Genomic DNA, 72,089 nt, shown 5'->3' with positions numbered 1-72,089 from the left:
ACAGTTTCTTTCTCAAACACATACCTAATTCCTTTGCATCCAGGGACACAGCATTTGTCAAGCATATTATTTGTGTAAAAGAAATATAATTTCAGGCAGCATTAAAATTATATAATAATATGCAAAGATATGCCCTGCTTGAGAGATTATGTTGTTACTTTACAAGAACTCTAGTTTAAAGAATAGCATTCAGTTGAAATTATTGAGAACTATACATTTAATGTAAATGATTAAGAATAAATAGCCATCCCCTGATGAAATATGGAATATATTGCACAGCATTGGTGCTATAGACGGGAAACATGTTGTTTTCAAGCACTAAATAATTCAGGGTCGCAGTTTTTTACATATAAAAAGCATTTAGTATTGTGATATTGGCAGTGTGTAATGCATAGTATTGCATTACCCATGTCGATATTGGAGCTTTTGGGTTGCTGAGTGACAGAGGAATTTTTAAACAGTCAGAGCTTGGTTACTGATTAAATAATAATTTAATCCCATTGCCACCTCCAGATCCACTCCTGTAAAGTACAACTCCAATACCATATTATTTCGTTGGTGATGAGACATTTCTTCTGGGACTGAACCTGTAAAAAAAAAAAAATATTTAATTTACATAATTCTAGAAGTCTTGGAATTATTGAACATATTTTTGATATTTTGTGGCCTGAATCTCCTACAGCATTGTAAATGCAAAGCCAGAAAATATGGACAATGTAATAAAAGCGACATTATATCTGCACAACTTTCTCAAACTTCAAGAAATGCATAGTATGATAAAGTATACTGCTCATAAAATTTTATTGACACTGATAGCAATGGACAAATACATACAGGAAGAAGAATGGAAAACACATACAGTGAAACCTCTCATTTAAGGACATCGAAGGGACGTTACAATCTGCCCGCATCTGAGAGGTGTCCTTAATTGGGAGGGAGGCTCCCCAATGTTACAATACATTTATAATATGCATTATGTATCCCTTCACGCTTTAAATGAAATATATAGTTTAATTCTAAATACAGTCTATTGTACTACAGTAAATTCTTTGCAACTTTGAACTACAGTAGATAAGACCGAAAAAGGAAAATGCAGTACTGTCCAAGGCAATTTTATTCTAGGTCTAGAGTTATGCAGTACAGTAATTTACAGTTTTCAAATTAACCTTTATGTTCAGGTGCCATGTCTCTCGAAACAGTACAACTGATTGAAGTGAAAAGAATAATCCTATTAACCCTATCATGTGTGGAATACAATTTCCTGATCGCTGAAACCTTGGACCCATCAGACAGATTAAATTTTATGATTTTGTTTATCCACCCACTTCCAGCCAACAAGGAGTAGCCGGCTGGGCTAGTGGTAGCCTACGAGACCCTTATTGTCTTCTTTCATGTTAAAGAATTTCTGTACAGTTCTCAAAACTAAATTTTCCATTTTTGTAACACATGTCTTGGAATATGTCTTGAAATCCAAGTTCTGTCTGTAGTCAGGAGGTAAAGCAAGCTTTAGGACTGTGAAACAGCTGTCTGTGTCTGTGTCTGAGAGTGTCCGTAAACGAGAGTTGAATTCATCATTATTTATATATTATTTCAGTTGGGACATAAAAATCTGTCTGTATCTTGGGGGTGTCCGTAATGAGAGGTTTCACTGTATTCCTGAGCAAGGTGCACTAGAGCATATTCATAATATCAATTTAAGGGTTCGTGCAAGGAATTGCACTTCAAATACATTACAAATTAGAGAAAAAATTTCCAATCAATTTATTTCATCATCAAGTGTCATTAACAGACAAATTGAATATGTTTCATGTGACTTGGGTAATGCTGTTTTATAAAGAGCATTCCTAAATTACTGATCATAATATATATTCCATATCTGCAATGTAGGTATGTGTACAGAGAAACTTCGATATATGGAATTTGGAAGTTACCTAATAATGGTTAAATATTTTGCTTAATTTATTTCAGCTATCATTAAAATTAACACTTTCATCATAAAATACAATATGTCTGCACAATTTTCTCAGACTCCGAGAAATGCATAGTATGATAAAGTATCCTGCCCATCAAATTTTATTGACATAGAGAACAATGGACAAATACATACAGGAAGAAGAATGGAAAACATATATTTCTGAGCAGTGAACAGCGGATCAGTATACACGTATGTGTGAAGGGAGCTCGGCAGTGAAGAAATATTGTAGTAGAGGCATTGACACCAACATCGCGTAACAGTGTAATAATGGCGAATATTGAAGAAAATAGCCAAGCAGTAGTAAACCTTGAAACAAACATTGAAGAGAACTACAAGAAGTTGGAAAGTCTACAGAAGGAAAACGACCAAGTGAAAAGTAAGGTGAAATATCTAGAAGCAGATCAGAGAAGAAAGGACTTAATATGTTTTGGAATCGAGGAAAAGAAGGAACAGGCATTGGAAACATAGGAGACTGTAATGAAAGTGTGCTGGGATTGGTTCAGGATTGATGTGAGTGATTGACAAATAGAAGAAGCATACAGAATGGGGAAAAATGGAAATAGACCTATTCTAGTTAAATTCTCAAGTATAATGGCAAAAGAAAAAAATTTGAGCAAACGAAAGTACTTAAAAAACTCAAATATTAGATTGAAACATGATTTTAAATATGAAGTAAGATGCAGGAGAAGAATATTCATTCCTTTTATGATGGCTGCAAGGAAAAATGGTCATTTTGCTAGATTATACGGAGACAAATTAAGGATAAATGGGGAGATATTTGATGTGGAATTCTGTTTGGAAAATTTGAACCATACAGAGATCGGACAATGAAAGCGGAGATAAGGAATATTATAGTAAAACATATGATGGGAGAACTATTTGAAAAATTAAAAGGTGAAGAGGTCATCACACAGGAAAGAATAGCAAGCGATGAAATGAACCAGTCAGCGAGTCACATGATCCAGGAAGAGAGGCCAGTGACCAGTGTAATGCATAGCGCAGCAACAGCAGCAGACGAGGATGTTAACAAGCGATTAAAGAAGAAACAAGAGGGTTGCACTAAAATAATGATGATGGCATCAGGTAGACAGGGGAGAACAGACGGACAGCATACAGGAGCTGAGAATAGCAAAAAGAGTTCAGTGAATCCAGCTGGAAGAACAAATGTGGGTCAGCAATTACAAAATGGATCGAGAGATGAAGATACTAAGATAAGAAATCAAGATTGTGCAAGAACTGGAAGGGATGAAGTAACATTAGCGACACCGAATAGAGGTATGTCAGTGGGAAGAAGTAAGGGACAGAAAAGTTATAACTTGAGAGGTTGGTGCATGAGTAACAAAACATAGGAAAGTGATAAAGTGAAAAGAGTGATAGTGACATGAAAGATGGTAAGGCAACGGAATAATAGTGAAAAAGGATAAGATAGAAGTAATAATCGGAGAATGATGATAAGTAAGTAGTGATACAAATATAATAACGAAAGTGGGAATGGAAATGTAATGAAACTGTAGAAACTACTTCGTCTGAAAATATACAGATTAGATTAATGGGAATAAATGATCAGTGAACATTAGTGATTCAAGTAAATAAATAAGTTAACAACTATGGAAGAGTTCAACTAATGTAAGCAATGTTGGGAACAATTAATAAGAGTGTGAGAGAAGTGATTGTTTAGTTAAATGAGATTAATAAGCATAAGATAGATAACTAGGAAAGGGAAGGGTAAATAGAAAAAAGAAGGGAGGGAAACAGAGGTGAGTGACGTGATAGAAGAGTGATCAGGATCATTTATATGTAATAGCTGGATGTTTGAAAAAGCGTAAGTAGAATATTATGTATCCAAGGGAGTGATGGCAATGTATACAGAAATGTGAAGGGCCATCACGACCAATGCAAGCTGGTGAAATAAATATATCATATATTCCTGAGCAAGATGCACTAGAGCATATTCATAATATCAATTTAAGGGTTGGTGCAAGGAATTCCACTTCAAATACATTAAGAATTAGAGAATAAACTTCCAATTATTCAAATTAACTTTACAGGGAGTTATACCTGGAAGCTTGATTTGCAACTTCCAATCACTTTATTTCACCATCAGGTGTCATTGACAGACAAATTGAATATGTTTCATGTGACCTGGGTAATGTTGTTTTATAAAGAGCATTCCTAAATTACTGATCATAAAATATATTCCATACCTGCAATGTATGTGTACAGAGAAACTTGATATATGGAATTTGGAAGTTACCTAAAAATGGTTAAAAATTTTGGTCATTTTATTTCAGCTGTCATTAAAATGAACACTATGGCCTAGCCTACATGAATCAGCAAGAAGGAGAAGACAAGAAGCAGAAACAAGGAGACATTACAGGAGATCAAGAGAAGGTGCAGTTAGTGTTCAAAGAAGAAATCAGGATGCGACAAGGATGATGGGTGAAGAGAGAGTGCTTTTGTCACCACAGGGCAGTATATTATAGATTTAAGGGCTAAAAAAAGTTACAATCTTAGAAATTGGTGCATGAGTGATAAGAAATAAAGTGTCTGAATAGAATTGCAATATGGTGGTTTTGTGATTTAATGTCGTAAATCGTGTTTAGTGTGATGAAAGTGTGTTCAAGGGACCTCGGAAATATAGATCAGATTGAAAGTTAAAAAAAAAATGGCTAGTTAATAAATATAGTTACCGATTTCAGTTTATTGTAAATAAGTAAATCTTAGAAAGTGATGTAGTGAAGTTTATGAAATTTGATATTAGTGAGTGTAATTACATTTTTCTATAGTTTTAGATGGGTGTTGATTGTGGTTGATGAAGGGATGATTTCAAACTATAGTGAGCAAGATACTCGTGTCAATATCTTTTTTTCTTTTTTTTAACAAGATTATAATAATGATGTGTATCAGGTAAAATGAGTAAAACCGTGTGAAGGTGTTAAGTGTTTTAAATAGGAATGTTAGTATAGGGATTTTAATAATAATAGTTAAAATTTAAGAATGATATTTTGATACACTAATAAAGATCAGGAGAATAATATCCTGTAGAGTAGAATGAGCTAGATGCGATATATATATTTATGTTAGCAAGATTAGAATGCTTGAAGGAATGTAAGTGAGAAACGAACAGATGGTGAATGTTTAAGATCAATAAGGAGAAATTGACTGTGTGGAGTTAAGTTAATAAGGATAGTAGAAGAGGTATTAGTTTAATAGGCTGTCGGTATTTCATAATAATTATAAGTAAATGTAATAGAAAGTTATGGTGAAACCCATATACGTAAGTTGTGGTACACCATAACTAATATATAAATCTCTCTATCTATTAAAATTAAGACTTTCATCATAAAATATATTTTACCGGTACTGAAATTGAATTAACATTTATATAATTGTCTAAGTCATATTATTTCCATTTACTGTTTTGCTTATTCGAAGAGTATTTATAAAGTTCTGCTACTAAATATGTAAAACATTAATTATTAAACAGTCAATGTGAAATGAGTTATACAAAGCATATTTAACAATTAACTAGTGTAATTAAACAAACTGCACTTAAACTCTTTAGATTATATTTTAAATTTGAAGACAGCTTTTTTTTTGGCTTCCACTATTATTTAGGTGATTTTCAACATTCTCTCATCCTTTACATCCTCCTGTAGAGAAGATAAAAAAGGTAAAGGTATACCCGTCACATGCCATGAATCTATTGGAGGTTTCAGGAATCGGCTGTAAAGGTGTTTTCCGACATATACTTGCTCCTTACTTTTCACTTTCTCTTGCTGATGGCATTGACTTGATTGCTCATTGATATGGGAGGGGATGTTTCTATAGTCACTGTGTCTGATTCACGGTCAAATAAATGATCAAGATCAAGTTCATTACTGAGCAGAGATTGGACTATTGAAAACATTAGTGCTTGTGTCTGATTGCTGTGAATTCAGATAATTAGTAAATGTTCTCTTTTCCTCAGATGTTCGTCAAGGAAGTTTAAAGACACCGTCTACTGGCAATAGAAAAGTTGTAAAAATTTCCTCTGCTGAGAGAGGAACAAATGCCAGTGTTGCTTGCTGGTGTTAAGTGCGACAGGTCAGTTCATACCTTCCTTTTTTATTTACCCGAGGGTAAGAATGCAGCCAGCATATCTTGATGGTGCTAAACCGAGGGGCTAAACATAAACTACCATTTAGTTCAGAAAATTTAAAAAAAGACAAATCAATTAAACAATGTTCCGACTTCTCTTCTAATTCAGCAATTGAAATAGAATATGCAGAAAGTGATTCCGACTATGCAGAAGAAAGAGAGTGCATCATTTGTGGAGAGTTTGGTAAGACAGAACTATGGTATCAATGCTTACTACTCCAAGAGTGGGCACATGCCCAATGTACAGGCTTGGAGAAGAGGCCAGTAAGTTTTATATTTGTGATTTTGTGATAATTAAGTAGGCTTCAATAAAATGTCATTTCATTCTTAAACAGAAACATTATTTCGTCATCTTACCCGCAATTTGAAACCATCTTACCCGCATGGGGGGGGTATGTTGGCGAAAGAGACAAACATGAAGAAAAGAAGGGAAAACTGAAAATTTTTTATTTCTAAGAAATTTTTAAGAATACATTTTTAAAAACAATAAATCAAGTAATCATATTATAAAAAATGCGCAGCTTACGGTTAAATTAAGAGCAAGAAAGCTTAAGGTCACCAACTTACCTGACCTTCCCCTACTCCATAACCCTAAGTGTAATGTGACCTCAGATAGTCGCATGCTGTTGAGTCTCCAGCCATGCAAGAGATATGAAAGAGTTCAGCTGGCTCCAATTTCTTTCTCTCACTTAGTTCCATCAGTTTACCAAAAATATCTTCAATATATTCACAACACACCTTCTTTCCCATGTTACATCCTCTCTGAATGTTACTTATTGCCTGTAAAAAGATAAAAATGTATTGAGATACTGAAATGGGTCTGAAATGTAAGTTTAGTTTATTTTTGTCAATTTATACATATAAATTTTAATAATGGTATAATGTACACTATCTTGCTGAGAAATAGCCTATAAACTGTCACTTGACAGAATAATTTTCGGAAATGATTATTTTACAGTTTCTTCTCAATACACCAGTAATATGACCAGAGGTCAAACAGTTGAGTTAGGGAAAGTTTCATAGTGACCAGTGTAACAATGAGATGTATATTTCGGATAAGTTAGTGAAACAAATTAATGCTCATATCTATATTTTCTTACTATATTATTTAGTACATAAAGCTCTACAGATGGAATTAAAAGGAATGTTTTAAATGTCAACTCTATTTATACAATAATTTCAGGTACTGTGACAAACGCAACATACACACAAACTGAACAATTCATCTGTGATCTGGTTGTTTACAAAATGAAACTAAAAATTCTCCGATTAATAATGTGGTGTGCAGAAGTGTTATTGAAAGTTTCGTATCGCAATTATTTATTATGAATAGGTCATTAGAATATGAATATAATCAATACATGTATAGTATGTGACTAATTTAACGTGACTAACATAACACAAAGTAGCATGCACAAAAAGAATATAATATGCATTTACTGGACAAATTTTACTACTGAGTAAGAAGAATAGCACTAAATATTCCATCTAAGGTTTCACATCTGCAAGTTTTTACAATGAACACTTCATTAATTATTACATAATACAGTGAAACCTGTTCAAATCGGAACCTAAATAATCCGGAATCCTGTCTATTTCGGAACAATTTATTGGTCCCGGCGAAATTTGTATGTATTATGTGTAATTTTTCCTGAATAAAACGGAAACTGTCCAACGTGGAAATGGAAACTGTCTGCTACTGTTCAAAACGGAAACAATATTTTGGACACACTATATTTTGTAACTATATTTTGAAACAGCGTGTAATTTCAAGGAATATACGAAATATGTAGGTCACTAAGATAAAAACAAGTTTTCAATGCAAAATTCTAGAGGGTACGAGGGTTTTTTGGCCTGTCGGTCATAAATTTTATTACCCTGTTGACTAGGCAGACGAGTCCCTTCAAAGATTTTCAATGCTTCACACCCGTATACTGTCGTAGCTAAACAGAGCGCAAGTGTAGTGATTTCCAGGTAAAAAAAAAATGCATAAAATGTGGCATTAACATTAAGTGATGAAGTAAAAGTTATCGAGATAAAGGAAAATTAGAAACAAAGTCTATGTGAAATAATATTGAAGTACAGTTGTGGAAAACTCAGTTGTGACACTTTAAAAAATAACGATCATAATGAGTGAGTGGCGTGCTGCCAATATTGGTGACACAAAAGGAACCAGAAAGCAACTGTTTATGTGAAAATAAATTAACTGTTGTAGGAGTGGGTTCTTCATGACCTTTCAAAGAACAAGCCAATTTCTGGATCTATTCTGCAAAGCAAGCTATTGAACTGGGAAAGAAATTAAATAAACCAGAATTCAAGGCTTCTAATAGATGGCTCCTAGTCCAATTAATTAATAATGTGCAGTGATATGCAGTACAGTATTAGGGTATAGTGTTGGGTATTAAATAGAATGAGATTAGTAAACTTTAGTAATGTTTAATGAGTAATGAGTGAGTTATGATAATATTTATACAGAAAGTGAGATTTTAATCAAGATGATTCAGCGACAGAAAGCTGATTTAATGTGATGAGTGTTAAATGGAATATTTTGTACTTCTTGCAGTTTGCGGCATGCCATTTTGTTTTTCATGTATATGAATGACAAAATATTCAATTTTAATGTCACACTGAATAATACGGAAACCTGTCCACAACGGAAAAAAAATTAGGACCATGTCACTTCCATCTTGAACAGGTTTCACTGTACTTCATTTCCACACAGAAACAAAAACTCCTACGTCTAGAATCTTACAATAGTTTCACATTTGTTGCAACTGCCCCCTCGTCTTCTGTATCTCTGCAGATGTTAATGCCATAATGCCCTACTTTCACTATACTGTGAAATGCCCTTATTCCATGTTTCGGCTTAATTTAAGCAAGCATATTTCCAAATCCATTCCAATTATCTTCTATATCAGATAGGGGTATATACAAGTAGTTAACTTTTATGTCGGTGGTAGTGACTTCATCATGAAAGGTCTTGGCATTAGTAATTACAGTGTTTTCCTTTTTGAGGACCTTCTGCCAAATATAACACTTCAGCATAACACTAACAACATCGTGGGTACCCTTTCCATGCTGAGACTCGAACAAGTTACAGGAAATGATGAGTGTATTGCCCCTGAGTAGCGATTGTTAACATGAACTAAAGCACATCAGACCACAGATTACTTTCTGAATAGGACCATGCCTTTTGTAGAAGTCATCCAGAATGTGCAGGATATATATGTTTACTTCTGATGACGTGTGCGATCTTGTGTTCCAAATAAGACCATAGATTTAAATTTGTAAATCATTATTGTCATCAGTCTTGTAATATATAGGGTATTTCAAAAGTCAGTTCAAACATTAAACTGCTATAAATAGCGGAAGATAGGGAGAAATCAAAAACATCACAGTCTTAGGCAAGCAATGGAGTTTACAAAACATTGGGAAGATGTCCGCTGTTCTCTTGTTCAACTTACAGCATTGTCTGCGACACCATGCACAGCATTTTGCAGATAATGTCTTGGAATATTGGCAATTTCTTGCGAGATGGCATCTTTCAGTTGCAGTAGGGTTATTGGATATGTCGGGAAAACTCGTTCTTTAAGGTAACCCCCACAACCATAAGTCGGCCAGATTGAAATCTGGAGATAGGGGTCCAAATAAAATATATATGGGCCCAAGCACTGTGATTATTATGTAAAAACGTTCAAATTTTGAAATGCGACAGTTAAGTATTTGATGACATTTAAGAACATTAGTGTAATGTTGTGTTCATAAAATTATTGTATTTAATTAAAAACTTGTTCCAATTTTAGCAGTCAATAGTTAGTTACAGGATTGCTTGAATATGAAATACCATATTTTCTCGAATACACTGCACATTTCTTTCTGAAATATACAAGTAAAATATACGGGTTCATGACTTATTGAAAATGATGTTGACAGTGTTGCCCAATTTTTCTCCTGTTCAATTCTGAAGTTACTTGCGTATGGCCATTACGTTCCCACGCAGGTATTTCATTTCTTAACACTGTTAAATGGCGTTGGATTAGCACTACTTACATATGTCGGAATCAACTTCAGGTGTGATAAGTATATAGTTTGTGGATCTTATGTTTTCAATGAATCTATAATGTATAGGCATGCATGTCGCTCCCTCTTGTTGACAAGAACTTCAAAATTTGTAGCCTCTCGAATCAGCAGGACAGAGGACGATTATGTATGAAGAAATGAGAGTGAAGATGAATGCTTGGATGACGAAAAGAGCGCAGAATGAAGTTAATAGTGATGACAGGTAACGGTATTTATTATAACAAACCACGTAGTGTCATACAAAATAAAGGTAGTTAATTTACTGATGCGTGCTATTAATGTTGTAGGATATTATGTAAATGGCCAATTAAGCAAGACAACTGACATGTAATTTGTCGTGAATACATTTTGAAGATTTTATCTTTGTATTTTTTTTCTTTTTCCCATTTTATAATTGGGGCGTGTAGTTTATTCGATGTGCAGAGTATTCGAGAAAATACGGTAATTTATTATAGTTCAATATGGTTAATTTTATGTATTTCATAGAAACTTATCAGTCTTCTTCTTCCCTGGTTCTACAGCCTGGTGTGGGCTTTGGTCTCCTTTACTATATCCCTCCAATCATCTCTATTTCAGTCTTAAGTTTCCAGCCTCTAATCCTCATTGCAGCAAGATCTGTCTCTATACAATCCTACCATTTTGTTTTTGGGCAGCCTTTTTTTCTCCTTGAGTGAAGTTTCATTCACTATTAGGCCAGTTTTCTTAGCATACATTTACATCTCTGAATATAATAGTTTCAATTCCTTCTCACTTCTACTCAAAATCATTGTCATCAGCATAAGCACGTAACTGTGTAGATTTATCAAATATAGCACCTTTCGAGTCATCCATTTTCATTGTATCATGAAGAGCCAGGTTAAATAAAACTGCAGATAATCCATTCCCTTGTTTGCAGCTGCATTAAATTTTTAAAGGTTCAGTTAATTTGTTACCTATTTTTACTCTTGCTATAGTGTCCTCCATAATTATTTGTACCAATCTAATTATCTTTTGGTATTCCGTGGTTTTCCAATATCTTGAACAGGTTATTTCTATTGGCACTATCAAAAACCTGTTCAAAATCCACTAATAACATGTGGAGATCATAAAATTTGTTCCGTATTTGTTTTATCACAAACATACGATCAGTGGTATTTCTACCTGGGTGAAACCCACATCGATAATCTTCTAAAAAGGCCTCTGCACATGTCTTAAGCAGTGGCGGCTGGTGACCGAATTCTTCGGTGAGGCCTGATGTAACTAGTTTATGTAGGCCTACTACTTATACAGAATGTTTATTATTATTATCATCATCATCATCATCATCATCATCATTATTATTATTATTATTATTATTATTATTATTATTATTTTTATTTTCTGAAAAATAGTAAAATGTCACTCACCAAATAAATTGCTATTTATACAATAGGATGACCCTGTGCTTCTTCTTCTTCACGTACTTCTCAATAACATCATCATGCCATGTCAACCTCTCCTGTAGCTTTGGCAATATTTCAGCCTCAATCAAAGCCATGATCAACGCTGTAAAGATGTCTTTTTTCTCTTCAGGCAAGAACAACTTCTTTCTGTAGAAGCACTGGTTGCTGGAATTGTTCCTATTAAACACAACAGCTTATACACCTCGGGCAGAATTGCCATTGATTCTGAATCTGTCATTGTCAGGATTAACTTACTCGTTGTGCTCTTGCGAAATGTGCTTTCAAAATGAGGAGAATACAATGTTTCAAGTTCATTTTTCAGTCTTAGCTTGTAAGTATCCATTAATGCATTGAAAGCACATATACTCAGCTGAAGGAGCTATGTGTTGAAATTCTCTTGGAAATGTTTTTCAGGTCGCTGAAGCCCTCAGTAGACCATACTGTTTTTTTTTTCGGCAGCAACAAGCACAGTCAATAGAAAAGTATATTTCGCACAACATTACCATATAATCATTCATGTTGCCCATGTCAGGATGCATTGAAAGCTCGCGTTTTAAAATTACCTTTCTGAAAAATTGTCAATGATGGAGTAGGTCTGTCTTTATTTAAACTTCCCTTTTTTGATATCATTTTTTCTCGAAAAGGATACTCTAACAATGAATTGATTATATCATCACTATTGTTCGCATCTGTTTCACTTTCCATTTTCCCGAAACACACAATAATAGTGGACCACATTCACTACTGTACCAGTTGTGAAGTACAATACTACAGAACTCTAGCTTAAGTCATAAACTGAGACACAAGAGAAGAGAACAGTATGGGCTCGTGTCTGCTAGGCGAGAATTTCTATGTTATTTGCGTCTTATTTAGGAAGACAAGCCACCACTGTTTCTCCAACTTCCTCATCTGCATCTCGCATCTCTTCTCACTCCTCAGATGACCATTGACAAGAGACCGGTATGTGGAACAAAGAGAACAGTGAGTGGGTGGACAGTGGCCAGGCCAGAAGAATTGTGCCTCAGTTACAGCATTTCTAGTGCAACCTCAAAACCCGCGAAAACATCCGAAATGCAGAAGCCAGACCCGGTCAGAATATTTATGGCCTCAGGAATAAATTTTACTGCTAGATAGGTCTATATACATCAAAAGTTTTTAAATTTTACTGCAACATAGGTATATATATATATATATATATATATATATATATATATATATATATATATATATCACAAAGTTTTCAAATACTTCTACAATGCTACATGCTTCATTCAAATACATAATATATTACGTATATAAAAACACAAAATTTGAATTCATTTAAGCTAGTGACTGAGCCCGGCCTCACTTACCTCAGCCAATCAGTTGCCACTGGTCTTAAGTAGGTCTACTTATCCATTGTTGGTGTTAAATATATGACGTTAATTCTTGGTTCCTGAATAAATGACATCTGACAACTGACACCAAAATCAAGAAGAGAAAGCATGAAGATGACAGAAATGCCAGTCTAATACTAGTTTGGAATTTGTTGTGACTGACTGTAAGTAAATTTAATTTGAAGGTAATTCCGTTTTTCTGCTGGGCCTAATTATACATTTTCTTTCGTAAATATTTTGGCATGATGTTTCGCCAAATGAAATTTGGAATACCTCTAAACTTTTCGGAATATAAAGTTTATATTGTTTTCACGTGTTAATTACTAGGTTACGGTACCTTGTAATTAACACGTGCAAACAATATAAACTTTATATTCCGAAGTGATATAGTGTTAAAAGTTGTGTAATCAAGATGTATATGGGTAAACATTTATTTGGAAAAACTCCGACCAGGACAATTGCGAAATTTAGCTAAAAATTGCTTAATAAAGGGAAAATTTTCAAGAAGAAATATAAGTATAACAAGACAATTGAATAGCTGATTGCAAAAACACCCTAAGTCACAGAATACAAATTCTCAGAAAACTTGAAAAGTAACTTATTATAGAATGCATTGTTTCACATAATATCCCAAAAGTTGAAATTAAAAATAGAATTGCAAATGTAAAAAAAGAAATATTTTTTTACGTGAACTTAGGTTGTTTTTACAACCACTTCTAAAAAATTGGTACTTGATCTAAAAAAATATATTCACATCCTTTAAATGATAAATAAACTTCAATTAAATCATAGAAAATAGCTTGGTAAACATTTCCATAGTATTAACACTACACTTTTTATGTTTTAATATTTTCCACATTGTTATTATTAAATTTTATTATATGAATTTTGCTTGCAACTGAACATTGACAGAAATATTTTTTTCTGTTCAAAAACCTAAAGATACACACACTACAAAACTGATATTAAACAAAATAAATTCTATATCTTATAACACATTACACAATAACTGTTGGCCATGGCAGTATTTCACTACGGAAAGAAGGTGATTCATCATCAGGAACATATTGAACACACTTTCTAATGTCTCCCAGTTTCTTTGCACATATTAGTACTTTTCCATCTGTGTAGGCTTCTTTTGTTGGTAGCTCTGGTTTTCTCTTTGGGTCTATTTTCAAGGAAAAGCTGTAATTTTGAAGACCATGAATGAATTCCTTAGCCACAACAACTCTTGGTGTTGACATGTTGTAGCAAAAATTTTGAAATGATGATATGTTCATTTGGATTTTGTTAGCACTTGGTACATCTCTTGTTGCAGTCTCCATAGAAGAGCAAGTTTTCTTGTACAGTTGTCAAAAAAAAAAAGTGGCCGCACTCGTGAACAGCGAATATTTTCAAAGTCCACTTCAGGTCGCGGCGATGTTACACGATGCATGTGCTTGTACAAGCAGTTCCGGAACTATGAAAGTGTTCCATATCTGCGCCTCGTAGACCAGCGGTAGAGTGCTTGTTCAATGATTCAAAGGTTGTGGGTTCAGGCCTTCTTCAAGTTTTCATTTTATTTTTTAATCGTTCTTTAGCGATGTAAATGATATTCAAATTATCATTTATATCCAGTTATCGTTCTTTATGGATATCACGTTATTTATATTTTGTTATCGTTCTTTAGAGATATGAATAAAATTCAAATCATCATTTGTATTCTGTTATTGTTTTATAACGATATGAATAATAATTATTATTATTGTATCTCCAATGGGGGTTATCCCTATTTTACATATGTATGTTAGGGTTATAGTTTTATACACAAAAAAGGTAAGCATAAAGAGAAATGGAAAAGAAAATTAAATTAGCTTACGCGATGTAAACAAAACATAAACAATCCGTAAATTAGCCATTGCGATTGCAAAACAAATATCATTTATCAATTTGAAAGATACAAAAACATTAACAACACACATATGTAACACTTCTATAACACAATTATGCAGCTTTCCGTACCATACATCATAAATTAATACACAATAGTCACACAAACACAATCAAACTATAATTACGACATTGCGACGACATCAAGCATCCCATAACTGACTCACATACATAACAAATCAAGCATCCGTTGCAACACATACACTTCAACATAGTAACCACACTTTTAAAAGTTACAAATTTGGCTCCAAGAAGAATAAATAGGACACTATTACTAATTACTATTCTTCTACAATTTCTTAAATACATCTGTAATAAATCTGTGAAATTCCGATATGAATAATATTCACGTTTTTTATATTCTGTTATCGTTCTTTAGCAATATAAATAATATTCAAGTTATCATTTATATTCTGTTTTCCTTCATTAGCATTATAAAATAATATTCAAGTTATTTATATTGTTATTGTTCTTTCGCAATATAAATAATCTGTATTTTATGTAAGTAATTATTATAACACAAATAACCATCTTTCTTTGTAAAATAGGTTATTTTATTTAGATAATTAAATACGTATTATATAATATCTTATATTAATTAAACAAACCGGTATTTATCATTTATATTATGTTATCGTTCTTTAGTGATACTGTATAAATAATATTCAAGTTATTTATATTGTAATCGTTCTTTAGCGATATAAATAACATAAATTTAATATTAGGTTTGGAAAAATCCAGTTGCATAATACTGGTATTAGTTTTTCTTTTTGTATTATTACATTATACTACCTTGAACAACAATAAAATGAAAAGGAGTAACGAGGAACTGAACCTGAGACATTGACATCTAAATTCCGACGTTCGTCCGCTGAGCTACGAGGGCAAAAGTGTGGAAACATTTTCGGAAAAATTGGCCCAATCACAGTCTAAGATTTTCTGATGATTCGTAGAAGCTAGTCCAGGATGCGGGGGGCAAAGGCTAATTGAGATTTCCCGGTCTCTGATCGGGTCAAACATCCTGATAGAATTAATATTTAACCCTTGCCGTGACTTTCGGTGAAGTCCGGAGGGCCCAATTAGTCAAATCCACTCTCCTCATCTCCACGCTTGGGCCCCCTGGAATTTAATAAGATGCGAAAGAGATAGTGGTGTGCGGAAAGCAACGGGATGTTACCGCATTTAGACCTATCCTTCCCAAGAAAAACTGCAAACATGAACAAAGGAAGCTTTTAATAGAAGAAGAAGGATCTTCTGCGGACCTCTGGAAAAAGAACTAAGGAAGAGACTAGTGAAGTGCTTTGTGTGGAGTGTGGCATTGTATGGGGAAGGAACATGGACATTACGACGAAATGAAGAGAAACGAATTGAAGCATTTGAAATGTGGATGTGGAGAAGAACAGTGCATGTGATGTGGACAGACAGAATAAGAAATAAAATTGTGTTTGAAAAAGTGAGTGAAGAAAGAATGATGTTGAGACTGATTAGAAAGAGAAAAAGGAATTGGTTGGGTCTGTGGTTGAAAAGAATAATACACGACATTAGGATATGTGGATCATATGCGGAGACTAAGAGGAAGGCAGAAAATAGGAAAGATTGGAGATTGCTGGGTTTGCAATGAAAGACCTGCCCATGGACAGAACACTTATGTATGTATGTTCAGAATGCCTGGAATATTGTGTCTGAGAACAGTCGCTATTTGCAAAGACTAGTCAATTCCATGCCCATTCGACTGCAAGATGATCGAGATAAGAGGAAGATAGACTAAATATTGAATTGTGGCTTTTTGTTTTGTTTTCTGAACGCTTAATTGTTTGAATGTTTTAAGGCCGACGCCAGTAAATTTGTTTTGTTTATGCCACGAAAGATATTTTTATTGAGAATAAAATCTTTTTTCTTTCCATTTGCAGCCACAATATCATAATGATAAAGTCATGGCATAATATATTAATGAACCTGATGTTAATTGCTAAAATAATCGTAAAAGAGAAAGGAGCCATTATGTATAGTTTGTCTCTCTCAAAAACAGAACAAAAAAGAACATAAAAAGCACGAGGTTGTAGTCGAACGCAGGACCTCATGAATAAGAAGCCTGAACGCTACCATTACGCTATCAAATAACACACAGAATACTTCAATTACAACTGTAGATATCAGGCAACGTGGTCCAACAACATGTAACATTGCCTGTCTCCGAATTGTAGCGAAGATACCCGAAGGGAACTTTGTTTCAGGAGAGTGGCCACTTTTTCTTTTGACAGCTGTACATAGTGGGCCACCATGTCTTGAACAGGGGCGGCCTGGCCTTATGTGCTACAGTGCTACAGCACAATGATAATTTTTTGCTCAAATAATGTATTTGGAATACCACCATAGCATCTGATCTATCATTTTACAATTTCCCGTGGTTATGTTCATGACGTGTTATAGAGTGTTTAGTCTTCGCTCTTAGCTCTTTGGTGCATCGGGGGATACAATGTGCTACTCAAAAGTCTACATGAGAATGTAGACAACTAATTCTCATGTGCGAAGCTGAAATCACTGCCCTGATTGGCTATTTTTACGCGGGGAAGTGCTGTAGTCAGCTTCAGCACAACACAGCTTGGAGATTGCAAAAATAAAGCATAACGAAAGAATGCTTGTTTTTGGAAGAACTCGGAACTATGTACAATGTATTTGGTAATTCAAGTGTCCGACTGCTGCTGCCGTCTACCTGTTTTTTTTAGGTTCCTCCTGAATCAGTCAGCAAGAGACGGAAAATGGAATCCCAGAAAATTGATGCCATGGAAGTGTATGACCGTATAATTCATCGTTTCCAGTCTTTAAGCTACCTAGATGCAACAAAATTGTTAAACAGCAAATTTTCTGGCAATTTTTCGCATAGCCTAATTTTTCTGAATGCGAACTTGAAGTTGCTGTCAACAGCTATACTGTACTGAACAAAAGAGTGTTAAAGACACAATTTTGAGTTCTATACGGAAGACCTGACTTCCGGAATATAGATGGAGCTGTTCAATTGTTTCGATACATAGTCTCCAACAATTCACAGGATCCAATCTGTGAAATAACGGAGTTGTTAAATATTTTGGTTACAACACCAATGACCACTGCTGAGCCAGAAAGATGTTTTTCTTGCTTAAAACGCATAAAAACGTTTTTAAGGAACACTATGTCCCAGGATCGCCTCACTGCTCTTGCAACACTGTCAGTAGAAAAGAGTATGATGTCCAAGATGAAGGGTTTAACACCAGGGTAATTGACAGGTTCTGCAGTAGGAAGGAACGTCGTATGGATTTCATATTTCATCACTAGGCGAGTCTCGAATTAAGATAAATACATGTAAGTGTATACAGTAGGCCAATATAGAAATTGTAGCACACTCATTATTTTGGCCACCAGCCGCTACTGGTCTTGAAGTTTATTATTTCATGTCCATCCACTATATGGATAGTGAATTTTTTACTACAATGCACCACAAGTTCCATAAGCTCTCTTACTGTGTAGAGTCTGTCTACTTTGTTGACTACTCTCTTTATTACACCAAAGATCCTGTCACAAGACAAAAATGAATGTCCTCGACTAGGACAGAAGTGTTGACATGTCAAATCTTCCTAACTCCACCAAAGTTGGAATCAGTCTTATCAAGGTGTGGTTTTTATTTTTCCCTGAGCAGTTGTCACAAAAAAGAATTAGCTCTCTCACACTCTGGTCAATTCTGTCATCTTCACAAATTTTTTAAAACACTCTTTCCGACATAAATAGTCGTCACCAATTCCTTTTTTAGGGACTTTCTTACCACTATGGTATATATGTTCTTCACCATGAATTCTGGCCTTTTTTTTTATTATATTTCTTCGATATTCCAAAGAATGTTTTGCTATTTTCTTGGAATATAAACTACTGAACTCTTCCATTGTAAAGGCACAAGCAACTTGACTTGGATTGCAATGAAGGCAGTGATAAAGCACGGTAAACAGCTGTTCTTCAGTAGAGCCAACCTGTTGACTGTAAAAACAACCAAAATCCAGCACTTCGGTGCTTTTACGCTCAACGCAATATTGATCCCCCTTCTTCACTGTATTATTATTGTCACTTTGGTTGTTTTTCTACCCAGACTGATGCATCTATATGTGAGGTAGCAATTACAGTGAATAACTCATTTTTCACCAAAATGTGACTTTGGGGTTTTTGCAATCAGCAATTCAGTTACAAAAATTAAAAAAATTAATAAGTTAAAAAAGTGATTAAGAAGGTGAAAATAGACAATATTGAAGACATGGGGGAGAATAATGATGAAAGTCCATTTTTTTTTTTAATGCTGTCAGTTGTTACAGAAACTCATGTAGTATCATTATGTATATTCATTCGCATCAAAAACGCTAAGGATCCTTCTTCAAGGATATTCTTGATTTAATATAAGTTGGAAGATGGAAGACTGATGAGAGGCCTAGTATTTGATGAAAAAACGGTGAATGTCCATTCCAATCTTCTTTAAAATTTAATGCTTTAGTGGTTTTTAGTTGGCAATTCTTACAATTACTTATCTGATTGGTGTTTTATTGTTGGAATTCAAGTCAAGGTTTATTTGTGTTGTTAGGGAAGCTAAAGATCAGTTAGTATTGAGTTAAATGTGGTGAAAGATTGCTGTTGTGATGGATCTACATACAAACCCAGAATTGAGTCAAAGTATGAAGAAGAAACGAAAGCATGGCCATGTATCAGATGCTACAAAGAAAATTAAAACCCAAACACATGAAACAGGATAGTATTGTAAGTGCACTAGATTAAAGTGTTTTCAAAACGTTAGTGAACTAGATAGGAGTGATGTCACCAAGCATTTTAATAGTCTGCCGGATCGTGATGCTCATAGACTTTATTTAAGTGGTTTAATTGAAATAAAACTCGTAAAAAGGAGATGCCCTAGAAAAGGTCAAAATGAAGCCCTTCTTCATGATTACACATATTCGTACAAAGTTAGAACAAAGAAAGATGGTGTAGTGGTGGATGTACCTGTTTGTTACAAAGGTTTCTTGGCTCTCCATGTGATACCTGCAAGAACATTACAGACCATTCAGGAGCAGTTGAAAGAATGTTGTAAGATTGTACTGGATCAACGAGGGAAGCATAAAAATCGACCACATGCTATAAGTGATGAAACTAAGAATGTAAATCATAACCATATTCTATCTCTACGAGGTCGACAATCTCACTATTCTTTGAAAAGAACATAAAAAATTTACCTTCCAGAGCAACTCGATGCGAAGAAACTCCATCATCTGTATATGGAGAAATACACCAACAACTCAGTGTCTTGTGACACTTATTTCCGAATTTTTAATTCCGAGTACAATTTTTCGTTTGGGTACCCTCGATCAGATACATGTGGTGAATGTGACACCATGAAGGCAAAAGAGATGCAAATACAAAATGAGTTCGTATGTCTACAACATAAATCAAGCGACCAAGGTCATATACAGCAACTGACTAATAAGCTAAAAGAGCTAAAAACCAAAAAAGAACTTCATTTGATAAAAGTCCAAACTTTTTATGAAAGAAAACGTGCCTGCAAGAAGCATTGTGCTGTAAGAAAAGAAGAAGAAGCCACTGCTATGGATTTTCATAGGAATATGCCAGTGCCTAATATATCGAGTAATATAGTACATTACAAATGTCAACTGACTGTTAATTTGTTTAATATCCATGTTTTAGCTACAGAAGAGTATGTATTTTATGGCTATGATGAGACTGTGCGAAAAAAGGGCCAATGATGTAGTGTCAATGCTTCATCACTTCAAATTAAATATTCTTTCCCCTGATGTAAAACAACTTTACATTTTCTGCAATTCTTGTGCAGACCAAAACAAGAATTTTACTGTATTTAGATACATTCATTATGTTGTAAGTGTATCCCAGCAGCTGGAAAAAATCACATTGACATTTCCAGAAAGAGGGCACTCATATCTTGAATACGACAAAAATATGGGACTAATATCAGCAACTGCAGTAACAGATACCTAACGACTGGTATGAAGTTATACAGCACAGCATACTTAAAAAGGCAAGCCCATTCCAAGTTGTTTAGTTCAATCAGATATTTTTTAAAGAATGGACAGTGTTATCTTCTAATGGCGAATACAAAAGGAAGTTATCTGTGCCTACAAGACCTCTGAAACAAGTAAAAGTGGAAATTGAACAGCCACGTATTATGTCATTAAGATCTGGGATCTACAACACATCATGGGATACAGTAGTTATCACAGATACAAGGAAGAGAACACCTTCAAGGCTGCAAGAGGGAGAATTTACTCTACCAGGTCCTGCTTACACCGAGATCCTACCAATACCTTTGTTAAAGTGGAAAGATTTGAAGGTATTATTTATAATTAATATTTAGTCACTTATTTACATCTGTAGTACTATACAATATTATACTTATTTAATTTTTTACTTCCAGGAATTGTCAAACTTCTCACGAAAGATGAATCAAAACTGTTATATGACAATATACCACACTGTAAGTGAATGCAGAAGATATGTAAATAGAAACTCTTGTTTCAGTATTTTATATAATTATAGTGTTAAATTGCATTTATCGTGTTTTACAGACATCCAAGTTTGTGTTAAATCAAGTAAAGTAGGATATTAACAGTGTTCTACAATTAAGGTTTTGGACATTCACCTTTATTTCCGCTTGTATTTGTTCATTACTACGTTATTGTTGCTCCTTCTCCATTGTTGGTAAACGAAATTTCACGAAATTTTGAGAATCTATTGTTATAATATGTATGTGTAATTTAATTGCAAGTATTGTATCCATTATTATAAGACATAAGCAGTAAAGTGTTTCAAACTTTAAAATTGTAATATATCAGAATAATGAAAATGTGACATTCATCATTATTCCCTCAATGTCTTCAATTCTATTAGTACAATTATGAGATGTAGCAAAATCAATAAACTGAGATATACTGTATTAGCTAAAAATTGTTAAATAAGAGGGAAAAATTTCAGGAAAATTTATAATTACATCAGAAAAATTAATAGGTTAGAAAAATGCTTAAGAAGGGGAAAATAAAAAAGTTATTCTATTAGTAAAATTATAAAACGTAGCAAAATCAATAAGCTAAAATTTGATTAAGAGGAGAAAAAATTTCAAGAAAATTTATAATAATTATATCAGTAAAATTATCTAACTTAGCAAAATCAATCAGCTAAATCAGTGGTCCCCAACTCAGAGCACTGTGTCGTCATCAAGCCTTGCCCGCTCGCCCGCGGAAAGTCGTAACAGGGCAGGTAAGATGTTCAGCAGCGGGACCACAATATGAATTTACTGCTTAGGTTTATGATTGTTTTCTGATGAAAAAAGATACAGGCTGAATAGAAATAACTAAATAAACTATCTTAAGCAATTTGAAAAAAAAAAACAACATTGTAGCCTATTTTCAACAAAGTTAGAAGTTAATAAGTTTATAATTACTTTTAGAAATGTAATACACATTTCATGTTAATTATTCGGGTAATGCATGACAATTACTATAAATGTGTAAACTGCTTCTGTTAAGGAAAATGTTGAACAAAACACATAAAAACCCTAGGTATAGTAATACAGAAATTTAACTCCATTTAGTCCACTCAACACTAGCTTTAGCACTGATTTTTCGGGATTTGTTTAATTCTCTTTTCCCTCAGCAATTTCTCAACGATTGGAACTATTGTTTGTATAGTGCATAATGTGACAGCACATTTTAAGTTGTGATCCGATACTTGGCTTCCATGACATGGCTTGTTAATCTTCATCATAGGAAAAAAATTACTGTACAATCAGGGAAATCTAAGACATGGAAAGTTCATATAAACGTCAGATAACTTCTTTTGTTTTGATATTTGTCCTTCAATTCACTATCATAAAGTAAATCAATAAGTTCTAATTACAAATAATAATTGAAAATCAAATTGAAAATTTTCCTAGTCTTTACATCTCGAATCAAATTCCTGGCGCAGATCGTCATGATGTATGAATATATTCTTCGAAATCCAAAGTCTTAAGAAACTAGTATGCCTATATCGTTGTTAATTTTGAAAAATGTGCTGTAACTTATCCTTTTAGTTAAGCTAACGTTCCATAATTAGAGGTGGTTTCATATTAAACGCCTTCACTCTGTCATATAACTATGTAATAATCTTGTTGTTATCTTGTAGAAAACAATTTAAAGCATTCAGATAATTCCATTAAGAAGGCAAGTTCACAAATAGATTTTTTTATTTTTCACATATGATATAGACTTTTCTTCTTTCTCCGTGAACGATGATGTTTCCTCCCTTAGTTCAAAGAACCTATTCAATAATTTGCCACGACTTAGTCACCGTATTTTACTATAATATGACAGATCGCCATACTCGCTATTGCATTCATCAAGAAAGACTTAAATTGACAATGAGCGAGACTTTTCGATATAATTGTGTTGGTGGTTTTTCCAACTGGGCTACTTCTATAACACCATTTTGATTTGTTTTGCACATGAATTCTGTTGGTGTATAATGCAGTGAATAGAAATAACTTCATGGGATACATTAACGCTTTTCACTTCGTCCCTTAGATTCCTTATTACACCTGTTTTACTTCCAACTATGGAAGGAGCACCATTGGTTGCCAAGGATATAAGTTTATTCCAAGGAAGTCCAAAATAATTTCCACAGCCTCTACATGAAAATATCGGAACCAGTAGTAGTATCCTTTATGAGAACAATATATATAAGAGCTCTCCTTAATCTGAAGGTTTTCAATAATGCCTCTTACAAAAATCACCAGTTGGGGATTATCGCTTACATAAGCATTTTCATCTACTGCCAAAGAACAACAAATGACAGACCGACAAATAATTACTAGTTGCACCTGAACGTCCTCGGCTAGACCTCGGATGAGATGCATCATGGTGGAAGGAGACAAAATGATAGATTCAAACTTCTACACTTGAGAAAAGTTCTTCAGTTGTAATTAAATATTCTTCAAATTTTCAATCTTTAAAAGGTTTATAATATCGTACTATTAGAAGTGAAATTTTATAACTGAGCTGCACAGCCGATTTACTAACATTGTGATCTTAAACAATTTCTAGCTCATTTTCCTTCAATTGTTGAATTAATGCTACACGCTCTTCTCTTTGTATCTGCCATATTCGTTACTGTGAGTTGTGTAATGCATCTGTAAATTGTATTTCTTCAGTGTGGCCTACGTTTTGAAGTGTTTTCTGCTCCTCACATCTCTTGTTGGAATGGATAGCAAGAACCGCCTCTGTTCACTGCAACGCAATGTCACAGACCAGTCCTCTGCCCGGTACAGTAAGCACGCATCAGCCAAGCACTGCCCATGCCTGTTCATATGCGAGTTAATGATCACTGAGCTAAATTGTGCCTAGGAAGGGGGAAATTTAGAAAAATGTGTAATAATTATATCAGTACAATTATGAAACCTAGTGAAATCATTAAGCCAAAAATTTTATTAATATGGAGAAAATGTTATCAGTACTGGTACATGTAGATTATGATGATACAGAAAATTAAGCACTATGGCATTTGTGTGTTTGATGAGTGGTTACACTTGAAAATTCTCACTATATTCGAAGATTGTATCATGTACATTCCGCACTTCAGGAGAAATCCGAACAAGGAATGTGAGTTTTTTTTCTCCACTCTTACAACCAAACCAAAACAGAACCGACCAGCCAATGACACCATCCCCATTCACCTGCTCCTTCAGAGGAGCTGAGTTACTAGTTGACCCTCTCCTTCCACCCTGCAAGAACCATACCCCCCTCGCAGGTATCCTCTCGTGAGATTTGGACAGTAAGTGGCCAAGAGGATAAAATTCTTTTCATTAGAAGTGAATTGAGGCAAAATTTTTTATTAAAATTTATATTCATTTTCTGAATATTATGATTTATTGCATACTAATTTAATATACCTGTAACTTGACCTATAAATCTATTCCAAATAATACAACTTTGCCTAATGTTAGTATTTCCATATTCAAGTTTCAAGAATTATTTTTTTATGGTGAAGTTGTGGTATACAGATATTTCATAGTTTAATATTTCCTTTATTAGGTTTGAATAATTTCAAGGAAAAATTGTTCCAGGGCTGGGTATCGATCCCAGGACCCTTTGCTTAGTGCACGAATGCTCTCCCGACTGAGCTACCCCAGGAACTATACACGACACCATCACGGGGTAGCTCAGTCGGGAGAGCATTTGTGCGCTAAGCGAAGAGTCCCGGAATCGATATTGGCCCCGGAACAATGTTTCCTTGAAATTATTCAAACCTGCTTTACAGGAAGCTACTATCTGAAAGCCAGATTTGCATAATTTCCTTAATTACTTTGTCAGTTCCTGATTCATAGTGTAAGTTCTTCTTTATTCCTCACATAAAAGTACCCTGTTATGTTAATCACATATATAACTCATAATAACATTAATAGAACAAGTTTTATGCACTTTACCTGCTGTACTGCCTTAGCATCTTTCACTTGCTGTGAATCATGTGAAGTCAGTCCACCTTGCCATATTTCATCACCAGCAAACATGCTTCCTTTAAAATAGTAGTGCAAAGCCTGTAACATTATGCAAGAAATTTAACTTCAAGTTATCTCGTTTGCGTAACTTATTATACACAATAAATTTTGTAATAATGGTTGACTGGACATGAGGAAAACGTATGTTGTAACTTCGTTTCATTTTCTGATAATGATTTGTCCTAGCTAATATGCACAGAACTTGTTGGGGGGGGGAAAAAAAATACATAGGTTCAGAACAATGTCCAATTAGGTTTTCTGATTAGCCTACATTGTTTCCCAGGACGTTCTCATTATGTCATCGAACTATAATACTCTCAGCTTTGAATTCACTCTCAATATTTACAGAGCCATTAAATCAATACCATTTGTACTGATTTTTCTATCAGTTATTTAAGGACATCTATCAACTTCGTGATTAGTTGCATTAGTGAAATTGATGATAGCAAGTTCATATTTCACGAGATGAGTCCTAGGATTCATTATGGGATTGCCTGTCATTAGCTTTACAGTTGGAAAAAATTCGAGAAGAATCCAATCAAGTAATCAGCACAAGTGGAATTCTAATACACACTCTAGCTCAACCTGATCATGAGTTAACCTCGCTAACCACTATGCCAATGCCATGGCGGCCAATACCAGTGCTTATTTATTTAGCTACTTCTTTTGACTAGCTTACTGAACTGGCGTATAATAACGAAATAAATATCTAGCTAGATACACAATTAGCAAAAAACCAACTACTTGGTGCGAAATTTGTTTGGTTTGTAAGTTACTGTGTTGCAGATTCAAAAGCATCGGACATTTGGGAACTACAGGCACTTACTATTATAGCATAATTTAATAATCAACATAAAAAATACTTTTAGAAAAATGACGAGAACCCAATTTGGAGATCTATTTTGATTTCTTGATTATGTGAAAGCTTTCGACAAAGTGAAGAGAAACTTTTTATTTGCTATATTACAGCACAGAATATACCAACTTTATCACTACAAAATATAATAAAAAGTATACACAAACGACAAAATAAAAGTTAAAATAAACAATCATGTCAGAAGATATATATATATATAGTTCGACATGGCTGTTTTCATCACCAATCCTATTTAATATTTACATTAACGAAATAATACACAAATGGAACCAGGTCTATTCATCAGGTATTACTCTAAAAAATTTGAAAAAATTAACACCCTACTTTTCGCGGATGATCAAGTAATTATTCCTAATTAGGAAGGTTATATATAAGGAGGAATATTTTCAATAGAGAATGTAGCAAATGATTTTGCGATGGAACTATCTACAAAAAAATTTAAGATAATGAGCATTTCTAGGGAAGGATTCAATAAGAAGCAAAATGACAATTAATACAAATGTTTAGAGCAACTATAAAATTTTAATTACCTTGCGTATAATACATCGTGGGGGGGGGGGGACATGCCTCCACAAAAAATATCACAAAGCTCACATTTTGGGAATGCTGAATAATACTTCAAAACCAAATTTAGTGCCTACAGAAGTCCTCTCGAGTCAGAATACATTTTAATATGATAATGAAATTTGGACTCTCAAATAAAAGGACAACAAAGATTGAAAGTAATTGAAATGAATTTTTTCAGAAAAGCAGGATATACTTTTTGGATTTGAAAAGGAACAAAGAGATTCTGGAGAAATTTAAGGTTGAATCTGCTAAACATGACATTAACAATTACAAATCTAATTGACTACACAATGTCTCCAGAATGGACAACACTAGAATCCCAAAGACCATGATCTCTTACACACAATGTGGACACAGAAGACCAGACAGACCTCTTAAATGATTTACATGGGACCGAAACAGGTCTGTAGAGCATAATTCATGAAGGTTGATGATGATATTAAAAGGGAGGAAACTCTAACAGTGGTAATGAATAAGACTTAGGAGGTGCTTTCGAGGTGTGTAAAAAATGTTAATTAAAATTCTTCTGAAGTACCTTGAAAACTGGGAACTTGTGTCAAGTTTTGTCGTATATTCCAATAACTCTTTCTTGGACTATTGAAAGACATATCGTATATTAATCGATATACATGGCACAGATAAGTGACTATTTGACTTTAGTTTTAAGTAAGGAGATACTGGGTGTTCAGTTCAAAATGTGTCATGGCTCGTTGTATGCCGTCATGTGGCTAGCCGATGAGCCTAGAGAATTCAATCTTCCTACACTTCCGCAGAGGTGTATAACCTAAGAGGTAGAGAAGTTGCCTAGCAAGTACGGCGTTCATTCTAAAGAGTACGTACCGATACATACGGTAACGCCGGTAATGGCAGGAATGTGAACTGTTTGGAAACACGTACTGTCGGGATATGGGGAGAGGGTTAAGACGATTACTTACGTATTTGTTGACATTAACTTCGACGGTCAACATGGACACGGAGCATTTGATTTGTGTTGTGGAATGTTACCGTACGCAACCGATGATAACAAATACCCTGCATATGACTTGCCGGCGCAAAACACAGTTGGAAAGAGGTTATGGTAGCACACAGACCGTACAGACCGCCATCTGTTGCTACGACGTTCAAGTTATACCGTACATGTTCTCAAGTTCAGATTGAAGAACGCCTGAAATAATAGGCAACTTCTCTAACATATAAGCTGAAACTCGCTTCAAATCGGTGACCCAACAACAGTGACGTCATGACACACTTTGAAATGAATACCCAGTATAAGAAGATGCCGAAAGTCACATTTTGAAAATTGAGATATTGAGAACTTCTTCCAATTATGATCAAGATGTTTTCACGTTATAGTATATTGAACGAATGTTTTCCAAATGAAACATATTACATATACGCAAGATAATTGGAAGAATGTGATACTTACTTCGTCTATCATGTCCGGCGTTGGTTTCTTTTCTTTTATGATCATATCTGCTGCCATAAGGCAGCTCTGAAAGTATTTTGACTCCTCACAGTTGGGCTTGAAAAATCTAAGAGCCTTCTGCTTATCTCTACTGACAGCCAAGAAGAACTCTGCCAGCTCATGGCAAGCTGAAATTAAAAGTGAATTCATGTGAAATTATTGCATGTTCTGGTACCATTAAAATAATGTCTGTTTCTTTATTTTAACTTAAGTATTTATTGCTAATATATTTAGGCTGCCAATATGTTCTCTGTAAGTGAAATATTTCTCATTTCATTGCTAGAGTATTGTTTCGCTAGTAGTTATTGCAAATAAGTCAAATTAATCTAAGCAGGCAGGTGGTGCTTACAAAAAGAAAAATTATTCTTCATCCTGCTGATAAGTTACAGAAATAAATTCCTATGGGGTGTCTAATAAAATTTACACAGTCAAAATATAAAGTAATAGCACAAAAGATAAAGTTTCGAGAAAAAAAAAACAGTATGGTATTAAGATATGTTTGGCTAATGACCTCAGAATTTTGCTACTGCCCTTAAGTAGTCGTGCGAGGTGTTGTGAACACCCCAGTCAGATATCACGGAGCTCGTAACTACATATTCAGTAAGCCTGTACTTCTGAAACTTTCAGTACCTTTAATGGAATTGGTAAGGCAACAATAACCGTTACATTTTTGAAATCGGAATTCACATACTCGAAATAATAACGGTTTAAGTGAGTGGGGTGGTTAAGCACGACTGCTTAAGGGTTAATATGAAGTTGAATTAATTCTGATTTTTCCACATTTTTATACATAGAATTATTTGTACTGTATTTTTAGGTCAGTTTTTATTTTAACAAAAAATTTTAACACATATCACTGATTCACTTCCCAACTACTTAACTATATTAATACAGGTGAAAAATTTTAATACAGTATAATTTTTTGCCAGAAAATGAAAAATATTCCTAATTTTTACATTAGAGTTTACATTAAGATTAGGCCTACATTAAATGTATTAAAATTGACTTTTTTCTGGATTAATTAGGTAGAACATGCAACGGAAAATTTGATAATAATTAGAAAGTTAAGACAATATTATGTTAATGTCCCATAATATTACTCATTACCTTCACTAAAGTTACTTTTTGGTACATTGCCAACAATATTGAAAACAGTGGTTTGAATACGGATATAGAAGTCAATATGTTGAGACTCGTTGTACTTGAAAGGTTTCTGAATGTCTCCCATTTTTTCTGGTTTCACTGGAATGTCAAATTATCTTGTCTGGAAATATTAGATCAATAAGCTTCACTTTATTACGAAGAAGAAAAATTTACTTCAAACATTGGCATTAGCCACTTCTGAAACTAACTGCTATTGATCCCTGTTGTGGTGACTAAATTTTCTTTGCAGCTTGTTGCAGATTCTTCAAAGTAATGTTGCAGAAACCCTGAGATATTATAATATGAAACGGAGTCAAAAGAAGTAACATTGTACCTCTCCATGAATAAATTCAGCCACTGGCTTGCCTAATTTGCAGATATTTTTACTAAAATAGGTGAAACTAGCCTGATCCTACAAGAAAAAAGCAGCACAATATTCTTATCTAATCACAATATATTGACATTCAAAGAAAAATTCCTGTTTCGGACCAACTGTTTCGCAATCATGTGAAATATTTCCCAATACTTGAAGACTTCTCTTATTAGTTGAGTGCTGAACAGTTATTGCCAGATGAGCTGTATGATTATTTGTAGTTTTGCGCGAATCTGTCACATAGTAATTTCCAGAGGAACTACAGTGCAATCAGTTTTGCTTTCTGCTGGAGTGTTTTGCCTTTGGGCGAGCGTGCTGCTCGTTAGCTAGTTAGCCAGATCTCAATGATTAGCAGGAAGGTAAAACAATAAAACAAATCAACCATACAACAATACACAAACAAATTTATGCTGCTCTTTAGCCAGTTAGCCAGGTCTCAGTGATTGGCAGGAAGGTAAAACAATAAAATAAATCAACCATACAACAATACACAAACAAATTTATGCTGCTCGTTAGCCAGTTAGCCAGGTCTCAGTGATTAGCAGGAGGGTAAGACATAAAACAAACCAATCATATAACAATACACAAACAAATTTAAGAGGCTCATTACTTACGAAATTTTCAGATGAGGTGTTGAAACTGCCCGCCTTCATTCTCCACACATTTTGGCATCTTTTTAGGAAATTATTCATCACTCACTGTAGTTCATTTTGAGAAATCCGGACAATTTCCTGACGAATTGTTCAGTTCTTGTATGGTATGCGGGTTCATCTTGTACATGACATTTTTAAATTTATTCCAGAAATAATAATCACAGGCTGTTAGATCGGGGGACTGAGGGGGCCACAAATCCCTACTAATAACTCTCTCTTGTGGAAACACATTGTGAATTTCTCTCATGGAAATATTCGCAGTGTGAGCAGTGGCAAGAGTCCTGTTTAAAAACTGCATGATCACGCTCCCTGTCAGTTAATTCTCTGAAAAAAGGGGTTAGTATGGTATTCACTTAAGTAACAGAATTAACTGTATTCCAAAAAAAAAAAAAAAAATGGTCCTATGATTCTTTCACCACTGATGGTGCACCATACACCGATTTTGTCATCATGGAGGGGCACTTCATGTCAGGTTTATGTTTATCAGTACTCCAGTACCGATTGTTTTGAGTATGCACATAACCATGGAGGTGGAACCAGGTCTCGTCCAAGAAGAATATTAAATGTGGGTCTATATGACCATTTTCCAGTGTATTATGCGTCGTGAGTTTACAATGGCACAGCATGTCTTTATTTACAATTCATATGTGTTAACTCAGCTCTTGAAGTTCGAAGATGGTTTCAAGAAAGATTCCCGAGTGTAGACACTCCAGATCGTAAAACAGTCCATAATATTGTGTCGATTAATTTTCGGCACCCTGTGTTTTTAGTATTGATTTTTCTTTTGCCTTATCCACCTTACCTGTTTCTTTTGTTTTCTACCTTTGTTAAACTCCATTTTCTGTCTAATTTCTTATATGGATATGGAAAGCGAGATTATTGGTTGAGTTATAGTTGATTCTTATTGGTTATTTTTCTGTTTTCTTATTGGTGCTTAATTAAAATTTTTTTCTGTTACTTGGTTGGCGGTTTCAGCTGACCGCATTGTGGCATGACTTGTGAGCTGGCAGTCTGCGAGTGGGACTCGAGAGAGTGACTTCGAGGTTGTCAGTGAGACACCGTATTGGAGGAGAGTCGATAGGAATTGGCGAGAGGTACCGTGACAAGAGGGGGTTTGAGCCTGCCCTTGGCCCAGCGTTGCTACAGGAACGAAGCTTCAAGTGTGCACTTCGCTACGAAAGATCAGCGGGTCGCAACTTGGAAACGACCGTGGCTTGTGGGAATATCCTTGGCTAGAAATTTAGTGAGATTGTTCCATTATTTTCTTACTTATTTGATATTATTTGGTTTATGATTTGGTTAACCCTTCAGTGGTAACGTTGGGTCTACCAGACCCAGACTAAATTTATTTTAAATGTAACGTAATTGGCAACAATGGATTTTCCTCACCTCCCCTCTACCTTTCAAATTAACGTTTCTCTTTAAATTTAAGTGGCTACAAACATTCTACAGTTGACCATTGTTGAGTGAGGAAGCAATTTACAAGGTCTGGGTCTGACAGACCCAACGTTACTAGTAGCGTTACTATTTCGAGGTAAGTTGAAACGTAAATAATCGTGTCATTGTAGTATACTGTCTTACTATTTCAACAATTAAATTGTTTTAAATTATATTCTTAAAAATCTGTTATATTTCTAGTGTTTAATTTTCTTATAATGTACACTTTTCTTATAGTGTACAAAATGGATGAAAGTTATGAAGCTCGTGTTGCACGAATACAAAAAATGTTACAACAAGAATTAAATAATGAAACATGTGAGCCAGAAGATGATGATGATGATGATGATGATGATGATGATGATGATGATGAGGTTGCAGATCCTAACTTTTATATAGAAAGTGACCACAATACAGATACTGATGAAGAATTTAGTGAAAATAACAGTGATGAATTTATTGAGAATGTCAGTGAGGAAGACAATTGCCAATATTTCATTGGAAACACGGTGAAACAAAATGGAAAAAAGAAGTGGGAAATATGAATATTCGTGCTCGATGTAGTAACATTGTTACTACACGTTTACCGACAGTGAGACAAGGAGCAAAGAATGCGCACTCTATACTAGACACATGGTCTCTGTTTATAGATGAGGAAATGATCGATATAATTGTGAATAATACAAATAAGTACATACTAAAACTCACTGCAAATTATTATTCTGAGCAACGTTTCACTCATCGCACCAACAGAAGTGAGATAATGTCCCTTATTGGTTTGCTGTATATGGCTGGTTTGTTGCATGCAGGAAGACTGAATGTCGAGGAACTGTGGGAATGAGATGGAACAGGTGTAGAAATGTTCTGGGCCACAATGTCCTTGCAGAGATTTCGTTTCTTGTGCTGATGCTTGCGATTTGATGATTTGGAAACACGTCAGGAGAGAAAATCCATTGATAAACTAGCTCCTATCTGCGAGTTTTTTCAATTTTTTGTAGAGAAGTGTAAGAAAAACTTTTCAATTGGAATTTTCGCAACTTTGGATGAGACTCTTGTGTCTTTCCGTGGAAGATGTCAATTTCGCATGTATATGCCAAAGAAACCCGCCAAATATGGGATAAAAGTTTTCAGTATTGTTGACGCAAAATTATTTTATTCTGCAAATATGAAGGTATACGTGGGCCAACAACCAGAAAGACCATTTGTGATAGACAACAAACCAGAAGCTGTGGTGAAAAGATTGTGCCAACCAATTTATCAGTCTTCTCGTAATGTGACCATAGATAATTGGTTCACAAGCTACAGTTTGGTGAAGACGATGCTGAGGGACCACAAACTCACAATTGTGGGAACAATCCGCAAGAACAAAAGAGAGTTGCCCAGTGTCTTTGTGAATGCAAAATGCAAGGAAGAATACAGTAGTGTGTTCGGTTTTCAAGAGGACTGCACCATTGTGTCTTACATACCAAAGAAGAATCGGTGTGTGGTGTTGATATCCAGCATGCACCATGACAACAAACTAGATGAAACCACAGGAGACAAAAGAAAGCCAGATATTGTCTCGTTCTATAATGAGACTAAAGGCGGAATCGCTACTGTCGACCAAATGTGTGCTGAGTATGATGTAGCACGAAATACCAGACGTTGGCCCATGGTGTTATTTTACCATATCCTGAATGTTGCTGCAATAAATGGCTACGTCATTCATAAAGTGAATACTGCAACAGTAACACCAAGACGAAAATATCTTAAAGAATATTGGCAAAAAGTTTAGTAGAAAGTCAGCTGAAGAACAGGGCTCAGAATAAATACAATTCAATGGACCTAAGAAAATCAGCAGCCAGACTGTGTGGAACAACCCTGCAAGAACATGCTCCTGAACCCCCTCAGTCTGGAAGAAGAGGACGTTGCTATCGATGTAAAGACAACAAAACGAAATATTTCTGCCGAAAATGTAATAAATGGCTCTGTTTCAGTCATGCATGTATGTTATGTGACAGCTGCTCAGGAAACGATGATTGACATTTTCGTTTTGAATTGTGGATAGGCTGTGTTACGAAACTAGTTTTAATAGTGAAATATATTTGTCACTCATTAATTTAAAACATATTTATTAACTATTATAAGATGCTTGACTGTTTTGATGAATATTTTGTATAACATAACATTAAAGCCTATAATTGCAGTTCTGTTTGAATTTTACGTTGTTACTTGTATTTGAGTTCTGTATTAATATTTCAAATATAATATAAAAAAATAAATACAAATTTATTATATAATTCAAGTTAATACACTTCATAGTTACAAAAAAAGTGTGTATGGGTCTCTCAGACCCAACGTTACCACTGACGTAAGTTTTCTTAACGTTACCATTGTAGGGTTAATCTAATTCTGTTCTCATTATCTAAATTTATAATTCTTTTGTCTTCACTTTCATTCGTTAAATTGAGGTCAGAGTTTAGCTTATATTGGTGGCCGTTTTTGAGTTTGTATCTATTTAATTGTGTGTGAGTCAGTTTGGGATCCTTTCTATTGGTAAGTTATATTCGATATGTTATTCAAATTGTAATTTCAAGTTTCTTATAGACTTACTGTCATAACGAATGTGAGTGAAGTTTTCTGGTTAGTTGTTGCACCAAGTTTCTGGTACCGTACGTCCTTAGCTGTTCAGTTTGCCAGTACCATTTTCTATTGAGCCATTGCAGATATTTTGATATATTTCTTAGTTTTTTAATTTTTTTCATATTATCATATTTCTTGGTCACTTACCTCTCGCCTTGCTCTATTATTGTTCATTTTATTAATATTTATATTTGTGTATATTCAAGATTTTTTCCGACATCATATGATAATATACTCACATGTAAAAAAAAAAAATATATATATATATATATATATATATATATATATATATATATATATATATATACTCACTTACTTTTGTTTTCTACCAAAGTTTATTATTGTTATTACCTTTTTACTTAATAAATTTTTTAGGTAAATGTTTATGTGTATTTTGTTGTTGGTTACCCTCTCACCCACTCAGATGTTCATCGTTATTTAACGATTCATGGCGGGGATGGTAAAGGTCCCATTCCAATATTTATCATACATTTGAGGAAACTGGAAGTGTCCAGCGTAAGAAACCAAAAAAAGCAGCTTAGGGTTCTCACCGACCAGGTCAACAAGTAAGCAAGCAGGCCTGCTACTCCATCCAGTGCATGGCAAACGAGTGAGAGCTCGCCCATAGGAAAACCCCGCATCGCAGGGGAAGGCATAACTGATCATACTGTAGATGTGGAAATGCAACAGGTTTTCTGGGTAAAGAATTCTGTTTTAACTTATGAAAAACCTCGTAACCTGACGACGCAACAGTCTGAAAAACTTATTGAATGTCATTTCTGTTTCTATTCTGCAAATAACTTTTCAGAAGAAACCATTGGCAGAGTTTTGGTGTAGTGTTAAGGAAGAGTACCCTAATTATCTGCGAAGGCTGTTTTGTTTCTTCTTTCATTTGTCAACAACTACATATGTGAAGAGGGATTTTTCCATATATATGCTATGAAAAAGACAAAATACTGCAGTCAACTGCATGCTGAACCCGAAATCAGACAACTATCTTCGATCCAGCCAATTGGAAATCAAATAAGGTGTAGAAAACTGTACCACTCATTGCATTAAAAGAGAAATATTGAAATTGATGGTGAAAATAAAAAACGTGTTCTCAGTAAACTTGTTCACATTACAAAAAAAAAAAAAATGTGTTGTGTACAGACTCAGAAAGAATGGGCCGCCCAATTTTACAAAGTTCCAGATACAATGTATTGCGCATATGCAGTAAACAAGAGTGCTTAAATGTATATATGCTACTTGTGGACAGTCTTTCGAAGCTTGTTTCCTACATTCAGGAGGACTGCTACCGAGACTCGGCCCACATTTTATTTCCGTATCTGTACTAGTAGGGGAGACTCGGCTAATTCCGCAGTATTAAGAAGTAAATCCATCATATATTTATCGAAATGTTTATTGAAAAATATTATCAAGGTATGTAGACATGGACAAAACCTTTCATTACCAAATGAGATAAAGAGACCTATTAAAATGCAAATATATTTAGTTGTACATACATTACAGTTGAAAAGGAACGACTCGGGTAATTCCGCAACAGTGCAGATAAATCCGCAATAGGACTTGGCTAATTCCGCAGTAGTAAATAATTATGAAATACATTATGAAAGTAACATAAAATGAACAATTTATATGTACCGGTAACAATGCTCTCTTTCTTCACAGCTGTGTAGCAAAACACGAAAAACAGCCAACTTTGGATGTTTCAATGTATTGCCGACAGAGATGTCGACCAGTACCCTTAATTTTTTTCTATAGCACTGCCAGAGGACATGGCTCCTGTTGACAGCCTCTCAAAACTTAAGTTCACACTATTGTAAAGCCGCAGTAAAATCATATATGCACTACTGCGGAATTACTCATACTACAGAATTACCCATACTGCGGAATTACCCATACTGCGGAATTACCCATACTGCGGAATTACCCATACTGCGGATTTAACCGAGTTTCCCCTATTATTATTTTATCATTATTATTTCAAATTTCATTGTTTTTGGCCTAGGTGTTGGTTTTGTCATAACAATTCATGGAAAGTAAACTTTTGAAGGAAAAATGGATTAGGCTGTATGAGTATTACTATCACTGACAGGAACCACCAGCATAGCTCTATCAGCTAAGGCAATTGCCTGCTGATTCGGAGTTGCGTTCGGGTGCGGATTCAATTCCCGCTTGGGCTGATTACCTAGTTGGGTTTTTTCCTAGGTTTTCCCCAACCGTAAGGCAAATGTTAGGTAATCTCTGGAGAATTCTCGGCCTCATCTCGCCAAATACCATCTCGCTATCACCAATCCCATCGACGCTAAATAACCTCGTAGTTGATACAGCGTCATTAAATAACCAAGTAAAAAAAATCACTGACACTTTTGGTTGAAAAAGTTTGCAAAGCCCTGATCTAATATCTACTTCTGCTCCAAATGTTTTTCTTGTTCACAATTCCTTCCACTGTATCCTTCAGTAGGCAGTTTCTTCTTAGCTGTGACTCAGCCAATTTCTTTTTTCTCTTCCTGATAAGTTTCAGCATTATTCCTTCTTCACCCCTCTTTCTAGCACAGCCTCATTTCTTATTCTCTCTCTGGCCATTTCACATACTGCATTTTTCTCCATATTTTCAATTCAAATGCTTCTTTTTTTTCACTTCGTCGCAATGTCCATGTTCCTGCCCATACAATGCCACACTCCATACAAAGCACTTCAGTAGTCTCTTCCTTAGTTATTTTTTCAAAGGTCCACAGATGATGCTCTGTTCCTTGACGAATTGCAGTAAGAAAGAAAACACTTCATTTATACAATGGCCAGCATAATTTTCAAACCAGCAGAATGAGAAGGGCTTTTCAATACTATGTTTATGAATAAAAAAATGTAAAGCTACAGCTGTTTGAGATAGAATGTTTCATTCACATCAATATTCGGTACAGGAACATATTGCATGAAATGGAAACAGATGGTTTCAAAATTATAATTTTCTTTTGCTAATGCTTTACACTTGTCAAGGGATTTGTGGAATAATTTAACTCTTTATGGACTTTTAACTGTGTTGTATAGTGTCCTTTTATGTTATCATTCATTTCTACACCAATTTTGTTGCCTAGTTCTAGGCATGTGTTGAATATGTCACATTTAGTTTTCCCAAATTTGTACCCTAAGTTGTTTTGGAAGTAACTTTGACTTTATTTCAACAGCATCAAATTTACGTGTTAAAATGAGAATTGACTACCATTACTACAAGACTGGTCAGTTTCTCTTTTGACAAAGTAATTAATATATTCATATTTTCATTCAGGGGTCTAGAGTTAGTTAATTTTTCTATTGTGAATGGTATAAATCCACACTAAACACCAAATAACACCATTAACTGGATAATTAAAAAATGTATCAGTTGGTCACTTTTATTTTGACTACCGGTATATAAATTAGTACCAACAGAAGGAAGGCAACAGGAAATAAAACATGAAGCATATACCAGTAGGCATACATACAATTAATTACAGCAGGCAATACGAATTGTAGCCTACACGATACCACATCAAGAGAGAATAGTAATTTAAAAATGGCATATAAAAACCAGTTCTGAACATTCTTTAAAATACTAGACCTACCTATTGGTTAGGTTCAGAACGTTTATTGATTGTGAAGTTATTATTGAGCAAGGACAAGCAGTTTGAAATTGATAAGTTATCCTTATTCTTTGTCACATTTGGATGTAAATTATAAACAAAAGCTTGTCTAAATTCACTGGAACATGAAATACCTAATATTGATTTTCTAGCATGAAGGATACATGGTAACCTGTGAGTTATTCTTTCCCTCCTGCTCCATCTCACTCTCTTCCTCTATGGTGAATTAAAATGATCTTGCAATGCGTACCTAGGTATATTAATTTGGCATATTATTCATCACATCTGCCACAATTAAACAGGCAGCCACGAACCCACAATAAAATTACATAGAAGAACTGATATAGGTCTTTCATTGTGATATTATAATATGAAAGTATGACATCTAAAATATTCATACTGACGTTTAGAAAAAAAATGGCAAAGAATTTACTTGCGATACAAGAAAGATTCAAAATATAACCTATACTGGGTACTTAATAATTGCTTGCAATAAAACTATTCATCCATGGTTCTCAAGAAATAGAAAGTTGGATTTTGATGATTACCTATTTTTAATATGCTTTACTTGTGTATAATCATCACATCAATTTACACTCGCCAGCAAAAAATTTGGATGACTTTGAAAAATTTTGTTTTCGTTAAAATTTTAAGGGAATATTTAATTTTGTGGCGTTTCTCTTTATAAAGAAATGTTTTAATCACTCTCTGGGAAGTGTGTGGTGAATATGGTCCGAATTGATCAACTCTTAGAGGTAATTTTCCCTTCCATTAACTTTTATGGTTTTATGATGCTTCCTTATGTCATGGTTCTTCACCCCTAATAAAGCTTTAAAGTTACTATAAACATCTATAAAATGTTCTTTGTAAATTCAGGGAAGTTCCATGCCATTTTATTCAGTTTCTGTTCGATCCTTATTGAGTCAGAATGCCTCTAAGCAGAGAAAATGTTGTACGTGTAATCGTCTTAGTTGAAGATGATCACAGCCGTGGTGGGAATATAATGGTGTAGCAGATGGTTGACTCAAACTCGTTTTCTACTGCGCATGTCGTCACTCGGGAAGCAGCAGCGGCGCGCTAATTCGCGCCGCAGTGCTCGAGGAACAAAACAAACAGGTGTTGTGTGTACGTGCACGGTGTTAATTCTTTGTTTATATTATATTGAATGTTATTCTTGTATCAGTAATGCTATTAATGTGACACATGCTATTAGTATGCCTGGATGTGCAGTATCTGGTTGTTTTAGTTACAATCGAAAAACAAAAGAACTGACGTAAAATATTATAGGTTTCCGAAGAATGAAGACTTGGCAAGACAATGGTTGCATAATTGTAGAAGGGAGGATGAAGTCAATTTACAGCACGATGAGTTTTCTCGCATGTTACTAAATTTTATTTGCTTCGCAACTCATTTGCAAAATATATTTTCATGTTAAACTCATTGTTTGACTTATTCCATAGATTGCTTTGAGGGAAAAGAAAGGGGGTAAAAATCTTAAGACTTAATGTTGTTTCAGCTCGAATATGTTTACTTCATTTTGAGGAGTCAAGTTACGAAGTGCCTTTAAAGCAGAAACTCCTAAATTATGAACCAAAAAGCAGTCGTAATCGGAAAGTAGACGCTGTACTCACAAAAGCTCTGGCACAGTCTTGCTTGAAACGAAAATCAACAGATAATCTGAGATTGGACAGATGTGAAAAACGGAGAAGGCGAAAAGAAATTCATGACATCATTGCCAATAGTTCATGTACTCTTCAGACCACTTCCAAAACCAATTCAGACGAACGTGTATCAGAGGATAGTGCATTAGACCTAAATAACGAAACGTGAGTAATTACAGCATTATAATAACTATTAACTAGTATGTTCCTTTGTATCATATTGTAAACATTTTTCACATATGAGTCGCTCCGCAGAAGGGAATAATTTTCTCATAGTTCTTCAAAACTTTCTAAGCTAAAAGGACTTGATTACATGTCTCATAAAATGTTAAAGCTGTGGTATATTTTAACAACTTCCAGACAGAAAAGGTTTCAGTAAATGGAAGGATTCAATTGTCTCGAATGTCAATAGAGGAGCAAAAAAAGGCGTCAATCAATAGGCATAAAATAATTATTTTCTCGCTTAACCCTAGCATTATCACAGTTGGGAAAAAATTGCCCACCCTTTTTATTTTATAATTTTTTTTTTGAATTAATGAAATCTGACAGCTTTCACCTTTACTTTATTTGTCTCTAACATAATACATTATGCACACATGTGTTCTGTTTCAGATTTCAAATATAGCAGACTAATAAGTGGAAGTATTTGTTATTGGACAGATTTTACCCACCCTTGGCATTTCATATGACCTACACTTTTAAACATTTTCAAGTTTGAATTCTGTGATTTTTGTCCATTGTTGTAACTGTTTGTAATGCCATTAAAGTCGTTTACTGTTTCAATTCTCCACTTTACCATTTACTTGCAGTGTAAAACTTGAGTTGGTAAATTTGTTCTTTCTTTATTGGTGTTTATTCAAATCTAGTTGTATTCAGGGATACAGAACATAGACATGAGTTGTTTTGTAGATAATAGAAGCCTTAATGTTTTGGGTGAAAGTGATATTATAGTGCTATTGGAAATTGATTTACCGGCGGAGTTGAAGAAAGAAAGTGGTAATGAGGAAGATAATACAGAAGTGGTTAGTGAGGGTGAATCAAGGTCTATTTCAAGTACTAGCTGCTAACAAGAAAGTCGTTCACAATACCAAAATTAATGTCAGATGTGGAAATTGTGGACTTAATTTGTGTAAAAAAAATTCAGATATTAAAATTGTGTGCAAGAGCATTTTACTAAAAGAAATATGCAGAATCACTGGAATGAAAAACTGATGTGTGTTTTTTTTAGTAATGTAAAAATGTTGACGATGAAACTTTATTGAACGTATATGAGGAGCTCGGAATCAAAATGCGTTAAGTCCACATTTTATCGAAAATGCGTTTTTTTTTTTTTCGAATTTGCCTTCTTTTAGGGACACTTCATCATGCTACACTTGACATTTGTTGCAATTCACATTTTCAGCCTCTTTAAAGCCAGTCTGAAATCGAAGGTCTGATTCAGAACGTATTCTGTCCATCACCCTGAATGGTTTAAACCGAGTTAAGTCCATGAACTTAAGATATCTTCTAACGAAAGCAGTACACCAGAATGAACGTAATTAATTCGACACCTGCCTTTAACAAATGTTCATTATTGACTCTTTTCTAAATTTTGCTTGTTGCTACCTTTAACTTCATGCAGTAAGATTTAAAAGGACGGGTTTATTGCCTGGAATCTCTATTTAAATCTACGCGCAGACAGTGAATTGGTGGTGTCCGTAAGTGGCATTTAAAGGCAAGTGGAGGTCTTTTGCAATAAACATGGGTCTTTTACTACAAATTATGATATTATGCTCATAATTTGGTAACAGTTTCTTGTGAGATTTACAAACTTTGCACATTCTCGCTGGCTTCTTTTTCTGTGGGTGGTAGGTATATGACGGGAGGGGGAGGAATAAGCCCAACAGTTTGCTTGTAATATTGTCGTAACTCCAGCATCCCCTCCCCTTTCACTAACACTTCAGTTAGGCAAGGTTAATCCTCTATAAAATGCCTGCTTCCAGGTCAAATCGAAGATTTGTATAGACCCTTTCCTTCCTGGGTTTGCTTCCCTTCACGGTCTTACATGCAATTACGTAGACATTGAAAAGCTGAAAAGTACCATAAACATATTGAAGAAACATTTCTGTAGTTTTTTTTTACGTATTTTCCCATAATGGAGAAGGGATATAAGACTTCATTCTGACGCTGACCTGACAGTCAACCCACAACATAACGTTATTGTACTCTATTACGCCCTTCAGTTTCACCACTGTTTATTCCCCTTCATTGTTACCCTTTTTCCTTTATGTTGACCATGTGAATGTTGTGCTTCGTAGACAGACCTTTTCTGTCATGTCACTTTACTGCCAATAACTCTTACAAGACCTCTATTCTGATTCCCTTTCTTAAACTTTGTTCATTCCACTTGGAATGCAGGACAGAACTTCAATGCACTTTTATTCAAACAGTTAGAATTCTGGAAAACCTTTCGCGTATATTTAGAGGAAAATAACTCCTCTTCATCACGAAAGATCGTTTTACAACATACAACAATCCTCTAAATAGACAGCTTGAAAAAACTGCATTTGACAGCTTGAATGAAAACTGTCAATAAAAGTCGCAGGGTCACAAAGACGTCATGTCTAGACGGCTATGCTTTGGCAGCGCATCACGTTCCTGACAAGACGTTAGTAGGGAAGGGATTAGTTAATACAGCTTCTTGGTATTCATAATCAATTAACCTAACCCACTTCCAAAACCTAACACAGCTGAGCTGAGCTAAGCTAGCAAGCTGCGAGAGAGTCTGCAATGCTTCCCGCGTGACGTCATCACGTAGTAGAAGAACGGGCGAGGCTGCGCACTGCTTCGCCATTATATTCCCACCACGATCACAGCCTTCGGTATGAGGGCCGTGCTATAGGAGCATCTTATGGAAGTGTCCAGCAAGCCATAGAACGTTATCGTGAACGTGGAAATATGCGAAAGAAGGCCTGGATCTGGATGTCGATGGATTACAAACGCTAGGAATGACCGATTTCTTGTCCTCCAAATCTTGGGGGACTGAAGAACAGCATTTCAGGCGAGAAATTGTCTAGAGACCACAAGAAATGTTCGTGTGAGTGAGAGAATCGTGAGGTGAAGACCCCAGGAGGCTAATCTCACTTCAAGAAGGCCCGCTATAGGCCCATTATTAACAGGGCAGCATCAGAGAAGACAACTCACGTTCGTGATGCAGCAACGAAACTGGACCATTCAGGACTGAAGCATGATGCTTTTTACAGATGAGAGCCGCTTCTGTCTGGGATCTTCAGATGAGCGAGAAAGAGTGTGGAGGAGGCCTGGAGCGCGATTCTCAACCGTAACTCGCTCCCAAACGACACCATTTAGGGGAGGCTCTGTGATAGTGTGGGGGGAGTATAAACATTGAAGCGCATACCGAGCTTGTGATACTTGATGGCTGTTCCCTCACTGCACACCGCTATGTGGAAGAAGTTCTGGGGAATCATGTGCCATTTGCACAATTTACAGGCGACCATTTCATTTTAATGCAAGACAACGCTCATCCACACATCGCCTGTATTGTCACACTTTACTTACAAGAAGTCGGGATTCAAACTCTGGACTGGCCAGCAAGGAGCCCTAACTTAAATCCCGTCGAACACGTGTGGGATATGATTGGGAGAAGACTTTGGTCTCAGAATATCGAGACCTTGGTTGAACTGAGGGCACAACTGGTGGTAGAATGAAACAATCTTCCTCAGGAAGTAATTAGGAACCTAGTGGTCAGTGTATCTCAACGCCTCCAAGAGGTCATCACTGCCAGAGGAGGAAACATCAGATTTTAATGTTTCTAGTTGTTTACTGAAACATTTTTGACAGTGTACATTAGTGGAAGTGGTAAAATTGAATACAGTGAAAGAAATTCAAATGAGTAAAAATAACAATTACAAAAATTGCAAAATGTCATAATAAAATGAATGTGAGATGAAGTTTGAAAGTGCATTTAGTGTTTAACATGTAAAAAACATGATGTTTAATTAGTATTATCAGTATAATTCATTATTTAGAACACAAGGCTAACATTATATTCAATAAAACAAAATTTTTCAAAGTGATCCACTTTTTTGCTGGTGAGTGTATATACCAGTATATAATCTATTAATTCCTCATAAACAGCAAAGTATTGGTACCGGTAAGTACCATTACTGGATTTCATTTCATTTAGATAAGTAATGGTCTGCTGTATAGTTTCACTTTTTCTCTTAACAAATGTAGGTATTATATAATTTGGTACCAGGAAGTTATAGCTGATACCCACTGCATGTCAATTAGTTGTAATGCAAGATTATTTTATAACAAGTGTAAAAGAAGTTGAAAGGTTCATGTAGGAAATACAAGATGGAGGCTACTGTGTGAAGGCTGGAATCAATGGTATAATGAATGGTTGAAAGTAGAGTTGCTATTCAGGATCGACGGCAATAAACTAAGAATAGTAGGAGAGAAGGAAATTTTTGGAATCTACCCCAGCATCACCTTATCACAGGCACATGTTCTAATGCACTATCCCACATGCATTGGTGTGCAGCTTTCATTTAAAACTCTATAGATAGTACTTAAAACAATAATTACAGTCTAGCCTATCCAGTTTATTGGCTTATAAATCAGAAGTGACTACCTAACTAGAAATTGAGGTATTTCTGTACTATTTTGTTACCACGATTAGGTACAAACTATGTATAACATTGGCTTCTAGTCAAGTCATGTGTATCATATACAAAAGAAAACTTAAGTGCTGATGCCAAGTTCGCACCGAAAATAAGGGTAGAAAGTTACTGTGAAAGTGACAGCAGTGGGGAGATGTGGGCAGGATTGCTTGGGCGAGGTGGAAGATGTAGGTGGCAGGGAGGAGTAGCACCAGCCCAGGTGGAGCATGGAGAAAGGGTGGCCAGCACAGAGGCGCATGCAGATGCAAAAATTACACCATCATATATTTCAATAATAGAGGGGTACTAACACTTCACACATTACAACACACCACACTAAAGATTACACCTGTATATAAAATAAGGTTACCAGATGTCCCCGTTTTCTGGGGACAGTCCCCGAATTTTGTTTTTTTTTTTCCCCCTGACAAAATTCATCCTCAGAATGTCCCCGAATTTAATAATTTGTCCCCACATATCCCCAGATTTTCAGCCTTAATTATTAATATGGGTTAATTATATTTGCACATTGCTGAGGATGAATTTTCCTAATGCAACTTTGCTGCTTTTTCATGAAGCCATAATCAAAACTGAAGATGAGGATGTAACTGCAGTCGAGTCTTCCATATTGATATCAAAAGGTTAGAAAAATTGAACTCCAGGAAAGAAGATAAATTTATTCCATCATCAATTAATTCACTTTTGGCATTAAAAAGAAAATTGTTCGTACTCCACAACTGAATTCTTAGTCCCTCTTGTGAAAATGGTGTTAAACATCTCAGTGTCCGGATTCACAAGATACTGTAAGATGTATACAGGGTCGTTTACAACGTCTGAGGGATGGTAGGGGAGGTCAAGAGGAACAACTTTCTTATGTACGAAAATTCATGTACATTGACTGTTTTGCCGCTAGGGACGCTAATAAGGTGAAGCAGTTAGGGGTCTAGCAGTGTGCATCCTCCATGATCAAAAGGTCGTTTACAAAGTTTAAGGCATGATAAATGAGGTCAAGATGAACAACTTTTTAATGTAGGTACCAAAATCATTCATGTTTGCGGTCAAGATCGCAAGAGGCTTTGAATAGAGTTTAGAAATTGTTGTGATCTCTTAGTTTTTCTTGCCCCTCTAATTTCTGCAACGAAATTTTTCTTATACTCTGATGTCCAATCATACCTGTATTCGATCACATCTGGTAACTCTGTTCTTTAGAAGTGTCCCGGGGAAAACCTTGTAACTCCAAAATTATAGATTTTCTGTTTTCAATGTCATGTAATAGCTCAGGTAGTGTAGATTTTTGTGGTGTAACCCTACATAATAACAACCTGATTAGTCCAGAGAAATTTGAAGAATGATAACTCAAACAATAAAAAAAAAAATAGTTCTTGGAACTTTTAATTTCCTCTTCTGTAAATCGGTAAAAATATGGCTTATTGGGGTTTTCCCCTGTACACTTTCTTTTCCCCTGTACACTTTCTTAATCTTGAACATTTTATTTTCAGCCAGTTGACTTTACTACAGTTCTCGTTGATAGACTTATTTCTTATTGTCTGGCTACTGAAATATTTAGACACAGGAAGTCTCGTATGAAAATTTTTTTGTGATATGATGTTCCTTCTTGTTCTTTCTGGCTTCCTTGAAGATATGAACACTAATATATCAGTACAGTAAAACATCGTTAATCCAGACTAATTGGGGGGATAAGTTGGCCAGTTTAACAAAAGTCCGGATTAACCGAAATTACCTAGAAGAACAGTAGAAAATGCATTAAAACTCCGTTTATAGCAACAAAACACGTTTATTATGGTCTATTTGAAGGGCATATGCATAAATACATTATGCAGTACAGTAAACTGTAAAGTGATACATATAGTGCAGTACATACATGATACCCATATTTGTTTGTATTGTTTAATTACTTTAATGCAAACTTGATGGAATTTCTTTATTTTTAATACTATAGGTGTAATATTATAATTCCATAATTCTAATATATAAAAGTAAGATTTAAACCAATGATCTTTAATTTTCCCCAACTCATCTTTTTTTTTTTTTTTTTTTTGCTTGTCTGGATTAAGCGAAGTCTGACTTATCAGGGTTCGGAATAACGAGGTTTTACTGTATTATTTCTCTTCTTCCTCTCTATTGAGCTGTGCATAGGGTCTACTGGATGAATGAATGACTACTCTCCAAGAATTTTTGTTAAATATTATGAAGATTGAGGTGTTGGAACATATAAATCATCAGAGCAGACATTTGTACATTTCTGTTTTGTCCACTACATGTGTCGGAGAATTAAGACACTTCAGTGACATGGGCAGACATATTTCTTTTTCAAATAGAAAGCTATGCACGATCCAGCTTCACAGATTTTCCTTTTTCCATATACGTCTGCCCAAAAATAGCTGTATCCAATGTTCAGTGGAGCTGCTTCATATATGATTAATATTAAATTTACTCAAATCATATAACAGACCCACATCAGAAGAAGGTATTTGCAATACACTCTGCAAGTCAAGAATAGCATATTTAAATGATGAGTCCTTAGTGTCTCTCTCTTTATCAGCTGATTTATCAATCATAGAATTGTCTTTCCTTGCTGCATGAGAGTAAATATCATCCTGCAATTAAGTTTTTCTTCAACAGTAGGCTTTTCACAAACCATACATGTTATATACTGGTCTTCCTTAGGCTTGGAGAAATACGAATTCAAGTAATTGCAAAATATTCATTGATAAGTGATGAGGCTAACTGGTGCAACATTTTTACTCAAGCACTCTTCTTTGTAAAGAAAGTGCATTTCTTAAATATTCAAATTTGAACCCAAACACATTGGAATGATTTTCTGGTAATAGTGATTTCAGGCAGTAAGAAGACTATTTGTGTGAATGAACAATTGAGTTCAAAAAGACTGGGCCGACACTTGGTAGTTTAAATGTGAAGTTTTGAGTCAGGTTCACACAAGTAAATTCATTGCGTTCGAAGGCAATGCTGCGATGTTTGTTCCGGTTGATTCTTTAATTGTGACACATCTAGAATGCAGCAAGTGCTACGAGGTGGCGTAGCATAGAGGCAAGGTTTCTAATTTGGAAACTAGAGGTTGTAAGTTCACTTCCCGGCAGGATTAACTTTTTTTATTGTATTATTTTATATGTTTCATGACAAGTGTTAGTGAAATTTGATAATAATCTTGATTATGCAAGTTTTGCAAACATATAACCCATCATTCGTGGGCTATTATTAGGCATGACCTGGCCTGTATACAAAATTAATAGTTTATATTTGCTTCCTCAAAAATTAGAAGCACATCAAATATAAATAAACAAAAATTATGCAAAAAACATATAAACAAAAAAAAATAAGACCTGTGGTAGGGACTAGTATTTCGTCCGCAAGCCACGTGGTCGGCCGCTCATCTCTACAAGGGAAGAGGACGCCATCTTAATCAGAGAAGTTAAAAACCACCCTTTTCGAAGTACCTTTGATTGAAGATGGCATCCAACTTTCCTGGCTCCCCACTAACCTTGAGGAGACGTTTTAGAGAGCGTGGCATAAGGTCTCGTCGAACTGCGATGAAAGAACAGTTTAAAATGGATTATGTCAGGGATCGTCTAGCTCAGCGGTCATCAGCACAGTGCACCCTCAGGCTAGTGTCTCTTACCTGTGGATAAAGACATTGCACTGGTGTGCATCTGTAGCTGCTGGCGGGAATGCTTTCTACGTCTTCCTTCTGCATGACAGAGCATATTACTTTGTACTCTTTACCCTTTATCCATTTTAGGAAGTGCTGACGACCACTGGTCTAGCTTATGCTACTATCAGGCAGGACTTCAACCAGAAAAATGTCAACATTCCCTGTGAAGAATATAGGTGAACAAGAAATACAGAAAGCTAAACTCCAATATGAACTGTAGAATGGTTACAGTATCACTTCAGTATTGCCATTATTAAAACAAATAGAACTAAATTCTATGTTTTAATGTTGTAGTTAAACATATTTTTAAAAGCTATAAATCAGATATAAATGCAGACGGTTTTATTAACAAACAGGAGTGTTGACTGGGGGAGGGGTTATCCTATTTAGTAAACATTCAATTGACTCTCATGCGATGTCGCCATTTGTTACTTGTGTAAATGGTGTTTTAAAAAAAAAATATTATGGTAAATTTGTAATGTAAAAAATTAAGACTAACGGAGATTCGAACCTACTACAATCAAGGCTATCTGGTTCAGACCCATGCGTAAGCCACCTACGCTATAAAGGCTCATACTTCAATCCGGCTTATTACGTAGCTTTCTCGTTTATCTTCATTTCGATAAATGTTGTACTCCATTTCGATAGATTTAGTATTTATCAATTGTATTGCAATTTCACTCTTCAGAGGCCCTGATGCAGCTAGAATCAACTCCTCATTTTATTTTATAACATTTTTTAGGATAAAATACAGCACATTTACATGGTTTAATTGTGTCATCTGTGAACTGGAGCTTCAAGGAAATGGGCATGTGCACTCCTTTGTTTCTGGAACTCAGACGTTTGTCGCCGGCCCATTCTTTTTGAACCTTATTGTACAACAGCGTCAATGTGTTTTGACCACTAGTTTTATTTTTGGGGTGTATTTTTTCCTTGTCTGTCACTGTTACTAAATACCTCTCCCCGAAAAGTCTGTGACAATAATTGGTATATATGTTTGAAGTGCACAGACTTGCAAAATAATTTTTTACATATTCTGGTATTCTCACCATTCATTCAGAAATAGTATTTCTTGGAATTTGCATATTGCTTTGATCTTTCCTTACAGAGTCGACGCTATTTAGGTATACCAATGACCACATTATTTAAACTGAAATCATTTTCCGTGCCATAATTTAGTTCCCAGAATTGTTTGCAATTTTATTTCGTTGTTACAATATTTTATCACAGGAGCTGTATATGCATTTTGTGTAGTCAACTATTTTAGGAACTTTTGGTCAATGCGGTTTATCTCTTGTAGGTTTATAATTTTGTCTTTTTGACCATCACGGCAGATATGTTTCTCACTTTCTGTTTCTACCACAACCTCTTCGTCACCTTACAGGGTTGTTTCCGATCTCTGATAACGAATTTGAATGACGTCATGTGCGTCATGAATCTCACCGACAGCTGAATTGCAGTAAGAGGTGACGGACCAGTAGTGAGTGATTTCATAATCAGAGTGCACGATGTATCACAGTAGCAATGCTCAAGAAAATCAAGCCTTTTTGGGAGGGGTACTTAACAACCATTTCCGATGCCAAGTACAGTTACGTGAAAATCATAGGAGCCTGCAAAAAACGTGGTTTCATTATTTCCAAGAAAGGCATCTTGTGTATACCTAATAAGACTGGCAAAGCTCGGATGGGATTCATTCCAGAGCAGAAAAAGCAAGCAAATCCACCCCCGTCACAAGTCGCCGCATCCCACAAGATGATACAAATTAATTCCATTCGAGCTTTACCAATCTTATTAAGTACACAAAAGATGCCTTTTTTGGAAATAACGAAACATCGTTTATTGCAGGCTTCTTTTATTTTCGCTTAACTGTACTTGGTATCGGAAAGGGTTGTTATGTACCTCTCCCAAAAAGGCTCGATTTTCTTTGGAATTTCTGCTGTGAGTCGCCGTGCACCCTGACTATGAGATCACTCACTACTGGTCTGTCATGTCGCACCACAGTTCAGCTGTCGTGTGACCCCTGACGCACATGAATATCATTCAAATTCGCTATCAGAGATCGGAAACAACCCTGTACTCTTCTAGTGGTCCAGCTGTTTCTAGTGAATCTTTGTTTCTGGAGTTCTCATGTATCCATATAAAACAATAAAATAAATATAATAATAATAATAATAATAATAATAATAGTAATAATAATAATAATAATAATAATAATAATAATAATAATAATAACAATTTACCTTGAAACTACACTACCATCTTCTTGCCTCTTGAAACCATTGTTAATCGTGTTATTATCGAATAAACAGTAAAATAATATGCACACTCATGTTTTTAGTGCAACTCACAAACGAAAATGGACAATTAATAAGACATCTGGCGCGAATTTCCATCTTCACAACTCAAACTTCTTCAGCGTAACCAATAATAGGTAATCATGTGAAAAACATTGTCAAGTGTTAAATGTAAGTTTTGATTTCGACTGCATAAAACAAGACGGAAATTGACAGGTGAAACCCACTAAGGAACTTAGTGTATTGCACGTGTTTATTTTCGCTGATTTCGCACATTGAGGAAATTGAAATTATTGATTATCTCATAAAGAATTAGCCTATAGATACGACATAATGAACCTCACCAGACAAAAGATAATGAAATTTTACATAAAGAACATCCAAAACCTGAAATTGATAAAAAAACTGACTTAGTGTGTTTCACCGACGATATGCATTTCTGGATTCACCCAAACGTGCTACACGCCCTGCCCATCTCAAACGTTTGGATTTAATGTTCCTAATTATGTTGTTGAAGAATACAGTGCATGCAGTTCTGCGTTGTATAACTTTCTCCATTCTCCTGTGATTTTATCCCTCTTAACCCCAAATATGTTTCTAAGCACCTTATTCCCGAACACACTTAGCCCTAACTTCTGTTCCTCTCTCATAGTGAGAATCCAAGTTTCACAATCATACAGAACAATCGTAATATAACTGTTTTATAAATTCTAACTCTCAACTCTTTTGAAAGCAGACTGAATGACAAAAGCTTCTCAACCGAAAATAGCAGGCATTTCCCATATTTATTCTGCGTTTAATTTCTTCTCGAATGCCATTTGTATTTGTTACTATTGCTTCAAGATATTTGAGTTTTTCCACATTTTCAAAGGATAGATTTCCTATTTTTATATTTCATTTCGTACTATGTTCCAGTGACGAGACATAATCATATAGGCCTACTTCGTTTTTTTTCTGGATTTACTTCCAATCTATCTCCTTACTTGCTTCAGGTAAAATTCCGGTGTTTTACCTAACCGTTTGTTGATTTTCTCCTAACATATTCACGTCATCCGCAAAGCTAATGTAACCCGTTCAATTCCAAACCCCCTCTGTTTTCCTAGACTTTCCTAATGGCTTATTCTAGAGCACCGTTTCTCAAACTATGGTCCGCGGACCACCTGTGGTCCTCGAGTTCTGTCTTTGTGGTCCTTCAAAAAAGACAGAAGAAAAAATAAAATTCAAACGAATTGCGTATCACACTATAGCTGAAAATCTCAGACTTTGGAAATTACACATGGCAATCGCCTTTCAGTTTTTCTTCCAGTACTAATATTTTATGAAATTTCTTACCCTACCCGTCTACCCAGTTCCCACTCTACTCTCAACAACAAAAGAGGGATTTAAAGCACTATGAACATGGCGTTTCTCGCCATCTTTTCCCTGGATATCTGGTGCTGAGCCTGTAACCCAGCCAGGGACCACCCTAATTCATAACAGAGGACCAAAGTACCGAACCTTTTCATGTATTGATGACTTTCTTAATAGTTTTGCCGACACCCAGTCTGCACATTGAAATGGGCACATACTGTACGTCGTACACCAATAACAGAACGTGCCAGATTGCATCTTTACTTGTTGAAAATCGGGCATGTTTCTGCATTAATTTTTTTATTTGTTTTTCCAGCCGACGATATAAAAAAATTTAGACTCCGCCTATTTGAAAATCCGACAGGTTTTCTTTTTACACTTGCGTGTTTCGTCTCTAAATGTTGTTTCAATTTCGCGGCTTTCATACACTGGTTTGAAAGCACTTCGTAACAAACAACGCACCGAGATTTTGGTTCACTCTCATTGCAAATCCAAGTTCCAAATAACTCTTGTCATATTTACGGAAGTATTTTTTCTTTGAATAGCTACTAGTAGGACTAGATATTTCCTTAATGGCACTATTCTTCATACACAGCTTCTGATATTAGCACTACCTAAATGAAGCGTATCATCATGTTCCTCTCTTTTCAAATATCCGGATCAAAGTCAGTTTTCTATTATTTATAATAGGCACTATTTAACAGAGACATGGACATCTACTAGCTTGTACCACATAAGAAGGATTTCAAACAACTAACTGCTAACAAGCAAGCGATAAATCAACAATGCGCAGAATTTGTTATAAGTTACTTGTGATTGGCTACAAGAAATATAATTACAAAAGTATTATAATTAATTAATTAATTCTATTTTAAAATATAAGTATATTGGTATTGAAATATGCTACAAAAATGATAAATTTGCTTTCGAAGGGAACAAGAGTAAGGTGGTCCGCGGAACTGTTCTGACTTAAAAAAAAGTGGTCCCCATTTCAAAAAAGTTTGAGAAACGCTGTTCTAGAGCAAAGTTAAAAAGTAAAGGTGAAAGTGAATCTCCTTACATTAGGTGAAAAGCATTGGGTAGAAAATGGCCTATACGGACTCTGCTGTACGTTTCACTCAGACACATTTTAACATAATATAGGTACATTCTAGAGAATAAAACTTACGGCACCTTTTGGTATGTTGTGAAAAAGGCAGTCTCTGCGTACTTTTTGTATGTTACTTGAACGATTTTCATTAATAGGTTTGGAAGAATCTTCGACAGTTGATACGTTATCCATTTCTCCTGTCTCTAGAGAAAAAGCAATAAGGTTTTGGCGGGAAAGTGAGTCACGTTGCTATATAGGCTAGAGCATTACATACAGGAGTGCGTTCAGAAATCCAGCACAGAGGAAGGATTCAGTTCTAAGATCATATAGTTGCTTAAAATTAAGCATATGTTTTTATGTAGGGACCATGAAAATGTTTTGAGGATTTTAAAACTTAATTAATGTTACGGTACGGATTTTCTCTACGCAGGGATCTGATTTGATTCCCGGGACTACCTGTTTTCCATCATAATATCATGAATTTGTGCACTGTTGCAATGGCGTGGAAATAGAAAAGAAAGTGTAATCAGTAATAATATTGTGGTTTGCCTTCAAGTGGCGAAAATATAAAAATTATGATACAATAGTACTTCTTACTGTATCATCAAATGGACAATAGCCTTGTGAATGTAGTAGTGCATCTCGTATGTGGCACATCATATTGAACCCATACTTCTTTTGAAGGATACTTTTCATATTTGCTTTAATAATTATTGAGGCTTGGATTGGTATATATAATATGGCAATTAACAATGTTATTCTTCCACATATCTCACGGCTTGTCATTTCCACAATGCTGGACTGCAGCAGAATGACTGTTACAGGCAATTCAATTGTTTGAAAGGGTGTTCCAACATACCAGCATTATACGTAAACATTATAGCCTATCAAAAAGGAATTGTGTGTATATTTGACTCAAGTTTTGAAGAAGATGGTATCTCTTCATTGCTGTACTTCCCATGTAAAGAGAGGTATTCCGCGTGTTTTTTTTTAATAGCATAGCGTTCCTGAACTACAATTCGTTTTGTAGATTAAATGTAATAAGTAAAATATTTCTCCATTTGTTGCTATGGTTACCAGAAAATTCTTGAAGTATTGCATTCAACTTCTTGCGATTGGAGGATTTAACTTTTGTCACGTTGAAAACCGCTCTAATAACTTTACGATTCTACAGCGAACGTTAGTAGGCTACGTGATGAAACTGCTTCTCTACTTTGCGTATTATTGTAATGTAGAGGCGAGGCATTCACCCATAGTTGTGGATATACTGAGAATTATTTATATGAACAGAGTATAGTATGCTAGTCCAATATATCTCTATATGCCTGGAAACAATGTTTTGTTACCAAGTTCATAAGACTGGTCATCACACACCTGTATTTTATTAAGGGATGCAACAGTGAAAGTTTTATTTAAATAAGTGCAATGCCAAACGTTAGTTAGTATTGACCCATAAATCAGCTATTACTCTACTGGCACTAAGTCGTATCTTACTACTTTACAACCAGATTTGCTAAGCAAAATGGGCGCATATTATTTTTAAAATAAAATTTTAATATTCCTACAAAAATTGCTGTAATTAGTTACAAAATTGTATTGTTAATATTACGTAATATAAAAACATCAAATTGTTGTTCAAAACTGGTTGCGATATGTAGGGGAGAGTCGGGTAGTATCGGACATCGGGTAATATCGGACAGTGAGTTTCTTTCATCTACCACACGATGATAGTACCTGATTGACATGGTTACGTTTCTTTGATGTCGCATAGAGAAACGTAACCATGTCATTCAGGTACTACCATATGGTGGTAGATGGAAGAAACGCACTGTCCGATATTACCCGATGTCCGATACTACCCGACTCTCCCCTAATTTAACACATTGCTGGTCACCCGAAAGTTTGAAGTTCTTGAGATTCGCCCTTTTGGCTTAGGAGGGCAGTACTAAAGTACTATTATTGCTACTACTACTACCACCACCACTACTGTACTACCAGACATTTTTGTGGCATTGAATACTATGGAGTCAATGCTGACCCCAGTATTAAAAATGTCTGCAAAAAAATCAGTACTGATATTTATGCACAAAATTAGTCTTCCGCCATTGTTTTCATCATAATTTATTCATAAAATGATTATTTACCCAAAATATTAACATTTTTCTACAGTTATTGATAATGATGTATAGAGAAATATTTTTGGAATATTTTTCATATGTGCTTCGAAGGACTTCTCCAGTAAATTACTATATTGTTTGCATATCAAATGGTCTTGACATGTAAACTTTGCACAACTTGAGCACCTGCTTGAAAGTTTTCAGTCCTAATCTTCCGATTATTATTTCAGTCAACACTGGCAATTGAATTCGAGAGCACCTAGTGATAGGGACACGCGCTAGCACTGATGAAATGAAAGGCTTTACAGTATTATATTTTAGGGCATTATACAGTAAGGATATGACGTATTTTGTGTACTTGGTTATTTAACGATGCTGTATCAACTACTGGGTTATCTAGCGTCGATAGAATTGGTGATAGCGAAATTATATTTGGCGAGATGAGGCAGAGGATTCGCCTTAGATTACCTGACATTCGCCTTGAGGTTGGGGAAAACCTCGGAAAAAATCCAACCAGTTTATCAGCGCAAGCGAGATTGAAACCGACGCCCGAGCGCAACTCCGGATCAGCAGGCAAACGCGCTACCACCTGAGCTACGCCAGTGACCATGACTTGAAAATGCGTTGGACAGCAGCAGTCAACATTTTATCCTCACCGTCAGACGAGGACTCGATACTTGGTGCACAATAACTACTCGAAATCAGTGGCGTAGCGTCAATGTAAGCTAAAAAGCTCAGCTTCCCCAGTTAATAATAATTTCATAACAAACCTGCAGTTTATGAACAAAATTATTTATTAATTTTAATACAATTTATATTTACACGTTAAATATTGTGATGCGGCAGCTCAGGATGATTTGTGATGCAGCAGTAAACATGAAGCCTGCACACATCAGCTTCCAATCCCCTCATTTTTCTGTGTAACCCATCCCGCAGATTTTCCATCTCTTTCTAACAAAACTACCCTGGTCGCAAGGTTCTCAAGAAGCTAGCTTTAACATTGAAAAGAATTTACTTTCCGAGTTATCCCTTTCATGAGTTGTGTTCAGTTGAAGTTTTGTGCATTGTGGCTGATATAATAAATAATGAGTGAAATAACTGTTGCTTACACTAATTTACTTGAATTTTTAGGACAATTCCATTATCAAGACTGACTTATGAACAAAAGTGTGATTTAAAAAACAAACGACCGACTCCCTTGCTGTCAATGAAGGACACAACCAAGACAGACGCATACTTACGTAATTACTAATACTGTATTTATTGACCGTTAATATTGTGATTTCTCTAAATATGACAGAGTGAGTAGTGTTAAATTATACGTAGGCTATACGTGTCTATTTGTTAGAGATATGTGTAAACCATGAAATCATAATTTACTACGTACCATTTTAGGTGATGCCTTATTGTTGTTACTTACGAGGTTCCAGCCAATCTTCGGACTGCTGACTTGACATTGACTACTATTTACTTGAAGACTATATTTTCCCAATACGTTATCTCATAATATGTAGTCGATCTGGTTGGCAAGTTGGTATAGCGCTGTCCTTCTATGCCCAAGGTTGCGGGTTCGATCCCGGGCCAGGTCGATGGCATTTAAGTGTGCTTAAATGCGACAGGCTCATGTCAGTAGATTTACTGGCATGTAAAAGAACTCCTGCGGGACAAAATTCCGGCACATCCGGCGACGCTGATATAACGTCTGCGGTTGCGAGCGTCGTTAAATGAAACAACATTTAACATAACATAATATGTAGGCCTACATGGAAGACAATTTGAGTTAGCTTTCCCTGCTCAAAATTTCATGCTACGCCACTGCTCGAAATATCACTGTCTTCAAGACTTTCGATGGCGTCAACCTCCCCATCATCATCAGAAAGGTTTTGATCATCGTTCGTCAACAACGTAGCATCACAATGTTTCGCATCATCATTTTCTTCTAACAAAATTTTGGATACTTCATGATCGGGCAGATTTAGACCTAAAGCAGCCATAGTGGCGTCGCTCATCAGACGCAAAACAAAGACAGGTAATCGCTGAAGTACTAGTGAAATCTGGCCGAAAAAATAAGAACTCGTCTAAAGGGTGTCATAATCTGCCACTAGGTAGCACAAAAGATAATTACGAGTGGTTTGTCCGCAATAAATTATAAACCGCACAAAATGTCGTCAATGCTGACCCCGCGGTACTAGATGTAGGCCTAACTAAATGAATATTTCAGAAAATAAAAACGGTAGACGAGAAGTATTTCACAGGATTGTCCATTAACCTAAAATAAATAAAATTAAAAAAGGAGAGGAAAAAATATAATTTTTTAAGGAGGTAGCCTACGAACGATTTGTTTAATGCGTGGGGTCACCATTGACCTCACGGTAATAGGAGGGTTAAGAATATATCCTTTCACAAACTGTGAATTCTTCAGAAGGGAAGGGATAAAGGCTTACACTGAAATAGTAACGAGAAATGGAAGTAATTCTCCACGTAATATATTTATTTTTGTTAGGAATGTCCTATTCTTCAGAGGTTTGCCTCTAAAAAGGGTAGTACCCTCAACCACTTGTGATACTTCTCTGACAGACGGCCGCCTATTGCGAAGCAGTGTTGCCAATTCAGCGCTTTCCCCCTAGATATGGAATGTTCCCGCGTTAGTTTAGAGGGAAAATTGAGAAAATTCGTAATTTTGATTTCGGGATTTAGCGATTTATTAAACACAAATTTTAAACTGATAATGTAGCAATTTAGCGACTTTTGCACTGTTTTGTAGGGATTTTAAAGACTGGTAACACTTCGCGGAAAGTGAGAAGACTAGTCATTCTTTGAGATCAAACCACGTACCTCCCGAATAGGGCCAGACGTGTTGACCACTACACCACTGTGCTCGGTACGTGATAATTAATTACATTTTCTATGAAGCTCAATGTGTATAAATAACTTGTTAAATTTATAGTCATATTGTATATACCATCGTTAATACTTTTCATTATAAGAACACTTCCATTTGTTAATATAATATTCTGTGTATTACAATACTAGTTCGATTAATTAACATGTGTCTCAGTGAAACTTACAGCAGAGTCCGTATAGGCCAGTTTCTATCTGATGCTTTTTCAATTCACTGCGGGCTAAATCAAGAAGATCATCCTTACTTTTTAACTTCGCCCTAGAATAAGTCATTAGGAAAGTTCAGGATAACAGACAGGGTGTGAAATTGAACGGGTTACATCAGCTTCTTGTCTATGAGGATGACATGAATATGTTAGGAGAAAATCCACTAACGATTAGGGAAAACACGAAAATTTTACTTGAAGCAAGTAAAGCGATAGGTTTGGAAGTAAATCCCGAAAAGACAAAGTATATGATTATGTCTCGTGACCAGAATATTGTACGAAATGGAAATACAAAAATTTGAGATTTATGCTTTGAAGAGGTAGAGAAATTCAAATATCTTGGAGCAACAGTAACAAATATAAATGACACTCGGGAGGAAATTAAACGAAGAATATATATGGGAAATGCCTGTTATTATTCGGTTTAGAAGCTTTTGTCATCTAGTCTGCTGTCAAAAAACCGAAAGTTAGAATTTATAAAACAGTTCCAGTTGTTCTGTATGGTTGTGAAACTTGGACTCTCACTTTGAGAGAGGAACAGAGATTAATGGTATTTGAGAATAAGCTTCTTAGGAAAATATTTGGGGCTAAAAGGGATAAAGTTACAGAAGAATGGAGAAAGTTACACAATGCAGAACTGCACGCATTATATCCTTCACCTGACATCACTGGCGGTTTCTTGGGGGAGGGAAGGCAGGAACGTCCTCCTCACATTTTTCTTCTTTTGAAAGTAAATATCAAATTAAATATATGCCTTGAAATTCGAGGAAGATTCGATAATTTTTAAGTTCACAGCTATAAGAAAACCTCGGTTGATCGAGTTTTAAACGACGCGCACTCATGTGCCGCTAGAAAACTGTGAGAAAGATGCGAGATTGTTTGTGTTGATGAAAGCAAATCCTTTCCTCCTTTCCTGCAGTTAACACACATAGACAACAGCGCACTGGCGGCCAAAGAAAGAAGCAGAGTTTTAAAGCAAACGAATGAACAGTAAGGGAGGAGATCCTCCTCTGAATCAGCGCATGGGCGGGAAATAGAAATCAACTGGTCTTGCAGTAAACTCGCTACCGCTGCCATCTAACGATGCTGTATTCAACCAGACTATAACACATCTAGGAGGAGGCACAATATAACAGTTTTAACGCAAAGCTATGAAAGACACCATAAACAATTTTTTTAACTCATAAATCAAAATATTTTATTCATTGAATTTTATATAAGCTACTACTCATGGTTTGAAACTTTCGAGGATATCTGAAAGCTGAAGTTAGATTTATATAAAACAAAGAGGAAGTAGTTCTACGTTAGTATCGCAGATCTTTTTGGCCCCTGAAATTCACTTCCATTCATTGTCTACTAGATAGGACAACAGCCAAATTGTCAGTTTTGTACAAATATATTTGAAATTGAAAGTACTCCAAACTACATTATTTTTAACACAAAAAAATTAATCGGCCACCTGCAGCTTTGAGCAATAATGGTAGTATGACTTTACAAGAACTGACATTCTTCAAAAGCATGTGATACTGAACTTGTAAAATGTACATGTGGCAACACAGACCATGTGAGTGGGTGCAGTGTTCTCTCTTTCATAACAGATTATTTCTCATTCCCACTTCCGTAAAATGGTTCTGGTTATATGTTAGTAGCTAGTCTCTACCAACACGTGTGATGCTGTAGTGTGCGCTAAAAATGCTGCGAGTTTGTGAATTTCCTTGTAATTGTTAATTTGTGCAATTATCCACCAATGAATAGAAGTGAAAACATATTTGGACAATTTAGGAAACTCAGTTTACAAGATTATTGCTATACGAAAGAGAAGGCCACCCTAACACTACCTGGTGTTACATGTATGCATGTAGGCTAATTTGTAACATGTTTCTCTCAAGAAGGTGTCATTTTGCGCTGTTAACTTCTTTCCTCCTCTTAAAAAATATGCAGGAGCCGCCACTGCCTGACATAATTAGAAACATTAAATCCAAATATTTGAGATGGGCAGGGCGAATCCAGAAATGCATATAGAGTGTTAGTTGGGAGACTGGAGGGAAAAAGGTCTTTGGGGAGGCCGAGACGTAGATGGGGAGATAATATTAAAATGGATTTGAGGGAGGTAGGATATGATGATAGAGACTGGATTAATCTTGCACAGGATAGGGACCGATGGCGGGCTTATGTGAGGGCGGCAATGAACGTACGGGTTCCTTAAAAGCCATTTATAAGTAAGTAATACAAAAGTAATTGGGAAAATTTCAGTATACGGATTTCTCACTGACAATTATATCTTAAATTACTAAGAAGAGCAGATTTATCTGCGTTTGTCGAATGCACATCATCATGCTTACGAAAAGGCACTTTTCAGTGCCAGTAATTTATTTTGCGTGCACAAGGTTAGAATTTTGAAGTATCAGGGAAAGGAAGGAATCCGTGTTCTGAAATTTATCCAAGAAATCTGGCCAAAAACAGGATCCGATGGAAAATGTTCTCGTTCTGCCTTTGCTCCAGTGGGAGATATAGGAATTGAATGAATGAATGAATGAATGAATGAATGAATGAATTAATGAATGAATGAATGAATGAATGAACGAACGAACGAATGAAATACAAAGGAAAACACAAACACGAATTAAGTTTTTATGTTTCATTGATATTAGCCCGCAATTTTGTTTTCTATTTAAAATGAAAGTTTCTTTAATTCTTTTTTTCTATCCAGGAAATTCTTAATAATATTTTCCTCCATGTCCACATCTGAATACTGTCAAGTCCTCTCTTGTCATTTTTCTTTCGAAATGTCTAGCTTTCACTCCCGCACAATGCAATTGGAACTATCATGACTGTACAACCCATATTACGCATGAATAAATTTTCACTGAACATCGTCTTGCAAAAGTTTGAGTGTCGGCATTTTGGAATCTGAGAAGAAATGATGCTTAAGAATCTCAATATGAGGCGTGTAGTTGCAAAATCAGATTACATCACTTTTTTTTAATGAATTAATGTTATATTTCATATCTTCATATAGGCTAATTCTGCAACTGCTATAGCACTGTTATGCTGCAAAGCAAGATACATTACATGTATTTGTATGATGAAAGAATAGTAGGCCTATTGGTTGCAAATCCTTGGTACTTTGCAAACGTTTTTCCTTCGTACTGAAAAATTATGTTTTAGTGATATATCTGATTTTGCAACTAATATGTATTTTTAAAATTGTGACTTTTAAATAGGCCTACTTGAACACTATCTTATGTGAATTTGTTCGAAATAATTATATCTGTTGAAGTCGTGAAAATTATAAATAAAGTAAAAGTCTTTCTTTTGTATTAAAACGAGAGCCTATTGTGTGCAATAGAGGAAAAGAACGTTGAATCTTATTTCAGTGCATAGGGGATGGTTTAATTTCTGTATACCTGCGTATTTTCAATAATGGCGTAAGAAAGGAAAATGTATAGCCTACGCGTTAACATTATTCATAAAATTTTAAAATAAATTAATTTCGTGAAAAGTGGATTGCAGCGAAACATGTAAAATTGGGAGAAAATGTTATCTGATATTCATGGCATAAATTGCATTTCGATTTCGTAACTTTCTTCGTAAAATTTTCTAAGGTGTACATAGCAAATGAATTATTTTTTTTTCCTTCTTTTGCTGAAGATAAACTGAGTGTGATTATTATCCACTCTATATTTTTACATTCAATTGTTTCAGGGTGTTAAGATACTTTTCGAATGGACTATCGCTCATGCAGAAATAAGTTTGTCTCATATTGAAATCAAAGTTCTGTTTGAATTTTTAAATTTGTTCCTCAATTTACAGGTTTCAGCACTAGCATTCTCTTCAGTTCCAGAATTTATTTATCTTCCCTATTTCGTTTATTATGTTCCATGAGTCTTACATCAGCATTGTAGTTTTGAGATTTACAAGAAGTAAAAAATGTTACTGTACTAAAATTTATAACGCACAGTAAGTAGAGAAATCCAATTTACAAGCATAACACATTATTTCCAACCTGTAGGCTATGTAGATCTAGATCTATGAGGAACTGTAGATCACCACCAGAGATATGGTATACGGATTAGGAGTTGATTTCACTGTATGTCCCTGACTGTACTAGGCATCTTACAAAGACACTGCGCGATATTTGTCTCGGATATGTAGGCCTATTTGTTTTAGAGTAGGGCTTAACGTAAACATTGCTATCTGCAGTGTGTTGAATCCTTACTCCTCAGTCGCAATAGAGAGTGCTTTGTTGAAAGTCACATAAAGTCTAGTAGGCCTACATTGTGTTTTATTTTCTTCTCAGTTACTTACTTACAAATGGCTTTTAAGGAACCCGCAGGTTTATTGCCGCCCTCGCATAAGCCCGCCATCGATCCCTATCCTGTGCAAGATTAATCCATTCTCTATCATCATATCCCACCTCCCTCAAATCCATTTTAATATTATCCTCCCATCTACGTCTCGGCCTTCCCAAAGGTCTTCTTCCCTCCGGCCTCCCAACTAACACTCTATATGCATTTCTGAATTCGCCCATACGTGCTGCATGCCTTGCCTATCTCAAACGTTCGGATTTAATGTTCCTAATTATGTCAGGAAGAATACAATGCGTGCAGTTCTGCGTTGTGTAACTTTCTCCATTCTCCTGTAACTTCATCCTTTTTAGCCGCAAATATTTTCTTAAGAACCTTATTCTCAAACACCCTTAATCTTTGTTCCTCACTCAAAGTGAGAGTCCAAGTTTCACAACCATACAGAACAACCGGTAATATAACTGTTTTATAAATTCTAACTTTCAGATTTTTTGACAGCAGATTAGATACTCCTTTTATGTTGAGAAAAAATAAAAACAATAGTATTGTACTCTGAAAATTTCGTTCTATGTCACAAGGCGTTACTGAAGAAAATATGAAATATGATACAGTATATCTTACTATCATGTGAACAACTGCTTTATGAATCTAATAGTGTATCTCATATGTGGCACACAATATTAAACTCATAAATTGTAAAAAAAAAAAAAAAAATTAATTTCTATTGTAATGGCAGTTAGGAAGTTCTTATCATATTTCTGATGTTGAAATTGAACTGTAACGCAACCGAATGCATAGCAGTACGAGACGTCAACATTTAATGAAGAATAATCCCGGATAAACGTGTTACACACTCCAGTTTGCATAATTATTTAATAACAGATGAGTTTACTTTTTGGAATCATGCATAATATTAGTTTTACGTAAATAATACAATAATAACAGAATAGCTCACTTTGTTTTTTTTTCCTTCTTTTTTTTTGACACGTTTATTTGTCACGTAGGCTACAATTTTTACATGATATATGCCATGAGTTATATAACACTATTTATACTACAATACCTGAGATCTTGTGACACATTCATTACATAATAAACATTATTTTATGACATTACGCAAAAGAAGTTTGTATTACGATAAAATCTGCCAAACTATGACATTTATTTTGACAATATATGAACATATGAAACAAAATACTATAATACTAAAATATATTCGATCTTAAATCATTTTTGGAGGCTTCCATCACTATTTAGAAAATAACTTTTGGAAACTACGCCTACAGTTAATATGATAGCAATTTAAAAGATAAGTTTATATGTATATACATAGGCCTATAAATTAACAGAGTACAATTAATAACGTAAATTATTCACATAATCACCATATCTTGTTATACAAATTACTGAGTTTTATTTTCATATAACTTACTGAGAATGTTTTTCTTATTTTCAATTATTAACAAATTGTTACCTCCTTTTCTTCTCAGTTTCCTTTCAGCTTCCATTAGTAACTTCTGTTGTCACTGATCATGTAGTGTAAGTATCCTATAATTATCCATGTTAGTGCGAATTTATTGCTGTGGGTGGGCATTTCCAGTTGAAGTACCATCCTTCGAACGTCGTTCGGGTTGTCCGTGTGAGAGGCATTTATTAGTTTTCGACACAACCACGACCACACTACAGGTCGGCATGTTGCTAACCGATGGTGAAGAGTATCAAAACTGCCACAGTGTTGACATAGAGGTGAGTGCGTGATGTTATGGTGGTACTTTTTTGCTTCTGTGGGAACAATATCATTTACTACTTTATATGCACTTGTTTTCCAATCAGTTGAAATATTTGGTAGTGTGAAGATTTTCCATATTCTTTTCCACTTCATATTCGGGTATTTGGTCATAATGGAGGGAACAGTTTCTTTAACAGCTAATAATGACATACTTATATATTTCCTTTGTGGTCATAGACTCAGGATCGTTGGGAAGCCGCTCTGGTATTTTATTCAGGCACATTTTTATCCTTCGGAATATGGGATGTTGCAAAGTAAAATCTATTAATTCAGATGTAATGGAATGTTTATATTTAATTTTCCTTTGCAGTAGTGTTTTATTGAGTAAAGCTTTGCTTTTATTATTAACTGCAATCAGACCGCATCCACCTTGTTCTGTCCGTTTCCACAGTTGAGATTTAGCAATTTTATAAATATGCCCTGTCCACAGGTAATAAGTAATTCCCAATTCAATGCGTTGAGCTACATCTTCCGGCAGAGGTATTACTTGTGCGATGTACCAAACTTTAGATAGTATAAATAAATTTATGTTTCATATTTTTTTGTATCAGGTTTAAGTTCCTAGTGAGCTGTTTCGAGAACATGTAACGGATTGTGTTTAAAATTGGATTCCAATTTAGTTCTATCATCTTCTTTATATCTGTGTGTATGAACATGCCAAGTATTTTAACAAAATCTTTAATTGGTATATTGGCCATAGTCAGAGATGGTGGCCAATGTCCCAAGGGTAGCAAGTTTGACTTCCTGAAATTTATGTTCGCAGTAGATGCCATTGCATAACGGTGTAGGACCTGGTGAAGAACGGGAAGTTGCCGCTTCTTTCTCAACAAAATAACCATATCATCCGCGTAAGTCAATGTTGTGAACAATTTGTTATTACAAATTTCGGCATGAAGATTATGGTGAATCATTCTAATTAATGGTTCTGTACAGATGGTATAAAGTAACATTGACAAGGGACAGCCTTGTCTGATTCCACTTGCCAGTCTGATTGGTTTTGTAAAAAATCCATTAACTTGTATGCGGGAGTGTGCATTCGAGTACATAAAACGAATGACATTGATAATCATTTCCGGAATGTTCATCCTTTTCATGGTTTTAAATAAATATTGGTGATTGATATTGTCAAATACTTTTTGGAAGTCTAACGAAAGTAGTCCAGCCGATTCATGTCTATTGGTATCAAAATAAAATACTGTATCTCGTAGTGCTTCCAGGTTGTCAGTTATTTTCCGTCCCGGTATTCCACATGTTTGTTCTTCCCCTATAAGGTCCTTTAAGTGAAATCTGATTCTATTTGCTATAAGTTTGGCAAATAGCTTGCAATCTGTATTCAATAGGATTACAGGTCTATAATCTTGTATAGTCTGTGGTTGTGAAAGTTTAGGAATTAGAATGATAATACCTTCATTGAATCCCATCGGTTGTCCTGTCGTATGTGAAAGTTCATTGAAAAGTTTGGTTAGCGGTTCTTTAATAATGTTCCAGTATATTTTATAAAAATTATACCCAATACCATCAGGTCCTGGTGCTGATTTTGAACTGGCAGTCTTGAGTGCTAGTAGTATTTCTTCAGAGGTTATTGGTAGTGTAAGGGAAGATTCTTCTTCATCGGAGAGAGAAGATGTTACATAGTCCAGTATTTTATCTTGCTCATCAATGTTAACCTGTTTAGTTGCAAACAATTGCGTGCAATGTATTTCTGCCTGGTGCATTATATCTTTGGTCGAGGTAATTAACTCATCATCTCCACTTGTTAGTGAGTGTATAGGCCTACTTCCTTCGTCCATCATATCGTCGCTCCAGGATCGAGTCAAGGGATCTTGTTTATTTCCGTCATCTGTCACAGTGGAGTCAGTATCTGGGATTGCCGCTTCTGCTGCTTGTGTCTGCGTAGTTACTACCGCGGGAGACTCTGGTAGAATGTTAACAGCTGTTCGTCGTAATCGCGGGTCACGCGAGTGTTTTATCTGCAAACTTCTGGTGTTGTGTTATTTGACTGTTTGTGTGTTTCCTGTACACTAGATTCGTCCTCTTGTCGTAATTTTTTGTTGCTAGGCCCTTCATTTTCCTCTCGTTGGTCAACATTACTGTTAATGTCAGTGGGCATTGGCTGAACATTCATAATATTTTCTGTGCTTGGAATTGTATGTTTACAAGTATCACCTACCTCAGTACTGCCTTGAAGATCGCCATCCGTTGGAATATCCATATGTTGAGAAGAAACTGCCTCAGGAGCTGTTGAATCTTGTATGGAAGATGTTTGATTCTCTTCGAGTAGAACATTTTCGCAATTTATGAGTGTGTGTTGCCGAACAATGTCACTTAATAGTCTATTCTTGTTATGGGGTCGAATGGGTAACATAGTAAATTGTTGTTTACAGTCTTGTTTGAAATGTCCTGGCTCGCCACACCGAAAACAAACTTGTATTTGCCCCGGATAAGTTAAAGATGCTGTGTGCATGCCGATTTTCAATAATGTGGGTATCGGAATTTTAATGTCCATCTTTACAGCTTTCACTCCATTGTCAACCGGTAGGGGATACTGATCATTCCATTTCTCAGACCTAATATCATGAATCTGTCCATATTTACTGAGGGTATTACTAATAATTATGTTGAGTATTTCAGGTGGAAGATTGAAAATTCGCACTGTCGTACTTTGGATATCCGCCGCACTTACAACGATCTGAATTTCTTTTCCCGATTCATATTTAAACATCTTGTCTCCTTTGTGTTCATTCAACAGTTTATTATATAAAGTCACGGAAACTAATTTCAGATAAATTGCAAAATCTCTGTTATATAACTGTATGGTATCTACTTGATCTGTATTAACACGCATAGTTTCCACTAGCCATTGATGTATTTCATACGCCGATAGTTTTTTAGCCTTAGCAGGAAATTTGATTTTAAAGTATTGATTCTCTTATAAGATTCCATATTGCCTTTTTAATTACTGTAAATCTCAATAAACAATAACTGATGTATACCTAATTATGGAGTAAATCACTTTCACTGTTTATACACTATTATCTGTTCACTATACTGACTGAAGCACAAGTACACGGATACTAACAGCGAGTACAGAGGTTGTTTACAAGACGTCCGACCGCTGCCACAATCAAGTCGAGACTGCTGATTGTTCAGAACCTAAAATATGAATATAAATTAACAACAATCTTCAAACTATTCACGACTCTACACAGCTCCACAGAATGCCACTATGCGTTGTTTATGTGAACACGTGAACTGTCTGTAAAGAGCGGGAGCAGAGCGAGGCGCGGGTGAGATCTATACTCCTCGCTGTAATCAACTGAAATCTACTGTTGTGGTACGAACTTCCTACTTATGGTTCGGATCAAACCGCAAATTCTTATTACATGCAGCGCAGAGAGTTTGTTCCCTGCTTGCACATGCACGATGGAAGTCTGACATTCGTTGCATATTACTACTGACAATGAGTCATTCATTCTGCAGGTGTTAAGTGGGAAAGAAAAATGGATAATATTCATTCAGTATCAGATGGTGAACATTCTTTTGGAAGCCGCAAAACAAAACGAGTGACAAAAACAAAACGTCAGCTTATGGAAGAAAAGTAACTACAATGTAGCAATGTTATAACTAGAGACTGGAAGTTAGCCAAAATAACTTTTTTTTAACTGGGTAGGTATATGAAAGTGTTTAATAGAGAATGTGTTAGGCAAGGATTGGTAAGTGAAGAAAATCAAGTGTATAAGTTCTTTAAAACTGCACGGGATCAGTGAAATGAAGAGAGTGTTTTTGACAAATTCCTGGCGTAATAATTGGCACATTGGGTTCAAAGTGGAACCAACATTCCGTTGTGATGACCCAACAGATTTGAATCGAGGTGTGAGAATTGAGACTATTCGTACAGTAGTGCCAAACATTCCATTGCGTAATAAGAACGCACAAGCAAACATTCTGATGGAGGCAGATAAAGAAGTTAATTTTTTTCTTTTACCATGTTAATCATGTCAAAAGAAGTGTTTATACAAATTTTGACTTCTCGACCGCAATTACGAGGACAGTAAAAATAAGTTCTCCAGGGACCGTTAACAGAAAGAAAACATAATTTCATTGGAAAGATTTATTGAAACAGACACAGCAATTGTTGAGCTATTTTTCAACATATTTACATAGTTATTTTTTTTTCACTATGTTAATAATGTCAAAAGAAGTGTTTATACAAATTTTGACTACACGACCGCAATTACGAGGACCGTAAAAAATATGTTCTCCAGGGATCGTTAACAGAAAGAAAACACAATTTCATTGGAAAAATTTATTGAAACAGACATAGCAATTGTTGAGCTATTTTTCAACATATTCCCCACCGGAATTGAGACATTTGACATATCAGGAGATCGCCAGAGAGGTGCAGATGACTGTCAAACGCTGGTTCCGATCCCAGGCGGCTGACTTCTACGACACAAGGATGCAAAAAAAAAATGATCCCATGTTATGACATGTTTCAATTCCAGTGGAGGATATGTTGACAAATAGCGCAACAATAATTGTTGTATTTGTTTCAATAAATCTTTCCATGCAATTTTTCTTTTTTCTGTAAATGGCTTCAAGGAAAATTATTTTCTGGACGGCTTCGTAATTGCGGTCGAGTGGCCAAAATTTGTATAAGCACTTCTTTTGACATTATTAACGTAGTGGAAGAAAAAAAATAACTTTTTTATCTGCCCCCATCAGAATGTTTGCTTGTCAGATCTTAAAAAAGGATATAAGAGAGATGCTGAAAAGACGAGGGAACGAAAGTGATTAATCCTTAATTCCAGATAGGCCTACTGTGGATGATTCTCTTTAGTTTGACTGTCTCGACGAAGTGGAAGATCTTCATCAAATTTAAGAAATGTAATGCTCAATACTTATTTTTTTATATTTTAAGGCGTTTTAAAAGTTTTGATATGGAGTCAAAAAACGCTTTTTTAGTTCAGGCATACAAAATAAAACTGTTCGTTTCCTTTAACTAGTGTTGTGTTATTTGTTCATTTGGATCAAAATGAAAATTGTGCAATAGACTATGTTTCAGAAAACAATTTTTCCATATATTTGCATCAAATTATAATTTCTCTAACATATTTTTCCAATTTCTACTGAAACTAGCAAACTTTTAATGTCACTAATTTGCTACAATATAACTTAAATTACAGATTAGTTTCTTTCCATGTTCCAACAGTTATTTTATATTTTTTTCCTGTTGGAGCTTCAATTTATTAAAAAAAAAAAAAAAACGTTCCTGAAAAGTGTTTCAGTAGAGAAAATGCGTTTTGAATCATACTGATTTTGTTGATATTCCGTATTTATTACAATTCAGTTAAACGTATACATAATGTGTAGCCTAATCCATTTTAATAAGCAATCAACTATTATTTTCTTCAAAAATACCTCAAAGTGGTAAATTATTCCCTGTGGGTTTTAATCCTCAAATGGTAATGCTTTTTAAAAACACATTTACGTTACGTATGAGTCAATTTTGATCCTCAGTGTTTGAAGTAGTCCCTAAGAGACAGTAATAGTATAAGTTATGTTATTTTGCTTGACAATCATAATTTGTTATGTATATTCTCACATTATTTACAAATTAAAATTTATTTGACAAAGGATGTTATTATTTAGGTATTTGCTCTTGTAATGTCTTATCAAACAAAACTGAATGCATATATGCATTCAAATATGAAAAATTGTGTTCGAATTTTCACAACATATATTTCCTTCTGAAGCTACTGACTTCCATGGGATATATTTACTCTCTGAAACAAATATATAACAAATATTTGGAAAAATAAAAAAATTCTAACAGCCACTACAGGGAACGTAATACAATCTACTGTAGTATGAAATCCTAATTACGGTACCGTACTTACATTCCTGACATTTGTTGCAATACATATTGAGTTGAATGCTCTAAAACTGCACCTTCCTCTGAATCCATATAGTGATATATTCGGGACAAAAATTGTTGGATTTGCAATTTTCCAAAACATTTTGAAATATCTCTGAAATTGCAGATAATTTGTCACCACTTTTGTTCTTTTCTTCTCTTGTTTCATAGTCATCAAATCGTAATGCACTTATGTAGAAAATAATTCATGTCAATTGCATTGTGCTTCTAAATATGTCACAACCGGTACAATCAGTTGTCCAAAGTGATTCTACATCTTCGTAACCAATCTGACTTGGAAACTTCGGACAGAATTAGCAACCCTACCAACACTTTCATTTCTATCTGATCTCTGTGATTCACAAATGTAGCTGTGACACAGAATTTGTAACCGAGTTCCGAAATCTTGATATTGGTGTACTGAACAAGTTATGTTATCATTTGTTCATATGGGTCTTCATTGACCCATAGATAGTTAATCTAAACTCACACTAAAATCTTACACATACGGTACCTGTGGATCTAAAGTGACCCATATCTTATAATAATAGTAGCACAGTCATAATCAATTTCAATTGTGCATATTTATGTACAACTGAATATCGATTGAGAATACATTGAGTCATGATGCGGTAAGTATGTAGGGTAAAGGTGCCTAATTCCGTGATAAAATTTCAATTTACTGACTTTTAAGTTTTTAAAATACCTAACACATGCCAGGAGATGTCTTCTTTTCAATTCTATTGACTACCCGCCTTTTTAATAGAAGCAGACGACTGCAGAAGCTTTTGTTCAGTGAAAGGTGGTTGACCAGTAAGTTTTTCTTTCTCTTGTGATCGCTCCTGAAGAAACATTTTATATTTGAGGTAAGAATTAATATAGCATTATAAAAATGATATATTACTGTAGATCAGCGGTGGCGAAAATGTAGTTGTGTGCCGAGCCACTGTGTAACCTACAACGTGCATAGCACCTATGGGGGAGGCGGACACCTGAAGGGGAAGTGAAGCAACTGTCTGACTTATTAACGGATTTTCATTTTCCTTACGTCAAGTGCTTAAATATAATTTTATATAGTATAAGGTTACAAACTAATGTTTAGTACGTGTAACGAAGAAAGAAATGAACAATAGGCTAAATGAACAATATCACAACCTAAAATTAACTGTCTTCAGAATGTTTCTGCGACAAAGTTTCAAAATCAAGAATTATGTCACTTACTACCAGTCGTAGTTGATCACGAAGGTATTTGTCTGTCAGTCGTGATCTAAATTTGGTTTTTACTATTTTCATTTTTGAAAATAATTTTTCACAAACGTAAGTAGTAGCGAACATGGCTTCAACAGAGCAAGCGAAAGAACGAAGCTTCGGATAGGCCCTATTTATTTTTTGGCAAAGAGTTGAAAGTTCAACATTTGTCAAGTCCTTACATCTAGCTCTCATTTGACATCATATTGTAAATCAGTGAATTCAAATTGAAGAGCTAACCGCATTATTCGTACATCTGCTGAAATAGGTTCGACGTACAGAGATGATGATGATGATGATATTATTATTATTATTATTATTATTATTATTATTATTAATATTATTATTATTATTAACACCTAAATTTTAATGTTTCATGAGTAACATGTAGTATAATGCCGTTTTATGTTATACAACCGTTTTCCTCGTAATACTTGTGAACAAATCGTACATTTAATATTCTCATCATATTGACAGCATACAAATGCGTCCTCCCATCCTATTTGAAACTTTCGTTTTTGTAGAGGTAGCCTACATGGTTTCGAGAGAGAAATATGCCACTCGCAGGTCAGAGACAAATACAAATGGAACGGAGTTTGACTCCAG

Source organism: Periplaneta americana, chromosome 10 (assembly GCF_040183065.1).
Source record: "Periplaneta americana isolate PAMFEO1 chromosome 10, P.americana_PAMFEO1_priV1, whole genome shotgun sequence".
NCBI lineage: Eukaryota > Metazoa > Arthropoda > Insecta > Blattodea > Blattidae > Periplaneta > Periplaneta americana.
This window is presented reverse-complemented; position numbering follows the sequence as displayed.